The following is a 72,089-nucleotide window of genomic DNA, read 5'->3' as shown; positions in this document are numbered from 1 at the left end:
AAGTCCTCTATATCATTGAATGACCATTTATTCCCTTGAAGTATTATACTCAGCTTTGTTGGGTAGGTGATTCTTGGTTTTAATCCCAGTTCCTTTGACTTCTGGAATATCCTATTCCAAGCCCTTCAATTCCTTAATGTTGAAGCTGTCAGATCCTGTGTTATCCTGATTATATTTCCACAATAGTCAAATTGTTTCTCTCTAGCTGCTTGCAGTATTTTCTCCTTGACCTTGGAGCTCTGAAATTTGGCCACAATATTCCTAGGAATTTCTCTTTTCAGGTCTCTTTCAGGAGGTGATCAGTGGATTTTTTCAATATTTATTTTACCCTCTGGTTCTAGAATATCAGGACAATTTTTCTTGATAATTTCATGGAAGATAATGTCTAGACTCTTTTTTGATCATGGCTTTCAGGTAGTCCCATAATATTTAAATTATTTTTCCTGGATCTATTTTCCAGGTCAGTTGTTTTTCCAATGAGATGTTTCACATTATCTTCTATTTTTTCAAACTTTTGGTTTTGTTTTCTAACTGCTTGCTTTATCTCATAGTCATTCATTTCCCTGAACTCAGTTCTCCCTTTCAGAGAACTATTTTGTTCAGTGAGCTTTTGAACCTTCTCCTCAATTTGGCTAATTTTGCTTTTTAATGCCTCCTTCTCCTCGTTGGCTTCTTGAACCTCTTTTTCTAATTGAGTTAGCCTCTTTTTAAAGGTATTATTTTCCTCAGCTTTTTTTTTTTGGTTCTCCTTTAGCAAGCTACTAACTTGCTTTTCAAGCTCTTCCATTGCCTAAGTCCAGTTTAAGTTCACTTTGGAGCCCTGGAGGCAGGGGTCTTAACTTCCTGTGACAGTAACCCTTGTTCTTCCTCATCTGAAAGGATGGGAGGAGACTCCTGTTTTTTCCCCTTTTTTGGGCATTTTCCCAGCCAGTTACTTGACTTCTGAGTCCTTTGTGAAGAGATTAGACTCAGCTGCTTGGTTCCCCTGGGCTTTGGGTGGGGACAGGGGCTGTCAGTCAGGACTGGGGTTTAGATTGCTCCCTATGGCTAGAGGCTTTAAGCTGAGCTGCCTGAACAATGGATCCAGGTTGCTTCCCAACCTCTGTAGTTGTCTGCAGTCTGCTGTTGCAGCCTCTCCTGTTGCTTGGGACTATTGCTGGAGAAACCCCATTCTCTCTGGCCCAGCTGGGAAAGCCCTCCCCCACTGACCTTTGAAGCTTTCTTTGTCATTTGTGGGTTGAGGTATCTGGGACCTTCCCTGCTAGGAACTCTGTCTGGAGGTCTGCTCCGGTCCTGTTCCTCCCAGTGCTGCGTGGCCAGGGCTGTACTCTGCTCTGTTCCTCGTCTTGTGAGATAGACCTTTCCTGTCAGCCTTCTGGATTACCTTTGCCTGGAAACCTCTTTCACTCTGTTGTTCTGTGGCTTCTGCTGCTCTAGAATTGTTGAGAGTCATTTTTTACAGGTATTTTGTGGGGTGTGGGTTAGAGTATATGTGTCTTTCTATTCTGCCATATTCCATATTTTTAAAAGTATATATGAAATCTAACACTATGCTATTGACATTACTCTGCTTTTCTACATCCCTGCCAAACTTCTTTGTGTTCTCTTCCATGTACTTTTCAATGATTTGTTAATGCTCTTTTTTTTCTTTTTCTTCCTCCTTTCCTTCCTTCCTTTGTTTTTTCTTTTTTGGCATGGCTATCATTGCTGCCTACTCACCTCCCCTAATAAAATTTTTCCGGTCCAAATAAAATCTCTCCCATAATCAATAATTATAGTCACGCAAATAAAATCAGATCATTGTGGCTGCAAATATCTGTCTCATTCTGCATCTCTAGTCTATCACCTCTTAGTCAAGAATCTTCATCACCATAAATCTTCTAGCTTTACTGTGGGTACTCTCTTCAAGGCAGCTAGGTGGTGCAGTGGATACAGCACCAGTACAGAAGTCAAGAGGACCTGAGTTCAAATCTCACCTCAGACACTTGACACTCATTAACTGTGTGACCTTGGGCAAGTCACTTAACCCCAATCGTCTCATCCTGGGTCATCTCCAGTCATCCTGATGAATATCTGGTCACTGGATTCATTCAGATGGCTCTGGAGGAGAAGTGAGGCTGGTGACCTGCACAGCCCTCCCTCACTCAAAACAAAGTCAAGTGCAAGTCATATCATTATTTCTCTGATGGCATGGTCTTCTTTGGCAATGAAGGACAAATACACACACTGGGTACTCTCTTCATGGGTACAGGTTGCAATCTACATATGACTTCCCATTCTATGTGACTCTAACCTATTTCCTCTTGTAAGTATTATACAAGGTATCTACTTGCCACATGGGGAGCCATCCTTTAAACCCCTTGTCATTGCATAGACGTTAACAAAGCATTCACTCTATCCATCTGTTATCCTTTGCTCTTGATAGGATTGAACTTCCTTGGTTTCTGATCATGTTGTTGCTTAGTCATTTCAGTTATGTCCAATTCCTGATGAGCCCATTAGGGGTTTTCTTGGCAGAGCTATTGGAGTTGTTGGCTACTCCTTTCTTCAGCTCATTTTACAAAGGAAGAACTGAGGCAAACAGAGTTAAGTGACTTGTCTGGGGTCACACAACTAGTAAGTGTCTAGAGTCAGATGTGAACTCAGGAACATGAGTCTTTCTGACTTTAGTCCCACACTTATCCACTGAGCCACTTCTCTAATCACGTCTGACACTGAAGGCACTACCATGCCATTCTTTGTTGGTAATGTATTTTAGCCTATTCAATCCTATAATTTGCCCCTCCATTTCCATTTGCATGCTCTTCATAGTGATGTAAGACAAGACAGCCATGTATCCCATGAAACAATATTTCTTGTTGCCTTTGGACTCATAATGAAACCAACTCTACTGTCTCTTTCATTTGCATCTCCAAGGAGAACCTGCGAGACATCCTTCCATTTGGAGGCAAATTACTTTTGTCTTCTGGTTTAATTTATAATGAGAATGTCATGATTCATATGATTTATTTCCTCCACTAGTATTTCTACTCCTTGGGCACTGAACTAGGAACTCACATTATCACTCATATATCATCAATAGTTAAATGAATATTTCCAGATGGCCTAAAAACTGTGTGATTCTTAGAGCCTTCTGCCCCCACCATTCTCTTCTTATCACTGTCACTATCAGAAGCAGAAATGGACTGCTCAGGATTGTATTTTTTTCTGTTACATTGGTTGCCATGGTCAAAAAAATTCATCACCAAGTGACCAGCCTGCTGGTCAAGAGACCAGCTTTTGTGTCTTTAGTGAAGCTGGATCTTGGAAAGCTATAGTCTGCATCTGGGTTGGGTCCATGCACTAAGCCTTTCCAAAATCTTCTGGCATGCCCTCTGGGAACCCATGGTTACCTCCACACTGTGTTGAGACATTGGAGTAGAACTTCATGAATTCATTAATAATTCATTAATCATAGAATAAATTTAAATCACACAAGCATATCAAAACACATATTAAAAGCATTTAACAAAATGTGGCACTTAAATACGTTTGAAAAAAAGGATGCTTCTTTAATTTGATTAAATGTATCTATTTAAAACTTCTATGAGGCCTTAGAGCAAGGATTTCTAACCTTTTTTGTTTCACACTCATTGGTAGTTTAATGTGGTTTAATGGGGTCTATCCACTCTTGGAATATGGTTCTAAATACATAACACAAAATATGTAGGATTATGAAGGAAACTAGTTACATTGAAATACAATTTTCAAAATAGTTAGAAAGAAAACAACACCCCAAGCAAACAAGTTCAAGGACCTCAACTTAAAAATCTCGGATTAGAGGGAATAATGAAAAATATCTTGGCTACTTTATTTATTAAAATGAACCAACTGTAATCTAAATAGGTTCTAAATATCCTTAGTTAATTGTAAAGTAGTTCAATATTACCTTCAGTAAAAACACCTTTAAAAATCTATTTAAAAGCAAAACCTAGTATTATATACAATTGAGAAATGTTGGAAACTCTCCCAATAACATTAGTTTCAAGGTAAAGATGCATACTATCTTCACAATTATTTAATAATAGAAATTCTAGCTATGCTAGCGAGACAAAGGAAAAAAATGGAGAAATTATCTAAATAGAGAAGAGGCAAGATTATTTCCATTTGCAAATAATACATATAATATAATAAATACATTTGTAAATAATTTACTTAGAGGAGCCCAGAGAATCAATGAAAAACATTAATTACAGCAATTAATCGCTTTGGTAAACAAGCATGGTACAAAATAAATATATGAAGATCATCAGTCTTTCTTTTTCTTTCTTCAATAAAACTCAAGAGAAGAGATAAGAGAAATCTCATTTAAGATACCAAATCTCAATCCATTAAATATCTGGGAGTTAACTTACTAAGTCAAAGACATATACAATCCTGAAATAAATAGTCCAACTCCTTGTATTTTCCTAAGGACAGGGAAGCAAGTCTTCTCTCTGGTCTTCAGATTCCTTTTTTGGAAAAGGAAGGGACTAGATCATATGGTCTCTAAAGTCCTTTCCAGCTCTACCATTTTAAGAGCTGCTACCTTTAAGTGGACATTCGTGAAAAAAGTCTCTCCAGTAGGGTTATATACTGCCCTGAGTGAGAAATAGGAAACTGGTTGGGTAAAAATAATTAATAGCCTGGAGTTACCTTGGTACAGCGACAGTGGGAGCCTAGGGCATTGGAACTATTTCATAGAACACAAATTATTAAGTCTGGATAAGACCCTTAGAAACAATTGAGTTCAACTCCTTCATTTTATATCCTTCCTTTGAAGCCCAGAGAGGGAAAGTCAGCAACTCAAGCTGACACATTTGTAAGCAATGCTTTCTCTTTATTTCTCTGTCAAATTTTGGAAATAATAAATATATATATTCTTGGTTGTTTTTTGGAGGGGGAATAATAATACTATTATTGAGGTTCTACAAGATACTAAATTCCCAGTTAAATTGTTCCCCCACTTCTACTCTCCATTGAGTTGAGTTATTATTTGGGTCCCATTCAGGAGCAAGTTAAGGCTGTTTTAACTGTTTTCATTTTACCAAGATTAAATAGGTTTTCCTGTCACACCAAGGATAATGAACAATCGGGAATTTACTGTTCAATTATTTATTTTTGGTCTATAGGATCACAAGACAACTCAATTAACTATCTTTATCTCTTTCTCTCCCTTTTTCTCCCCCTCTTCTTGCTACCACCCCACCCCAGTCCCATCATGTGAGGTATTGAGACACTGGCTTGAACAGAGGCTAAGAGTGCCTTGTATGAGCCCATCCTTCCAAAGTTAGTTTCCTCATTTGTGAAATAGGGGAAGGGAGAATTTTAGGAGCTGGAGGTGGAGTACTGAATTAGCTGGTTGACAAAGTCCTTTCTTAACTGACATTTTGCAATTCTGAGAGGTTGGAGCTAAAAGAGATTACTGAAAATCTAGGGAAACAGTCAAGGCCAGACTGAAAGAGTAGACAAAAGATGCAAAAAAAAGGTAGAACAGAATATGAAAGACCAATTTTAATAACTCACAATTATACCCGAGGCCAGCCCTCCTTGATGTGGCTAATCCAATCAGTTGCATACTTTCAGTTTCAACAGTGAGTTACGAGGTCCACTGAAGATTGCTTATTGGGACTATGCAGAAGTAGTCACATTTTAATTTTAAGTGCACTTGTATTAACGGCTAACATCAATCCCTCACCCTGTACCTTCCTGGCTTGATGCCCAGGAAGAAAGAGGTTATTGGAAGAAATCATGGTCCAAGTTGAATAGGATTATATAGCTTAAAATCAAGTCTTTTGAATTAGAATTTTATTTTACTGCCAAAAGGAAGAAGAAATGGAGTAGCAGAAAGAGGATAAAGAAACATAGTTGAAGGTAACTGGCTATTCTTTGAGGTTTGGTGAAGTGGTGGTCTGGGATCCAATTTCCCTCCACTCCTATTCTCTACCTTTTAGAATTTAAATTCATTTATCTGACAGTTAGTGATCTTGACTAAAGGTTGCCTCTAGTAGAATGTTCTAAGCCCTGATACATTCAACATTTTAAAAAAATTATGCTATAATTTTTAAGATATGTTTCTTGTATGCAACAAATAGTTGTTTTGTTTCCTCATCTTTACTATCACTTTTATTGGATTGTTTAACCTATTCCCACTTATATTTGTGTGTCAGACTTGTATTTCTTTCCATTTATTTATTTTGTATTTATTTTTTATATTTTTCTTGTTTTCAATAAGTACTTTGACCCTAGCAACTATTTTGTTTATTCTATTTTGATGCTAGTCTGCTCCCACAGACTGTTCCTTCCAGTCCCTCTTGTTGCCCAATCCTAAATTCTTTGAATTTATGTAAATTATTAATTTTTCCTCCTTCTCTTCTTTCCTTTCTTCTTTCTTTCCTTCCTCCCTTTCCTTTCTCCTTCCTTCCTTCCCTTCTTCGTTGATGTCCTCATAAAAGATAGGATCCTAAAGTATACATCCTCTTCCCTTCTCCTTACCCCATTAAAAAATCCTTCATTAGATCCCTGTCTCTTTCTGCAAACATATATTTCCTCTGCCATGGGAATTTTCTTTAATGGGTCTTTCCCATCTCATCCAATTCATTCCCCTCCCTCATCCTAGTCCCTTCCTTCTTTTAGATTTATTCTTTCTCAATTTTTGTTGAGAAAACCTTTGCTGTTCATCATTGACTTGATAGGGATGCATCATCTGCTACCCTTTTTCTCCCATCTCTTGACACCTCACATCTATCAAAAGTCTAAGAAAATTTGATTCCTTCCTATAGTGCTTGGCATATAATTTTTGTTGTTCATCCATTTTCAGAGGACCAATGACATCACAGTATTGGGGTTACATAGTGCATGATGGATGAAGTCTTAACTTGCTTCTGAATTGGATTTAAGTGAGGCAGAGTTGTGCAAAGTCATCAGGCTCACTCTCTCTCTCTCTCTCAGAGTCATCTGGGTTCAGTAGCAGAACAAAAGTCAGGATGACTGACCATGGCCCAGAATGCAATGGTTGACCTTTGCTTCTTCGATGTCTGACCAAGCTGTAAGCACTCCACAGAAGCTGCTTCAGCCACTTTCATGGCCATTGGAGCAAATTGTTCTTATCTGCCCATTCCACCAGGAGAAGTCTTCATGTGTTTGGGGTAGATGTTCCTCTAACTTACCAACGGGTTTCAGGCCTGTCAGTTACAGTCAATGTGTCTTAGCCCTGCTACCAAGGTAGTTTTTGCTGGCGTGTGACCCCTAAGCATACTACAGCTTCTTGAAGTCACAGGGTGATAGATGGATGAGCAACCTTGAAAATGTCTTGGAAGCCTTCATACCAGAGGTGCTAGTCCCTCCTTAATACCCAATATGCCCCTGGCACATAGGAGGCACTTAGTAACATCATGACCTACTGATGCAGAACTGGCTGCTCATTCATATGAGCTGGGTATGTGGTCATTATTAAACTTTCCTGTTCCTCACTTCCTGTGTCATCACCAGATCAGTCATGCTCCTGGTTCTTTTCTTTGAATACTTATACTACTTATTTTGAGGAGCATGACTCTTGTCTCTGATTAGAGTACTTTCAGACCCAATGTTGTGGCTAAAGGGTCAAATCTTCAAAAGAAGAATTCAGGATGTATTCTCTCATCTTTTATTTTCCTCTCAGGCAAAATAAACAGAACATGGACACATGGACAGAACATGGAAGCTCTGGGAGAGCTTCTTAGGTAGGAAAAGCTCCTGTCAAGAGAGAGAGAGCAGAGATATTCACCTGGAGTTTCCTTGTTTAAGCTCTTCTTAATTTCTCTCCATTGCCTTTTGCCTTTTCTACATATAGATGATTACTGTGAGTAATTTGCTTTCTTTCTCAATAGACAGAATGGATAATTCGGACGCTCTCTATCTGTGTGACTCTGGACAAGTCCCTTCACCACTCCCTGCCTCAGTTTCCTCATCTTCAAAGTGAGGATAATAATAGCACTTACTTTACAGGGTTGTCATGAGGATCTGATGAGTTGACATATGTAAAATCCTTGCAAACATTAAAGAGCTATATAAATACTAGTTATCATTATCATCATCTTCTTTGTTAGTGAGCACTGGACTAGGGAGCCAGACGAGATGTTAGATAAGTCACTGTCCCTCTCTGGGGTTCATTCAGATTCTTTATTATAGCAACAGCAATTATGATGATGATGATGGAGTTGGACTAGATAATCTCCAAGGTCCTAAATCCTATGAACTTTTGAATCCGTAGGTCATTTAAATTTTCTGGGCATCAATTTCCTTTTGTGTAGAGTGGGAACAATTATACTTTTGGTACTTAACTCATAGGATTATAGAGAGAATTAAATGAAATAATATGTATGAAATTGCTTTCTAAACATAAGATGGCTATGATCATGTGAGAGGCAACAAGGCATAAAGGAAAGACCACTAAGCAATGGAAACACCTAATCAGAAGATATGGGTTCAGCTTCGAAGGAGCCATTTCCTTTTCGTGTAAGTGTGGACAAGTCTTTTAATCTGTATAAGTCTCTATTTCCTTATTTGTAAAATGGAGTCAGCGGTATGTGACTTGCTGTTTTCTTTGAGTGTTGGGAGGAAAGAACTTGGTAAACTGGCAGATGTTATATAAATGGGAGCTGTAATAGTGTTCCAAAAGAAGATATTCTTACGCAACTTAGAGGGGTTAGGTGAAATTGATCTTGTTTGTTATTATAGGTTCTCAGGGAGTTGTAGAGTCCTTGGAATTTACCAAAGTAAGCATACTTTTTTGAACTAGAAGTAGGCGGTTGGCTACGTTCACTTTTTAGTTGGTCTCTGGCTCAGGGTTGATAGGCTTGGGTAGGGCTGTTTAAGTGGTGCTTGGTCTACCTTTTCCAGGTTTCATGCTACAGTTACTGTAGACTAGATCATTACCTGGAGAACTGCCAAGGCTGTAGAGTTATTGGGAATATGGTGAGGAGGAAGTCTGGATAAAAGAACAAAGGAAAGGATATAATTTTAAACTTGTGGTAGGGCCTGTAAGAAAAGAGGAAATGTGAGGATATGCTATGATGACATGAGAGGTCACTCAATAAATATTGAATGCTTATTTTATGCCAGGCATAGGGCAGCTAGATGGCTGGAGTGCCAGATCTGGAGTCTCAATGACTCAACTTCCTGAGTTCAAATCTGGCCTCAGACACTTACTAGCTATGTTCCCTTACAAGCTAAGTCAAGTCACTTAACCCTACTGCCTCAGTTCTCCCATCTGTAAAATAAGCTGAAGAAGGAAATGTCAAGACAGTTTAGTATCTTCTCCAAGAAAACCCTGAAAGGGGCCATTGAGAGTCAGATACAACTGAAACAACTACAAAAATGTGCTGGGCATTGTGCTAAGTGCTGGGGATAAAAAGATAAGAAAAAGACAGTTCCAGCTCTCAAGTAGCTCACAATCCAAAGGAGGAGAAGGTATGTAAACCACTGTGTACAAGCGAGCTATATATACAGAATAAATTGGGAATAATTAATAGCAGCCTTTCTGTTATTTGGGATAAGCAGATGAGATGTTTCTGTGGGCCTAAAAGGTGCCACAACTCATGTGATCTCTTCTGGAATAAAAACCATCCTCCTTCCACCTGTCTTGGCCCCCACAACAATCATCTAAAACTGATTGTTCCTGACCCATGAACTGTCATGTCACATATCACAAAATCACTCAGTTCATGAGCTAGAAGGGCTCTCAGAAGCTAGTAGGTCCAAAGTTGACTTATCTATTCCAAATCATGTTTTCTATGCACAGATTCAAGGTTGGAAGGAACCTCCAGAGACTATGTAGTCCAATGCCTTCTTTTTAAAGATGAGGAAACAGAGGCCCATGGCAGTTAAGCGCCTTGCCTAAGGTCATTCTAATAGTGTGCATCAGACATGGGATTTGAACCTATGTTCTTTGGTTTAAGAGCCAGTAGTCTTTCCTCTCTATCTAGATAGAAGTGGCTGAATAGATATGATTCTATTAAATGGGGAAACTCTTGTGATTGTAACTTCTCAAATGGTATATAATTGTGAGCTATAGTCAATGAACCTCTCAAGATTCCATTCAAAACTCACCTCCTCCATGAAACCTTATGTAACTACAATATACTTCTCTGGACTGTAACAACACTGATTCTTTATGTTACACACACACACACACATATTCACACAAAATTGTGTATATATATATGCATACACACATACATAAGAGAGACAGATAGTTATGACAGAGTATAGATACTGAAAATAAAGATATAAAGTTTATTGTTCTATTCTAAATCCTGCTTGTAATAGAATTAGATCTATTCATCCTGTTCCACCTAGGTAAAATGGAAAGAACATTGACTTTGGTCTTGAAGATCCTGGGTTCAAATTCCACTTCTGATTCATGTATGACATTAGACTCCACGGATCTCATTTTCTTCATATGTAGAAGAAGGGATTTGGGCCTCAAGGTCTCTGAAACCAAAGATGATTTGCAATAGAGAAGCTGACTTTGCACCTTTATCTCCAGCATTGATTTTCTTGCCTTGCCAACACTGATTACTTTCCTCAATGAGAGTCAACAAATCAAAGGTCAACAGCAAGCCTTGTAAATCTGGGATAACTAGTTATTGTCTTAGAGATCATTTAACTCCCATTCATTCATGACCCACCAGGTTTTATGATTCCTTGTCCGAAGATCAGGAGGTTTCTTCTGGTGGCAAAATGGCCTATCCCACCCAGTTTAACTGTAATCGATGCTGACAGGGAGCCAGTATACTGAGTGACCTATTTGATTCATCCCAGCAGTACATCAGTGCATCCAGCTGGGCTACTGCACATGCTTGGAGGAGCCATCTCATATGATGCCACACGTTTCAATGAATGGAAAAAGAACTCTCCTTAGAAAGGAAGAGCTTTTGATTGAATCCAAACTTCACAGAACAAATTCCCTGAATAGAAGAATTTGTTTTGCAAAACCTGGACTCCATCAAAAGGCCACACCCAAAGACCTAGAAGGCCACATGTGTCCTTGAGGCCACATGTTCATCGTCCCTGAGTCTAGTGAGTAACCTGGGCTGCATGTGGTTACATAAACATCAACCTTTTATACTTTAAGTTTGTGCCCACTCCACCCCACCCCCAATTCAGCACACGTAGAGACTGAATGTATTTGTGGGACAGCACACCTCTGGTACTGAGTGAAATGCTTTGTGACTACCATTTGTGTCATACCATTTAAGTAAATGCCTCTGTTAAAGAAACGAGTCTGTTGGCCCATTGTTGAAAGAAAAGCATACTCCTAGGGTCTAATGAGCTAGCATTAGGAAAACTGCTTCCCTTAGGGTTACCCCTAAAACTGTGAAAGAAGTAGCAATCATAGCTCTGGGGACCCAATTTGCCATTGCCTATGTGAGTGGGGCCAGTGATTCCAAAGGGGGATATTATGATAGTTTAATGAGCACTTTTCCATAGTTCACACATATTCACGCTAACACAGTGAAATAGGATGGGGCACATGTTATCACCTCCATTTTAGATAGGAACACACTGATGTGCAGAGGAGTAGAATGATTTCCCAAGGTCACACAATTAAGCTCCCAAAGCTGTGAAGGATGGACTAGGACCAAGGCTTTCTCAGTTCACAGTGAGTGCTCATTCTGAGCTAGCCACCTCTGGGACATTAGTAGTACACTTAGGGCAAAGGCAGGGGTCCCCCAGTCAGTAGATCAGATCCTAGTCAGTCACTCAACAAGCTTTTATTAAGTGTCCAATCTGTGGCAAGAATGGTGATTCCTTCCTTCCTTCCTCTCTTTCTTCTTCCGATATAATCTACTCTCCTTCCTGAAATCTGTCTCCATCGCCCTCTTTGTTAACATTCTGCATTCCTAAGTTCCTTCTAGCTTTAATATTCTGTGTTCTGAGATTCCCCGCAGCTAACATTTTATGTTTTGAGGATCCCTTCTGCTATCATTCTGCTTTTTGTTGGACCAGATGATCTCAAAGACCCAGGAAAATATAAGATTTCTCTTAGAAAAAAATGGAAAGAGGAGAGATTAAATGATACACTTAATGCTAGGGACACTGACAAAAAGTTAAAAAAATTTCTTGAGATCCCCAGTTTCATTGGGAATCCAAATCAGTTTAGAATCATGAAGTTCCAAGAACCAAATTAATTTTTTGCAGTAGCCTTTCAGCTCTGATCCCACTTAGAAAAGACTCTCTCTACCTGGCTCTAATCTTTCCTTCTTCATAACTACTTTGAGTTTTATATTTAATTAAGAGACATCTTCTCCATTGACTGCAACTACAATGCAGTTATGGATGGGTACCTCAGTGGCAGCATGTCATGTAGAAAGAACAGGAGCCTGGCAGCCTTGGAGATCCAGCTTCAAGTCTCAGTTGTGCCATATCTGCCATGATAACCACAGAGGGTGGCTATTAAGGAGTAATTGAAATAAGACATGTGAGGATTAATGGATACAAGGAATCTGAACACAGTTTGTAGGCAATGAAGCTTTATAGAAATGTGAGGGATTATTGATGGTAGAATTTGGGGCATCTGATGACTTAGAACAAGACTTCACTTTTAGCTTCAATATCTTCCTCCCTGAAATGAGGGCCTTGGACTCAATGATCTCTAAGTTCTTTTCCTGCTCAAATATTCAATGCTTTGTCTCAAGAATGGAGAGGATTTTCCATATTAAAATTCTCTGAGTGGTACAGGGCATTATCATGACCTAAGGATAATTAATAGAATCATAAAATGTTATAACTGCGAGAGACCTTAGAAATCATTTAGTCAGGGACAGCTAATTCCCCTGAAATGGAAGTGGACAATTGGCCAAAAGAAATTGGTGCATCTATAGATGAGCTAGAGACCTGAAGGTCATAGACATCTGTCCTATCTGTTGGAAACAGAGGAGAGACCTGGAGAAAAAGAGTCCCCCAATTTTTTCCTTATTGCATAGGTGAAGGTAATAGTAAGGATACAAGGTCATGGAAACAAATCACCCTACCTAAATATATGAGTAAAAGAAAAGAAGATAGTTACATGAAATATACATTTTAAACCACTTGGTTAAACTTATATGTGTGGACAGCCCTTTCATGGAAGGCAATATAGTGGGAAGAAAACTAGATTTTGAGCTAGCAGTTCGTTTCAGTTCGATTGAACTAAATTCAGTTGGACAAAGCTTTATTATACATCTGCTATGTTCCAGGTGCTAGGTGTTTTTTTGTTGTTTTCAGTCATACAATTCTTTGGGATCCTGTTTGGGGTTTTCTTGGCAAAGACACTGTAGTGATTTGCCATTTCCTTCTCCAGTTCATTGTATAGATGAGGAAACTGAGACAGACAGGGTTAAATGGCTTGCCCAGTGTCACACAGCTAATAAGTACCTGCAGCCAAATTTGAACTCAGGGAGACTAGCTTTCCTCTAAGTTACCCTTACACAGACAGTAATGAAAAAACTCTCTGTCCTTAAGGGGTTGCCTGGGGAGAGACCATGTGGCATTCTGGTAGATAATATGGACACAAGTAAGAAAATGCAAAATATATATGAAATGTCTACAAAGACATTTTGCTGGGAGTGGGGGATATGGGAGGAAGGAAAAAGTCCTAATACTGGGAACAGTAAAGACCTTTTGAGGGCAACTAGGTGGCACAGTGGTTAGAATGTTAAATCTGGATTCAGAAAGATTCATTTTTCTGAGCTCAAATCTGGCCTCAGATACCAACTTGCTGTGTGACCTTGGGCAAGTCAATTAACCCACTCTGCAAACTTCAAAGTGCTATATAAATGCTAGCTATTGTTTTCATTGATTGGTAAAGATTCTCCCCACTCATAACTGTGAAAGAGATCTCTATGTTTATCTGTTGAAAATGGATGTTGTTTTATCTTTGATATTTAATCTTTGTTCATTTGGAACTCATTAATGTATGTGGTGATTGAAGATGCTGATTGACATTTTTTTCTGCCAAGTTACTTTCCAGTTTTTTCTAATTCTTTTGTCAAATAGGGAACCTTTCCCCAAGCAGTTATCACCTCAGATTTATCAAACACTGAGCTATGGAGTTCAATTGTTTCTGATTCTTACTTATCTAGTCTGGTCCATTGATATACTTTTTCATTTCTTAAACAAGTACCAAATAATAGGTGCTTAATAAATGCTCTTCTGATTGATTGACAACTGCCATGTTATAATAACATTAGAAGTCTGGAAGTATTATTCCCCTTTTGTGCCTTCTTTCTATTATTTCCTATAAGATTCTTTTGTTCCTCTGAAGCAGGAATTTTTGGCACGCACACATGTGCTTGCGTGCGTGCGTGCGTGCGTGTGTGTGTGTGTATGTTAGGGGGCACCATTTTGGCAGTTTAATGAAGCCAATGGACTATTTCTCAGTGTTTTTAAATGCACAAAATAAAATAAATAGGATCACATTTATCAAACTATATTAATAAAAAATCATAGTGCACTTCACTTGAAATATATCCTTGAACCCCTTGGTGGCTCCAAGTTAGGAACTCCCACTCTAAAAGAATTTTTCATTATTTTGTTTAGCTTTACAACATAACGCTAGGAATTGGAAAATGTGGGAGAACATGGTATAATATTAAGTTTATAAATTAATTTAAGTTCATAATTATTTATTATATTAGCATGATTTAGTCAAGAATAAGGGTACTTCTTTCTTTGTTTCTCTTTATCTCCTTCTTTCTCTTTCTTTCTCCCTTCTTCCTTCCTGCCTTCCTTCCTTTCTTCTTTCCTTCCTTCCTTTCTTGCTCCCTTTTTTCTTATTTTCCTTCCTTCCTCCCTTTCCTCTTTTCAAAAACATTGTGACATTGTGTTTATGTCAGTCCTAGGTGTATCTTGGTATATTTTCCATGGTTATTAAGTGTGACCTGGATGAAGATTCTGCAAAGGAGACAAAGAAGGCGTTGTCTGACAAGTAGGAGGAGAATCAGGACAAAGAAATGTCCTGAGAACCTGAAGATGATCAAGGAGAGGAGGATGAACAGTAGTGTCAAAGATTGTCAAGAGGTCTAGGAGGATCAGTATTGAGAAAAGGCTATTAGATTTGATAATTAAAACAATCAATAATTTTGGAGGGAGCAGTTTCCATTGAATGATGAGGCTGGAAGTCAGACTGAAGAGGGTTAAAAGGAAAGTAAGAGGAGAGGAAGTAGAGGTATTGGTTATAGATGACCTTCTCAAAGAGTTGGGTCATGAAAGGGAAGAGAGATATAGGGTAATAGTGGGGATGGACAGATCAGGTGTTTTCTGGACATTTTTGTAGGTAGTAGGGAATCAGTAAATGGAGAGAGTAAAGATTAGTGAGAAAATGGAGATTTAAGAGAGGTCAATCTGCTGGAGAAAACTGGATAGACTTTGGCATAGATGGCAAGGAGATATAGTGAAAACATTACTAAATATAGGAGATCTAGTTTTGGTTTTAGACTGTACTTCACTGAATTAACTTGCACAAGCCACTCTCTGCATACCTTTTCTACATGTATAAAATGAGAGGGGAGGATTAGATGATTGTTAAACCTCCTACAGCTCGAACGTTTTCTTTTTCAAAGTCCTCAGTGTTCTATGTTATTACAGCCTACATTCTAACAGTCTGTGTTCTTAGGTTCCTTCTAGCTCTGACATTTTATCTTCCAAAACTTTTTTTTTCAGATCTAGCATATTGTAATTTTATGCTGTCCTGAGCCTATGAGAGATGAGGACATAAAGGGTCAGTATCAAGTATCCTCAAGTTATTTGAGGATAAATAGAAGACTTAATTTCCTAATGAGAATTTATGGAATCATAAATATTAAAATGTATGCTCTTCGATTAGAGTGTGAACTCCATGAGGGTCAAGACTGTCTTTTTGTTTCTTTTTCTTATAGCCCCAGCCTTTAAGTCAGTGCCTGACATGTAGTAAGCCCTTAATCATCTATCTATCTATCTATCTATCTATCTATCTATCTATCTATCTATCTATCTATCTATCTATCTATCATCTATCTCTATCATCAATCTATCATATTCTCTCCAAAGTTATCACCTCTTCTTATCTATTTGTCTGTCTCTACTCTCTATCATAAAATGTCTGAACTTATTAAAGAGTCCCTGGAGGGATTAAGAAAAGGTTCCCACAAATTTCCTAGAGACACAGCTTAGTCACATCTGTCTTATCAATTTTAAAGGAAAAATAAAACTGGAGTTGTTGCATAAACCAAAATTAATGGAAATTTAAAAGTCCAAATATGGAAGGAAAAGAAGTAACCTTACAAAATTACCTATAAATAGTACTCTGTTATTATGCTATAAGAAATTGCCCCATCATCTGAACGTAGTCTTGAGTTTCATGCTTCCACATGAGCACTTTGAATGTTATGTAAATGAGAAGTAAACCCTGAGAGACAGCTTGGCCAATACATGAGATTATTCTTTAGGGGAAGGGAGATGGAAAATGTGACAGTGGAGGAAGTCTGGAGGCTCCTGAGGAAACATTGGAGGAAAGACCATTGAAAGGAGTAAGAACAGGAAAAAAGAGGTGAAACTGTCCATCTTTTCGGTAACTTCTCAAGCCCTGTGTCTTCCTTCTTATCCTATTTCATAAATTTAGAGCTAGGAGGGACCTTAATTCATCTAGTTCATTGTATTTACCAATAAGAAACTGAAGCAAATTTGCCCTTCTAATGTTGTTTCACTTAAAGTTGAATTTTCATGGCGTCAAAGAACAATGTTAGGTAAGCTATGCCTTTATTCCAGGATCTTTCTTAAAAAATACAAAAACAATCTGAAAACCCCTTGCAAGGAAATAATCTGAAATGGCAAGGATTAGCCTGGGCAATTCTGTCTTCCTACCTCTCTCCCATCTCCCCTAAGGTGGAATACAGGGAGTTGCATTTAGTGCTGAGGGATAGTAGATAAAAGGAGATGGTAAAGACTTCCCAATAAGGAACCTATTTTCCATTCTAGATTCTACTGGAATGTTCCTCCTCTATTGTCCTCTGAAGTGGCTTCCTCTGAAATGACCTTCTACTTTTGCTCCGTATATTTTCTATGTACAATTTTTTTACATTGCCTCTACTATTAGAATGTGAATTTCTTCTTGGCAGACATTGTGCCTTTCTTTGTATTACTAGCATTTAGAACAATGTCTGGTATACAGTTAATTCTTGATAAATGCTTGTTGAGCTGGATGTGGTGGTATGTGCCTGTGGTTTTAGCTAACAGGAAATGTAAGACTGATGGCTGGTGGTTGGTGGATCTCTTGACTTCAGGAGTTCTAAGCTGCAGTGGCCCATACTGATTGGAAATCCACACCAACTTGATCATTAATATGACAAGCCTTTCGGAGCAAGGAATGAGAGTGGGTGGAGCCAAACCAGGTTGCTAGGGAGGAGCAGACTGACCTGTGACAGAGATGGAATAGGTCAGGGCTTCTATGCTTATCATAGTGGGAAAGGACCCATGAATGGCCCCGTTGCTTAATACTTGGCTAAAATACAGTGACCCAGTCTTTAAAAAATGTAATAAAGTAATTCATTGTTTGACTGACTGACTATAGTTAATTCTCTTTGTACATTAAGGAGATGCTTTCCTATCATCTTACACTAGGGCAATTGTTCAAGATTTCTCATTAACTTTGCTAGTTAGTCAAAGCGATGCAAATGGATGGGTCCATGGCATTGCTTGAATTCTTCCCAATTTGGGCGTCTGGGGCAAGAACTAGAAGTGTGTACCAAAGACAGTCAGAATCATGATATGAATAAGCAAAGGTCTTCGCAGAGAGTTTCATAGATCAGAGGTCCATATGAACAAGGCAATATTACAATCAAAAAGCAAGATTGAGACTGGGGATTGAGAACAGGTCCTGTGGGTGAACTCAGGTGGCTCAGATTATAAGTAACCAGAGTATGGAGCTTCACAGATTCACCTGAATTTGCCAGTTGGTTGATGAGTATAGGTTTGTTTTTATGCACGAGACATTCTCCATTGTTGGGAGACATCCTTTCAGTCAGAGTTCCGAGTATCGTTCTCCATGACAGTGGCCTAATCTATGACCTTTTAAGAATAGTAATCCTGAAGGTTCAGAAAAACAAACAAATAGAAAACTTCTGGCTTCTTGGGCCTAGATTTTTATGTAACAGGCTGTCTCTGGCCAGTGATAGCTGGTAACTTTGCCTCAAACTTCCCTGAAATCTTTCTGCAAGGAGACTTCCGGCTTAAATACAATATTGCTGACTGGCAAGTCTCTAGCTAAACTCATTAGATGATACTTTTCTGTTCCTATTAAAACACTTGATGATCTCCTACATCACTGCATGGCCCAGGTGTGTGTGACCAGGGTATCCCTCACCAAAGTACTGGAGAAGGAATTGGTTGCCTAGCACTTAGCATAGTGCCTGACAGCTAGTAGATGCTATATAAATGCTAGCTATTATTACCTCTCACCTAAATCATAAATCCCTTTCCTCTTCCTTCAGGGCTTAGAGATTTAACACCTTAGACTGAGACTTATGTATTCTGTCCTCACTGAACATCTAGTTTTATCCTGTCTCAACTAGTACCTGACTGACTGAATCTTTTATCTCCTTATTCCTTCTTATTTCTTTTCCCCTACACACAAAATGTTAAATGCTTTCCCTAGTGTGAAGTAAAATGTATCAGTAATAAAAGTTTGCTTTTAGCATGATTGGTCATTTTGCTTCTTCAGAAATCTCTGTTCTTCCTTTCATTTCTCTGCCATCTTCCCCCGCCCCTCCCGCCCCCAGGAAAACAAAACAAAACAAAACCCAGTTGCAGTAGACCTTGGGAGGAAGAGGATCTATTCCAGAACTTAATACAGAGGCTATAATAACTTCAGGGAATTGTAGGATTCTAACTTCTAGATCAGTATCCTTTGATGATTAATTAATGAACATTTCACTTAGCTTTAGAACTCCAGACAACTTTCTAAGAGAAAGAGAAGAGAAGAGAAGAGAAGACATCGCAGAGAAGTTGACAGTTTACGTTGGTAGAGGGCATTCTTTGTCCAGCATTCCCTAAAATCCCAGATCCAATAAAACACACACACACACACACACACACACACACACACACACACACACACACACACACACACACCCTATTTTATACAAACTTTTATGTGAATTCACTGTCTCTCCCTGAAGAATATAAGAGTCAGTTTCTGTTTCATTTATGTCTTTGTGGCCCTTGTATCTTAGATAATAACAGAGAGATTTATAGGTTATACATAGATGAATGATAGTGATAATAGGCAGAAAGATAGACAGATAGGTGATAGTGATGATAGCAGGATAAAGATAGAGAGATAATAGAAACATAGATAAGATAGAAAAAACCCACAATTTTTGATTGATAAATGAAGAAGCTGAAATAAGGATTTTAGTGACATTTTCAAAGTCACTGAGCTCATGGCAGAGTTCTAATAATAAAATCGTAGAAAGGACACTGGACTGGATCCGGAGTAAGAAGGCCTTGATTCTAATCCTGTCTCTGCCAATATCTGTACTATATCTCCTCTCTAGGTCTAAGATTCTGCATTCCTGAAATCAATACATTGTATTAGATCAGAATTGTCCAACTCAGACATGTCTTCTTGTGGGCCCTATGTAGATTTAGAAAACCACACATTAACATCATCTATGTTTTATTGTATTTTGTTGTTGTTGTTATTAAATATTTCCCAATTATATTTTAATCTGATTTGGCCCCCACTGGGAAATTTTGCTGCCTAAGAGTTTGGTACCTCTGGACTAAATGACTTCTAGTCATCCAACCCTGTTGACTGGGTCCACTGTAAATACTATCAACCCCAATTGCACCCTAAAAGCTGAAGTCCTTTTATACTTTTTTGATTATCTCTCTTATTAAGCTCTTCACATCAGCTGTTTCTAGTCTCCTTTCCCCCCTAAATCCCATATGTCATCTCTACCTTCTCCTTTAGGAGATGACTTCCCTTCCTATTTTATCGAGAAAATCGAGAACACTCTTACACAACTCTCTCATTTCCTGTATTCTGTACCTGAAAAGCCTTCAACAACTCTGTCCTTCCCTTTGTTCCAGACTCCAAAGGAGAGGTGGTCCTAGATCTTGTTGAGGTCAATCCTTAATCCCACTAGCTTTCATTTTCCCCAGGAATTTCCCAGGGTATCATTCCCTTTCCTTCTTTTCAATTTCTCCTTTTTTATTGATTTCCTCCTTTCTACCGATTCCTTAAATTTGTCCAGATCTCCCGGGTCTTTAAGTATCATTTCACCGACAAATTTCTAGAAAGAATTGTAATTGCCTTCCAATTTCTCACTTCCCACTCATTTATTTTTGATATTTTTATTCAGAATTTAAGAAATTTCAATAAAACAAACCCTTTTACATATACTCAAACTAAAAGATTTTTATAAGAAAATGTGAATTTCTATTTTTAAAGTATATAACATATTATATAAATTTATCACCAGAGTAGCAAACTGCCCTGTGTGTCTTTGTCCCCTTGTATTTTTTTCCTGCTCTCTCTAGTGTTAATGTTATATCAAGGCTTTTTACTCTTTTTGTTTTTTCTTGCATCTGTATCACTGGTCACAAACTTCTTCTCCCAGAGCCCTATTCTCTCCTCATTTCTCTAAGCTTTACAAATCAGACTTATCACTATACCATTAGGCTGAAATTGCGCTCTCGAAGTTACAAGTAAACTCTTACCTGCCAAATTCAATGAACTTTTCTCAGCCTTCATTAAGCAGGGTTGGAAAAGGCTTGTGTCAGAGATAGGATTTAAACCCGTGTCTTCTTAGCTTCAAGACTGCCCCATAATACATACTGTTTCTCATGCACAAAGATGTGGGGCATCAGCACTTAGAGGAATTCATATTTTTATTAGTGACTCAGTACATTAATTGACCACATTATATGTATGTGTATGTGCATATGTATATGTTTATCTATGTACATATGTATATATGTATGTATGTTTTACAACCTCTGGCAAGAGGTTGACTGGCCACAAAACACCAGGGATTTGTAGTACTTCTGAATTTGAGATGAGAGGAACCTAATGGGAGATCAGTCCTCAGATAAGGGGTTGGGTTTGAAATTGTCATGCTCAGGCATCAGAGGTTTTGCAGGACTCTGGAGGAGAAGGAGGAGAAAAGGGTGAGGTGCAAGTCAGTCCATGACAGCTGCATGACCATGGCAGCAGTTGGCATCTACCACACTTATACTTCCCTTCTTCAAGACCATGAGAGATGACTTCTAAGTGGACAAACTGGGAGGCATGTGACAGTTTTATTACAGGCTTGTAGTAGGATCACTGAGTGAAGGAAACCAGCCAAGAAGAGTGGGAAGTCCCTACCCCACTCCAGCCTCATTTCTGCTTACTTGTTCATTTAAAAAATTCTCTTAAGGAACACACTGACCAGATTTAGTATTATTTGTCATAAGTACCTGTGGTTGATCCTTTCCTTAAGTTGTCTGGGCTCCCTTTGAGGCATGATGGCCAATAGGAGCCATACGAGAGAGATCTTTCCTTGTTTGGGGCTGATCAGTATATTATTAGAAAATTTTGCTCTCTAATGGAAGTGGCAAACATGAGTCATTTTAGAACTATGCTTACAAGTGGCAAATAAAAATGAATTTGGTTCATATTTTATAAATCTGCTCTAGAAATACAAGCCAATATCATTTGAATATGTATGTGCATAGGTATCTATATATATATACATATATGTACAGTTAGACTTTCCACATCACAGGGGTTAGGGATGTGGCACCCCCACAATCTGGAAAATCCATGTAAATTTTTTTAACTTTCCCTTTGTACCAGTGAAGAAGTATGAATTATTATGGTATTGAAAGATAAAATATATCGATATCATATAATACTATACATATATTTTTATGAATTTTGAGTTTTTAAACTTTTTCTGTGTTGCATGCTGGCTTTCCCGTGTTGTCTGTGGCTTCTGCAAAATTTCCCCAAAATTTCCATTTAATTTCTTATGCCAACACCATGACATATTGAAACTAGAAAGTCAGTGATATGGAAAGGAAAACTACATTCACATTAAGTACACACATGTAAGCACACATGCACACACATGTGTATAATATATGTGTTCATCTAAATGAACACATATGCTAAGAACTTATCCCAGAAATCAAGAAAGATTAAAGCTTTTGTAATTCTCTCTGCTTAAGCTTCCATTTCATGTGTTCACCCCAATATCCATCAATCAATCAACATTTATTAAGCACCTATTAGGTGCCAGGCACTGTGCTAAGCTCAGGATATTACTTGCCAAAAATAACTATCTCAGTATCATTTAACTCTTTATTATCTCCTTGATATCACTGATAACCAACGTAAATTAATTAGCTCTAGCATAGGGAAGTACAAACACATCCTCCCTCCTTCTATCCCTGAACCACAGCCTGTCTCTTCTGCTTCCTTAGTCCCTGTTGAGAGTGGACTCATACTTAATGTGGCTGCTACCGACATTTCCCCTACTGATTTCACTTCTGTGTAGGACATAGCCATTTTTCCCCCTTGCTTGCAGGGCACCATGTCTTTGCAGAGGCCACAATTCACTGCTCGTTTGGATCTTTCAGGTCATTCTTCAGGGTTGCACTGACCCCTGGGTTTGTGTGCCAGCTGATTCTGATATAGGTTAAAGTTACTGGACTCTTGTGTTTCTTTGGACTTTTCAAAGTTCACAAGATCATAATCTGGAGATGGAAACATCTCCAGCATGAATTCACTTAAGAGCAGAAAAAAAATCACAAAGAAGACAGTAGTTACACGATTAGGGGCCACATAGTGGTCGATATGGGGAGATATGGGCACAGCTTGGAAGTTTACAGTATATCTTCCCTTAGTATGTCACTAGCAAAGAGACAGCTTGATTTGGTTGGGTAGTGCTTTTTTTATTGTCACACTCAGTTTCATCTCTGCAGGTAGTCAGAAGGTTTTAGGTTTTTTTCACCACCTGGTAAAGTATACAAGAAAGAGGTACAGAGGACTTACTTGTTCTCTGAACATGGCATCGTGAACTGCCAGAAACAGCACACCAAGCCTCTAAACAGGTTGTCAGCGGACAGAGTCTGTTGTACATGCTCCCAGGACTGTGTCTCTTATAACAGCAATTTAAAGAGAATTTGGTGAGATATCCAACTAAACAGTCATACTCCATGCATTGGTGGTTGAAGGTCAACAAGTGGAAGAAAAATGGAAAAAGCTCTGCATAGATTTTTATAACAAACTTTTTTTTCCCACCATCAAGGAAAGAAGAACTATACTTAGAGTATAACATCACAGTCATCCTTACAAGGTTGCTTTGGTCACTAAAAGTGACCCTATCAGAGCAGGTATTCTGCATCCATATCTTCTGTCCAAGCTGTCGTTAAATAGCTATTAAAGGGAAGATGGCTGAATAGGTCAGAAAATTCCAGGCTCTCAAGATTTTCCTCCACAAAAGAGATAAAACAGCACCACCGGGCAAACAGAGAGTGGTGAAAAATAAACAAGAAAAAGGGCAGAACAGGGGTCCTCCTGGGACAGCAGGAGAAGGTCAAAGAATAATCTAGGGTAGAGATCTGGTCCCAATGAAGAGTAAACACCTCTAGGCTAGGGACTGTTTAAACCCTGGGGTTGGTTGTGTTAGGAGGTTGCCTCAATCCCAGCTGCTGGAACTTTTACCCTCAGGGCAGAGAAGGGAGTTGGGAGCCTGAGCTGGAAGAAGAGAGAGGGAACCTCTGCTGGTAAGGAACACCAGACCCAGCTGTGCTGTGGAGATGTAGCTGGGGTGAAAGGAACCAGCACATGCCTAGCAAGTGCAGAGCAGTGAGGTGGGCATGCTGCTGTTTGTGGGCACTTACACAAGGCTGGAGGTCTTGGTTTGGGTTCAGGGTCAGAGAGGAGAACTAAAGGAGGGTCTGAGTCCAGAGGCACCACCTCCATGCCCTGGAATTAGAAGTAATTATAAAAATTAAGCTATTACAAAAAAAATGCACAGGCAAAGAAGAAAGAATTCAACCACGGAGAGCTACTATGAGAATAGAGAAGACTGGTTTGTCTTCAGAGGAGGATAGTGAAGCAAAGAAATCCTCTTCGACCCCCAAAAGTAGTGTTAAATGGTCACCTGACCTAAAAATTCATAGAAGAACTTAAAAAAGGACTTTAAAAATCTAATGAGAAAGATTGAGGAAAAACTTAAAAAAAATAAGAACATTTCAAGAAAAACAAGAAGATTATGAAAGGAAAGTCAGCCAATTATAAAAGTAGATCCAGTATCTTAAGGAAGAAAATAACTCCTTGAAAATCAGAATTGGGCAAGGGGAAGCCAGCAAAGTGATTAGAGAGCAAGAAATAATAGAATGAAATATAAAGAATGAAAAACAGAAAAGAATGTGAAACATCCCATAAGAAAAATAACTGATCTGGAGAACAGCTCATGGAACAATCAGACTACCTAAAAGCTATGATCAGAAAAATAATCTTGATACAATAATACAGGAAATACAGAAAATTGTCCTGAAGTATTAGAACAAGAGAGGAAAGTAGAACTAGAAAAAACCCACTGATTACCCTGTGAAAGAGATCCTATGATGAAAACCCACAGGAATATTGGCATCAAATTCTGAAAACCCCAGCTCAAGGATAAAATATTAAAGGCAACAAGAAAAAGACAATTTACGTATGGTGGTGCTGATGGCATGCTTAGGCACCTGTGCTTGGACCCCAATTCCGAAGTCACATTTCTCCCTGACCTCAAAACACTGTCCCTGACACAGTTTCTCCCCAGCTCTAGTTTGCCCTCACAAAATATTTATCTCTCTTCCTGATACAGTAGCCAGCTGCACCTATGTAATTTATTAGTTTGAATTGGCTGTGTACTGGCTCATAAGGATATTTAGTACTCACAGGGCTTTCTATACTATCTCCCTATCTCATTATATGCAGCCTGGACTCTTCATTATGTGCATCTAGACTTAGATATACGTATACTCCCTATGTTATCTTATCAGAACAAGACACTGATGGGGGCAGCCTGGGTATTTTCCAGTCAGCCCTGACCATTAGTTGACTTAATGAAGTCAGGTCTAAAACCACACCTCCCTGTAGCACCCTCTCAGGCTATTTCCTGATGAACTCCAGGTAAAACACCTGCTCAGTAGATATTAAAAGCATATGTTCCTTTAAAAACTGACCACTCCTTAACGAATCCCTAATTCTTCCCTGAGTCACCTAGTTAGCATGTTTGGGACATGTTTTACTACAGTTAAACTTATATAAACTCCCTTTCAAATCACAGGTTCCTTAAGAACTTTGGCCTGCTGAAAAGCGTAATAATAAATCTTTGCCACATTGACTTCAAGAATGTTTGAGTCCTTGAATTCAGTCCAGATGTCTCTCTTTCATACTCCAGTCTTTGGGGGGCTCTTGAGGGAACCCTGTCATTTCCACAATTAGAATTACATAAGACCTAGCAGTGGCAACACTAAAAGACTGCAGATCTTGGAATACTACATAGAGAAGAGCAAAAAAACTGGAGTTCTGCCCCAAAATATCATACCCAGAAAAGTAAAGCATCATCCTGAATGAAAAAAAAATGGACATTTATAGAATTGTCAGACTTTCAGGACTTTGTTAAAACAAACAAACAAACAAACCTGATCTTAATAGAAAATCTGACATAAAAGAGCCAAGGTACATATCAAAGACCAATTACAAGGGTCTCAATAAAGATAGGTCTCAATATCCATCTAGAAGAGGATAAAAGTCATCTAAATTTGGAAAGCAAATTCTTCTAAATTTGGAAAGAAAATTCTAAGAGAATAGAGAGGGGGGAGAGGATAAGGGGAGAGATGTTTAGAGGGGAGGGTGAGGGAATAGCTAAAAGGGGGATATAGAAGAGTGTTTAGATTTATGGGAAGGGAAAGATAAGGGAGAGAGCATTGGAGATGGGATAGGTTAAGTAATAGGAGGGCAAACTAGTGGGTAGAAGTAAAGTAGAGGAATCAGAAAGGATAGGAAATAAGAGATACACACAAAGCAATAAAAGATTAGGAGTAGCATCTCTTAGGGAAAGTATATGTTTATGTATGGATGGATATATGTATATATCAATATATCCATACTTAATTGTAGCCTGGTGGGGAGCGGGGAGGAAGGGGAAAAAAGAGCAAAGTAAAAAGTTTAAAACAGAGGACAAAAGAAAACCTACAACGAAGAAAAGAAAAGACAGCTTTCAAGACAATGCCTAGTATTTAATATATAGACTTTCTTGAAATGGAAATTTATTGCTATGTTTTGAATCTTTTCATGTTCTGCTGTGAACGTGACATGTCTTTCTTTTTCTCTTATTTTATATTTAGGTTTTAATATTTAAATTTATGTCTCTTTTCCTTATTACATATTTAAGGTTTAGTATTCATGTCTAAAATAAAAAAAAGATAAAAAAATGTTAAATATTTTTACATGTAATTGTTAAAAATAAAATATTAAATAAACATAAAAAGAAAGCAAAAAGAATAAACATCTATTAAGTGCCTACTATGTGTCAGGTTCTGTGGAGATTCAAAAGCAAACACAGTCTTTGTCTTTAAGAAGTTCACATTTGAATGGAAGAAGGCAACATGCAAACAACTATGTGCATACAAGACAGATGCAGGGTAAATGGGACATAATCTTAGAGATAAGGTATTAGCAGTGAGAAGGACAAGGAAAGGACCATTGAAGGATCCGAACTGAGCCTTGAAAACAGTCAGGGAGGCTAGGAAACACAAATGGGAAGGGAGAACATTCCAGGCACAGAGGACTGCCTGTGAGAAGGCACTGAGTTGGGAGATAGATAGAGTGTCTTGTGTGAGGAACCCCAAGGAGGCTGTTTAAAGAAGTCTGGAAACCTAGGAAGGTGCCATGTTGTGAAGAGCTTTAAAAGCCAAATAAAGGATTTTATATTTGATCAAGATGGTGATAGAGAGCTGCTGGAGTTTATTCAGCAGGGGAATAACACTGTCAGGCCAGTACTTTACGAAGATCACATTGCGATCTTTGAGTAGAGGATGAGGGAGAGTGGGGAAAGATTTTTTGATAGTTAAACTTAGCTGATTCATCTGAAAATAGTTGGATGGATGGATCCAAGTACAAAAGACCTAGCTGAAATCTCACCTCTGTCACAGAGTCTCCTTGGAGTCACTTCCTCATCCACATCTCTCTCCTTTTTCTTGGTACAGGGGGAGCTCTGGACTATTCACTTTGGCCCGTAATCATCAATTTTGTATTATTGTTGGACTTTTCATATGAATTCTTCAATTAGATCGAAAGTTCTTTGAAAGCAGAGAGGACATCCCATACCACTCTTGGGATACTACCCCTACAGTGCCTTATTCCTACCTTCCTTTCTTCATTTATTAAATGTCTTGGTTCTAGGTTCTGTGCTAGGACAAAAAGATACAAAACTAAACAGTCCTTCCTCTTAAGGGGTTTACAATCTATTACACGAAATTTACATACACATAGATACAAAGTACCTATGAGGTAATCTCTAGTGGGGGATGTAAGTAAAAACTGGTAAGTGTAACAGTCTGGATTTTCTATAGGTAGTGGCTCTAAGGGTGGACCTTGAAGGAAGCTAGGCAATTTTTATTTCCCTGGGAAATAATAAATGCTAACCTTTCTAAACCTGGATTTTTAAAAAAATAGTTGAGAACTCTGGATTAGGTAGTTAAGTTGAGGTCCCTTAAATAAATAGCATGGTACAGGTCTTATTTTTGAATATCTTGGCTTCATGACCATGGGCTCAATCACTTAACATCTCAGTGCCCTAGGCAACTCTCTGAGACTCTAAATTGTAGACAAATAGTCAGGTGGCAGAAAGTTTGCCTGCCAGGAGACAATAATGAAATTGTACTGAAACCTCCAACCCAGAGTAAGTGGTTTCTATTGACCCCTTCCCCAGTGGTCTAGTGGGGTCTTACCACTATGACCAGGAAAGCCTATTGTTAGGATGCATGGCAGAGGAGGAGGTGCTGGTTTGGAGTCAGAGGACCTTGGGTCAAAGGACTCTTCCATTTGCTAACTGTATGCTAGTGAGCAAATCACTTTACCTCAGAGTCTCATCTGTAAAATGAAAGGGCCAGAATAGATCTCTTCTCAATGCCCTTCTACCTTTAAGTCTGTAATCCTATTGTCTTTTTATATTGGATATTCTACATTAATCAATAGTGGCTCATACTTAAGTGACAGGAGATGACAGAATCATTTTCCTTTCTTTGCCATTACTTTTTTCTTTCCTTCTTTTTCTTTTCATGGTTATTTTGAAAGAAATCAAAAAGGTGCATGATGGCTTTGTTTGTTTTTCTCCACATCTTGATTTTATTAGTGGAAGAATTTCCATGTGGTCCCCTGGGGATGACCAGAAACAAGTAACAATGCTGCCCCAACAGACAATATCTCCTGTTGCTGTTGCTTTTTACCACAAAGTTATACCAGGGGGCTTGGCGAATAGGAGGGGAAAGAGCTAGGGCTGCTTTTGTCGAAAAGAATGTTTTAGACGTAAAAAATGGGCCTGAAGTCAAGGGGTCTGGATTCTCCCAGGTGCCTATTGAACAACATCAAAACTTTTGATCCTGGAGTAGGGCCTTTTGCACTCAGTACCCTCCTCCCCCTACCCTGCTGTTGCCAGGTGGGCATTTGATTGACAATGGGACAGGAAAAAAGAAGAACTCTAGAGTGGATTCCAAGGGCTGTTAAATTCTTGGCCTCAAATTCCTTCCTTCCTTCCTTCCTTCCTTCCTTCCTTCCTTCCTTCCTTCCTTCCTTCCTTCCTTCCTTCCTTCCTTCCTTCCTTCCTTTTTTCTTTCCTTCTTTCTTTCTTTCTTTCTTTCTTTTTTCTTCCTCATTCCCTCCCTTCCATCCTCCCTCCCTTCCTTTCTTTCTTTTTTTCTTTCCTTTTTAAGTAATTCACTTTTATTTGCCTTTTAAGGAAAAGTTTACTCTACCATAAGTTCTTGTAACTTTGATTATTTTCAGATAGCCTTTTCTTGTCAAAGCCTCCTTTTCTGACTTCAGAACAGTTTGTTCCTTTTCATGAATTATCATTTGAATATGACAAAGGGAACTTGGGTATGGGCTAATTTGGCCATGACCCCTCTGAGAGTGCCTACTTGGAGAGCTTTGTTGGACCGGATATGCCCAATGATAAGAAAATCTACATCCAGACTCTTCATTTCCATTTTATTTTCTGCATTTCTGAGCATGTGTAGCCAGAGCTCAGAGTTCTTTCTGGACTAAGTCTCTGGGTCATAGCCCATTGCTTTAGCCTGGGAACATCTCCCAATGCCATCATTCTATTGATGGACAGACTCATTTTTCAGTGATATCTTTAAAATACCTGGAAGCTGCATGCCACTGAGAGCTTGGTCAGTTTTATGACTCGTCTTACAGTGGACTCAGGGCTGTGACCCCCTTGACTTGCATGATTGATGGAATTAGCATTGTGCTATTTTTTAAAGTTCAGAAGAGGAAGACCAGAAACTCCTAGGAGGCTTGATAAAAACTCCAACTTAATTCTCCAGTCTCATTTTCCACTGCTTATCATGTACTTTATACATTAGCCAAACTTTGCCACTTTCTGTCCTTTAATAAGTTTGGCGTTTTCTTGACTTCATACCTTTTCTCAAACTCTATCATACCTCGGAATCACCATGGCTCCCCTAGACCCTAATCTGTTGCAATTCTACTCATCTTCAGGGACCCACTCAAAGCCTGCCTCATCAGAGAACTTTCATTGATCTCTTCAGAAAGAAGTGAATTCTCTCACCCTTGAATCTCTCATCACTGCAAAATGATCATTAATCTTATAGGATTGAGGAATTTAGAGCTAGAAGGGATCGTAAGAGGTTATAGAGTCCGAACTCTCTGTCTCTCTCTGTTTATCCCTATTTCTGTCTTTCTGTATCTGTCTCCTCTCCCCTCCACACCTTTCTCTTTCAGAGGCCCAGGGAGGTTAAACTATTGATATAAAGTCACACAGCACTTAGAGCAGAGCTAGGATTTACATCCAGATCTCTGACTCCAGACCAGAGGTTCTTTCCACTTTACTGCATTATTTCCTGCTCTAATATGTGTCATAGTTACTAAGCCCATATCTTATCTGCCCTGCTCAATTAGATTTAAATTGTCTAAGTAGTGAGCTCAGTGCTCTGCATGCAGTAAATCATTAATATTAAAAAAGAAAATGAACTGGACACAGCTCTTTTCTCTCTAGAAAACAAAACACTGCTGGACATTTCTACATATTTGTTATATATAGAACCCAAATATACTCCTGCAAATAGAAGCAACAGCACACAAAGCACTGGCTTTAGTGGCAGAGGATTTTGGACTTGAATCCTGTCCTCTGATGCTTCATGATCTTGGGTAAGTCACAAACTCTCAGGACCTCAGTTTTCTCATCTTCAAAAAGAGGTGGAGCAGGAAAAAGATCCTCTGAAGCCCTTTCTGACTCTAAATTCTGATTTCTCTTTGTGGGGTCAGGCCAAACAGAACAATCCTAATCATCTTCTCCATGATAGAGATTTAAACATTTGGAGGTCACTATTATGTTCTCGTCCTCCACTCCCTACCCACCTAACCCTGTTTGTCATGGTTTCCTCATCTGTAAAATGAACTGGAGAAGGAAATGGCAAACCACTCCAGTATCTTTGCCAAGAAAACCTCAAATGGGGTCATGAAGAGTTGAAAAATGATTGAACAACAAGAAGGATAGTTTATAGATCACTAGAACATTCCACCAGAGAGTCTCTCTAGCTTGGCATCAAACTCTTAATGATTAATCTCTTTGGGCTTGGTTATTCAACCTTTTGTGGCTTTACTAACATGCATCTCTCCATCTTGTTCAAAAGAATAACATGAGAATTCTTGTCCAATGTTTTGCTGAAATCCAGGGCTACTAAGCCTATAGCATTTCATTTATTTCAGTGAACCTGTCTGAAAAGGAAATGAGGTCAGTCCAACATGATCTTTTCTTGATGAATCTATGCTAGTCTTTTTTTTTTTTTTTAGTAATAACCACTCTTCCTTCTAATTTCTCATAAACCATTTTCTTAATAATATGTTCTAGAATTTTTCCAACAATCAATGTCAAGATTACTGACCAGTAGTTTGAAGACTCTGTCCTCTTTCTATTTTAAAAAAAAACCAAACTGTAACATTTGTCCTTTTCTAGTCTTGTGGCTGCTTTTGTCAGTCTCTACAAATTATTACTTCTATGAACCATCTTTAATTTTGACCCTTACTGCACTCTCACTGTGGATTGTCCTGTCCCATTTGAGTCCTGATCCTTTGGCTCCATGCTGAAATAAATTTTAACCAATCCAACGGAAACGCATCCATTTTGGATATTTTTCCTTTGCCCATTCCATTAGTTGGAGAAAGAGGACAAATGGTGCTTTGTATTTTTCCTATGAACTATATTCTAGTTTTTATTCTAAATATTTGTGTATCTGTCTTATTACACCTACCAATTAATCAATCACCAAACATTTTTTGAGGGTCTATTGTGTGCCAGGTACTAAGTCAGGCAGTATAAAATCAAAACAAGGCTCTCCTTCACCATGTGCTTATCAGCCCCAGAACCAGTTATGGGTTGCCAGCACATGCTCTGATTGTATCACCTGGGTACTCTCTGTACGCTCAATAGGACTGGAACGTGAATAACAATGGTTGAAATTTACACGGCAGTTTTTTGAGTTTACAGAGTTGTCATTGCTTATTTTTCATTGTCAAAGAGGACCATGACATCAGGAAGATGATGCCATGACTTGCAAGCGAATTGGATTCAAGTAGGGGAGGGCTGTGCAAGGTCACCAGCCTCACTTTCACCTCTGGAGTCATTTGGGTCTAGTATCAAGATACCAGGATGACAGAAGATGGCCCTGCAAATTTACAGAGTACCTTCTCAAAAAACATTTATAAGGGAGATAAAAGAAACATTACTATCTCTATAATAGAGTTGAAGAAACTGAAGTTCAGTTACTTCCAGGGCTTTGCCCAGAATGATAATTAAAAATAGAAGATAAGGAACTGGTCAGTGGGCTTTTTGTTTTACTATTTAATTTATCCATTTTTGGTTTTCAAAATTCACTTCTATAAGTTTTAAATTTTCTCCCCCTCTCTCTCCTCTCTTTCTCCCCTCCTTCCCCAAGATGGCATACAAGATATAGGCTCTACACATACATTCCTATTAAACACATTTTCACATTAGTCATGTTGCATAGAAATATTGTAATTAATGGGAGAAGCCATGAGAAAGAAAACAAACTAAAACAAAACAAAACAGTCTGCTTCACGCTGCATTCTGACTCCATAGTTCTTTCTCTGAATGTGGATGGCATTTTCCATAATGAGCCATTTGGAACTGCTTTATGTCCTTCCATGACAGTGGGCCTTTTACCTACAAGTCATCAGGTAGCTAGGGAGTGTGGTAGATAGAGCTCTGGTCCTGGAGTCAGAAGGACCTTAGTTCAAAGATCTGGCCTCAGACACTTACTAGCTGTTGAGACCTTGGACAAATCACTTCACCCTGTTTGCCTCAGTTGTTTACATATAAAATGAGTTGGAGAAGAAAATGACATACCTCTTCAATATCTTTGCCAAGAAAACCCCAGAAGATGGAGTAAAAGCAGGGACTTCCCTGAGCTCTCTCCCCAAATCCTCCAAATATCTGTAAAAAATGACTCTAAGCAAATTCTAGAGCTACAGAACCCACAAAATGACAGAGATAAACAGATCCCCTGCCCAAGACAACCTGTAAAGTTGACAGGAAGAATCTTTTTTTGGGGCAGGGAGCGAAATGCAGTTGGGCATGGTCTATACCAGCACAGACAGGCCAAAGCAGGCCTTGGGGGACTGAATTATTGGCAGCTGTGGTGGTTTACAGACTTCTCAACCCACAAACACCAAAAATGTCAATGGGAAAACTATGTGGGACCTAGGTGAAAGAGGAGCTTGAGGTCTGACCTGCCGCACCCCAGCCCCAGCCCCAGCGTTGGGAGTGGTGGTGGAGGTGAAAGCAGTGGCAGCAGGAGCAGCAGCAGTGGCAGTGGCAGAGGCTGCTTCTGGAGCTCTGAGCCCACAGACAGTGGAGGATCGAGCAGCTGATACAAAATCCCTGACGCCTGGGACGGTACATCCACCTCAACCCCAGCTTCCACTGCCCTACCTTGACATAGAGTTAGAAAGTCAAGTGTTTGGCTGGGAAGACTCTCACTGGATTTGGCTTAAGGAGGGAATAACATACCCACTCAGTTGGGTATCTTGCCCTACAGGAAAGTAAGGGGAAGAGGATGGGTGGGGGGGAATGATAGAAAGGAGGGCAGGTTGGGGAAGTGGGGTGGTCAGAAGCAAACACTTTAGAAAAGGGACAGTGTCAAAGGAGAAAATAGTATGATTGGGGGTGGGATACAATGGAGAGAAATATAGTTAGTCTTTCAAAACATGACTATTATGGAGTTGTTTTGCATAACTACACATGTCTAACCTATATTAAGTTGCTTGTCTTGTTAATAGGGGTGGGTGGGGAGGGAAGTAAGAAGAGAATTTGGAACTCAGTTTAAAAAAAAAATGTTAAAAAATTGTTTTTACATTCAACTTGGAAATAAGATATACAGGCAGCATCGTATAGAACTCTATCTTGCCCTTCAAGAAAATAAAGGGGAAGGGAATAAGAAGACATGATAAAATGGAGGACAGACTGGGAGAAGGGGTAATTAGAACGCATGCCATCTTGGGGAGGAGGGGCAGGGAAAGATGTGGAGAAAATTTGGAACTCAAAATCTTGTGGACATGAATGTTGAGAACTATAAACAAACAAATAAATAACGTTAAATCTTAAATTAAAAAAAAAAAAAGCAAAAGGAAAGAAAAGAAAATCCCAAATGGGGTCGTGGAGAATTGGGCAGGAGTGCAATGACTCAACAACTAGAGCTCATATACCTTGCTTTTTCTATCCCTTATTTAAAGAACACCTACACTGTATCCAGATGTCTTTTATTTTCTTCTTCCCCATATCAGAAAAAAAAAAAAAAGAGGGATATTCCCTGCAAAAGGTTCATTAACAGCAGCTCCCAAGGGAGGAAGTATTCACTGTAAATTCACTGTACTTTGTCCTTATGTATAAAATACAATACCCACCCTTTGGAGTTTACAGATAAAACTCATTTAGCCCCAACGGACAGTGGGCTGATAACATTTAGAGATGGACGGGCCCTTAAACAATGAAAGCAATGTTAAAATTAAAAGGAATCTTAGACAAAAAAAAATCCAGTTGTTTGAGTGGACGGTACGCTCTGTCTCAGTCAGCTATATGTTGTGGAAGTAGAAACAAAAAGCTCATGTAATCTCAGGCTACATTAAGAGGGGGATAAGCACATAACAGTCCCTCTATCCCTTGTCCTGATCAGAACCCTTGAGGAGGACACCAAAGTGTAAGAAGAATGCTGATGATCTGGAGAGTATTCAGAGGGCAACTGAGTCAGTGAAGGGCTTTGGATACATATCATATAAGGAAATGAAGTTTTTTTAGTCTGGAGAAGGGGACAGCATGGACATGAGAGCTGTCTTCAAATATTTGAAAGACCATCCATCACATAAAAGAAAGATTAGATTTGTTCTTTTTGGCCCCAGAGGGTAGTAAGAAGCCTGGGAAATGAGGCAAGAGGATGTTTTTAGGACTTTAAATGCTAACCCTGGGGGTTTACATTTTGTTCTCAAGTTCCTGAAGAGCTTTGAGTAAGAGTGTGGTATGGTCTGACTTGTACTTTAGACACAACATCTTGGCAGCTGTGTGGAAGATGAATTGAATCCAGGGTTCTTGAACATTTCTGTGTCATGGACCCCTTCGGCAGTCTAAGGAAGCCTGTGATTGGTCCCTTTCTCTGAATAATGATTTGCTTCGTTCAATTTAAAATGGAAGGAAAAGATAAAATTTTGTGAAAATAAAAATGTAATAATAACGTTTACATAGTGCCTACCATGCAGAGGTACTTTATAATGATCTGATTTGACCCTCAACCCAACACTGGGAGGTCAGTGCTATTATTAACCACATTTTATAGATACTGAGGCAAATAGATATTAAGTGACTTGCTCAGGGTCACACAGCTAAATTTGAGCCCAATTTCTCCTGGATATGAAGTAGGATATAAGAGAATGTGCACCAAGAGGTGGGAAAATTGTACTTAGAGGCAGCCAGATGATGCAACGGATGGAAAACTGAGCTTGGGGTCAGGAAGATCTATCTTCAAATGCAGACTCAGGCATTTACTAGTGCTGTGACCCTGGGTAAGTCACTTAATCTCTGTCTGCCTGAGTTTCCTCAACTGTAAAATGGGGATAATAATAGCATCCATCTCTTAGGGTTGTTATGAGGATCAAATGAGATAGTATATGTAAAGCGTCTAGCACAGTGTCTAGTCCATAATAAATGTTTTAAAAAAATTCTCATTTCCTTTCTTCTTACTTTTGCTCTTGTGTCTTCCTAATGAATATCCTGTGCTAATTAATATTAAATGGATAAATGGAACTGGGGCAACAATCATTGACAATTGAACAGTGAGGCTGAGGGAATACATTGGAATGGACGCTAACACAATGGCAGCAGAGAAAGATACGCTATAACCCTCAGCGGCACCCCTAGACTCTGAGTGGAAACAATGAATTTTCCTGGGTCTGAGTGAGTGAGTCCAGGGGTATTGTTACATTCTAACAAAAACAATAGCTCTAATTTATATGTTTATAAAACACTGTTCAATCCTGTGGATGGAATCAGAGCAAGTAAAATTAATCTCATTTTATAGATCTGGAAACTGAGGCTCAGAGGGATAAAGGGACTTGCCCACAGTCAGATAGCCTGCAAGGATCGACTCTAGGTCCCCCAAACTTCCTACCAGGTTCTACTGCCTCTGCAATGCCAGAACAGTAGAATCTGTTAGTATCTATGTGTTTGCAGAGTGTATCCAGACTCTGACTCTGTGGGCATTAGCTGCCGTTGATGCTTATATATTTATGGTGATTGAAGTTTTGCTTGAATTTAAATGTGCTGAGATACCATTGTTTTCCTCCTTCATCAAACATGGCAGCTCAGCTCAATATCTAAGGTCTCATTCTATTCTGAAATACTGTATTCTTTGTTTTAATAATGTATTTTTTTAGGTTCTTTCCAGCTTGAATATCCTATTTTGTGATATCATTTACAGTTCCAGTGTTCTATGCTTGAATAGTTTTCATTCTGTGTTCTAACATCACATATTCCAAGCTTCCTTGGGTCTATGACTACTGTGATTTCTTTCCATTACCAGTTACTTATTGGGTCCATGACATGATTATGTGTGTATGTGCGTGTGTGTGTATATGCACACCTACGTGGGTGTGTATGTGTGCATGCACCTGTGTTTTGTGCACGTGTGTGTTTAATGGAATTTAAAAATGAAACCTCTGGAAATGTATTATATCATCCATTTATTGAGGCATTTGTAGCAAGCTTCCCTCCAGTAGTCTATGTGAAAGTATAAATTGGCACGGGCACCACTGGTGTGATTATTTTAATGCTTGCAGGCCTTGCAGGAATGTGGATTAGGGGGAGAAGCTGCTTCTGTTAGCTTTCCCTGTCTCAAAATAGATAATCCCTGAAGTTAAGTACAGTGGAGCCAAAGCCCCAGTTACTATTCATAGTGTGTCACTCAATGTTAGCATCTTGTCCCCCTTCCCTGACTTCCCTTATCCACCCTCTCTGATAGCTACATAAATAATATTTAGAATGCATCTCTTATCCTGACCTGCATTGAGGGAGGACTGTTGGGCCATTGTTCCGGTTTTTTTTTCCTCTGACGATATGATTGCCTTCTGTGGTGGAAAGAACATACAGAACGTTGGAGTTAGGAGGCCTGAGTTCCAACACCCGTTGTGCATTCTTGGACAATTGAACTCAATGCAACACGTATTGATTGATTGTCACTTTTGTTCAAAACTTCTTGTTCAGCATTGACAGGGACGTACCAGGTCATTAAAGGAAATCCTTGCTCTCATGGAACTGACAATTTAGTTGAGTGTGACCAGAACATGGGCAAATGAGGGCCTATGATACAAAATGAAAGATGGTAGGGCAGTTAGGTGATGAAGTGAATGGAGTACTGGCGTCAGGAAGATCTTTCTTCCAGAGTTCCAATGCAGCCTCAGACACTCGCTAGCTGTCTTAAACCCATTTGCCTCAGTTTTCCTCATCAGTAAAATGAGCTGAAGAAAGAAACGGAAAACCACTGCAATATCTCTTTCAAGAAAACCTCAAATGGGGACCCAAAAAGTCAGATGCAACTGAAAAAATGACTGAACGACAACAAAGGTGCATAGGAGAAGCACATATAGAGTGCTATGAGAAATTCAGGAATGGAGAAGTCACTTCTAGCTAGGGGGAATCAGAGAAGTCTTCATGGAGGAGGTATCACTAGGAATTAGATCAAAAAGGATCCATAGGATAGCAAGAGGTAAAGACAGTAGGGGAGTCCATTATAGGATAATAGATAGATGTCATCCAATTCTATAGCACTTGAAGGCTTGGAAAACACTTTCTTCATAACAACCCTGCAAGCTAGGCAGTATAAACAGACCCATTTTTCTCAGGAGGGAACTGAAACACAGAGGAGTAAAATGATTGCCCAATTTTTTGCCCCCTTCTCCTCCACCTTCACTTTGCCCAAATTACATCTGGTTCTTCTGATTGCCTTAAGATTGCTATGCCTTCATCATCACTGATGTCCCTTCTACCCCTAACTTTCTGCAAAACTTTTCAGTGCACTCTCAGCATATAAAAACCTAACAAGTTCTTAATGATCAACTAATCCTGTTTGGGTAATATGGCAGTAGTTTAATAGAGTCACATAGAATTTAGAGTGCTAAAAGCCTTAGCAAGCATCCTGCATGCACCCCTGCATTTTATAGTCAAGGAAACTGAGCCCTCGAATGTTTAAATGCCTTGTCTGTGGTCACATGGCCTTCAGTTAACCGTGTCACTATTTGAACGCAAGTCCTTTGATTCCAAATCCATGCTAGTTTTCAATATACTACTTTATTCTGAAAACTCCTGGCCTGAAGCAACTCTTGTGGTCCAGTGACCCTCATACACATCAAATTTAATAGTTCAGACATTTCTAGTCATATCAAACCCAATCACCTTTGCTAGTAATGCACCCTGAAGGATCCTTTTTTTTTCCTCTCCTGAAATAGCAGTTTTCTGCTAGAGATCTAGCCCTGTCTAGTAGGAGGTGGTTTCATTTCCTGAAAACTACCCGGGTGGGACAGGGGTGAACAAAACCAAGAAGAACAATTCTGAGATTGGTGGTGTTTTCTTGCTAGAAAGCCATCCAAAGCGATTTAGGAAAATGAGATTTCATATAGATTCACCTGAGCAATATAAACAGCTATGCTGTGAATTAGAATTTCTTTTTGACTTAAAGAATTCCTTTTATTTAAAACATAGACTGAGTTCGCATGCAAATGAACTTACTGACTCTTCAGAATTCGTTGCTTCCTATACAAGTCACTAGGGAATCCGCTTCTGAATTTGTGGCTGGGCTAAAGCTTGTGGGGGAATGCATGGAGTTTAAAATTAGGCAACTCCAGTTGGAGCCTTGGTTCTGAAGCTTGTTCTTCCTTTTTCCTGAGCTTCAGTTTCCTCCTCAGTAAAATGGGAACAAAATGCCTATCTGTGACAAAGGAGATAATGTATAGGAGTGTTCTTCAAACTAAGGCACCATGTAGAAGTCATGCTTTCTTGTTATTTTCTTAAGGATGCTTTGCAGTGGACGTTATAGATAGAGGCATTGTGGTATCTTGCAAAGAGAATCAAATTGTGTCAACCATGGGGTAGGGAGATTAGACATTTTCTTCTTGATCTATGAGGGCAGAGTAATAGGTGGAAATTAGAGAGGTAGATGTAAGCTCAATAACTTCTGTACTATTAGAGTTGTTTGAAAGTGGACTAGTTTATTTTTATTGGCTGTGAATTCTCCTTCATTGGAGGTCTTCAATCATTGAGCTCACCAAGAGAATAACATATATTCTACTTTTCAGGGGTACTGTAGCAGACATTTTCCCACAGATACAGTGGTTGGATGAGATGACCTCTGAAGTTCTTCCTAACTGAGAATTTGGAACTCTGAACTAGGTTTGAGTTCCAGTTCTGACCTAGTCATGTGCCCTTGAGTAAATCACTTCCATTTTTCGACCTTCATTTTTCTCATCTGTAAAATGGAGAAGAGCTTGCACTGTAGGCTTCATAGTCCAGTCTTGTAGGGGCCTCATACAGTCACTCAGGTACCTAGGACTTCAGTCATGGGAGATGTATAATCTAACCCGAGCCCACCTCTGTTGACCTGCTTCTCAATAATACCCTTTGAATACTCCTACCTTCAAGCCAAATTTGCTATTTTACAAACTTACTGCTATCTCTCCTATCCTCTGACTTTGTATGATATGTCCTCCATGTTTTGAATTTATCCATACTTCACTTCTACCCCTTAGAGTCCTTAGCTCTGAAATGTTTCCCCATTGTCTCCTTCCTGAACCCAACCACTACTTTCCTTCTCATGTTTCAAAGGATTTGGCATCCTCTGCTCTGTAGTCCCACTTCAGTAAAGGTTTCCTCTGGCTGGGGGCTGAGGGGCCGATCCTGTACTGAGATGTTCCATGTGAGCCTTTCTTTAAATTGTAGAGATTCCTCTGGGCCAACAGTGGCCCAGTGTTGATAATGGACTACAGATGTGAAGTATTGGATGACAACAGATCCAACTCATGTATGCTCAGACTCTCCCTCAGTTTCAGGGGGCAGCTGTGTGCTGTTTTTAGATCCTCTTTCTCTTTGTACTTTTGCCTCCTCAGTTTATGGATGTAACAAAGGGGAATAGAGTTCCCCACTTCTTTGGACCTTAGTTCTCTCTTTTGTCAAATGGATATTTGAGCACCTACTTTATAGAGTTGTTATGAAACTGAAATAAGATAATTCATGTAAAGTGCTTTGTAAAAATTAAGGTACTTTGTAAGTATCAGTAACTATTATAATTTTTTCTTTCCTTAAAAAATGTTTTTAACATTCACTTTTTAAAAATTTTGAGTTCCAAATTCTTTCCTTCCTTCCTGTGACTCCGCTATCCACTGAGAAGGCAAGCAATATAATATCAATTATAGATGTGAAATAATGCTAAACATGTTTCCATGTTAGCCATTTTGCAAAAAGTAAAGAAGAAAGTAAAAACAGCATGCTTCTGTCTGGATTCAGATTTTGCCATATCTCTCTCTGAAGGTAGGTAGCATTTTTCTTTGTGGGTCCTTTGGAATTGTTGTAGATCATTATCTTGATTAAATAGCTAAATCACAAGTGATCATATAATATTGCTGCTTCTGTGTATAGTGTTCTCTTTACTCTTCTCACTTCACTTTGTTGGTTCAGGGTTCAGTCTTGGGAGGTTCTCTCAATAATTTTTATGGCTTCACATTCAATTAAGGTATATGCCCTTGGATAATGTCTGTATTTATGTTGTCTCTAAAAGAGTTTATTGTCCGTGTAAACAGTGAGCCTAGGAAAGCATTAAACAAGAAACAATATGCTAGAGATATGAAGAACAGGGAAAAAGCAATAGAAATTGTGTCCTTCTGGTGAGCTCCCTTCCTCCCAGAGTTCAGTAGCATGTCAGCAGATTCATGGACCAAGATATAGTGAATAGAGTTGGAGAATTTGGGGAAGAGGTGTCATCTCCTTGACGTTCACCTGCATCCTCCTTGGGGTTAGTTGTTCATTCCTCTCCTGATGCTAATACCCCTGGTGGGTTGGGTGCTCGCACTCTCCCAGCATGTAATTGTAGGTCAGATTTCTATCCAATGCATCTCTCTTGAAGTGAGGTCAGTTTCAGGACCATGGACTATTAATATTGCTTGTCCTAGGCTGGCTCCTGCAGTCTTTGTGGATGTGTGGACAAGCCCAGAAACTGTCTTCTGTCCCTGATCCTATGAATGGACCTTATGCCCATTTCCATACTCTTCAGGGGCAAGTCATTTGAGTCCCTTCAGAGCTGCCTGCCACACAACAAAATGTTAATTTTTTTAAAAAGTAGTTTTTAATTTCTTTATTTTTAGTTTTCCACATTCACTTCCATAAGCTTTAAATTTTCTTCCCCTCCCTTCTCAAGATGGTCTGCAATCTGATATGCACTCTATACATATGTTCCTATAAAATACATTTTCACATTAGTCATGTTGTGTAGAAGAATTATAAAAAATGGAAGAAACCAAAGAAAGAAAACAAAATGAAACAAAAGAAAAAAAAGAAAATAGTCTGTATCGCTCTTCATTCTGACTCCATAGTTCTTTCTCTAGATGTGCATGGCATTTACCATCAGGAGTCCTTTGAAATTGTTTTAGGTCCTTGCATTGCTGAGAAGAGCTAAGTCTATCAAAGTCAGTCATTGCACACTGTGGCTGTCAGTGTGTACAATATTCTCCTGGTTCTGCTCACTTCACTCAGCATCAGTTCATATAAGTCTTTCCAGGATTTCCTGAAGTCCACCTGTTTGTTATTTCTTATAGAACAATAGTAATCCATTACATTCATATACCACAATTTGTTCAGCCATTCCCCAATTGATGGGCATCCCCCCAATTTCTAATTCTTGGCTACCACAAAAAGAGCTGCTATAAATACTTTTGTACAGCTGGATCCTTTTCCCATTTTTGTGATCTCTGGGATAAAGTCCTAAAAGCAATATTGCTGGGTCAAAGGGTATGTACATTTTGATAGTCCTTTGAGCATAGTTCCAATTGCTCTCCAGAAGGGTTGGATCAGCTCACCAACAAAGAATTAGTATTCTAACTTTCCCACATCTCCTCCAACATTTATCATTTTCCGGTTTTGTCATGTCTGCCAATCTGATAGGCGTGATGTGGTACCTCAGAGTTGGTTTGATTTGCAACTCTCTAATCAATAGTGATTTAGAGCAAAATGTTAATTTTTTGGTCACTAATTTATGGGATTCCAATCTTTTCAACCTTATTTTGTACTATATCCCTTCAAACTCCATTCTACCAAAAGTGGTTTATTAACCATGGCTAATCTTATCTTCTATAACTTCCTCTGTCTTTCTCTATCTCTGTCTCCCCTCTTTGTCTCTCACTTTGTCTCTCTTTCTTTGTCTCTGTCTCTTTATGTCTCTCTCAATCTCTGTTTCTCTCTCTCTCTCTCTCTCTCTGTCACTCTCATTTTCTCTGTTTCCATCCTTTACTCTTTCTCTGTCTCCATGTCTCTCACATTGTGTCTATTTGTCTGTCTGTCTCTTTGTCTGTGTCTGTGTTTATTCATCTATCATAAGCTTTTTGAACCTTTTGGAACTTTTTTGGGGGAGCTACATGTATTTCTAGTGCCTAGTATAGTATCTGATCCTTAGTAGGTACTTAATGAGTGTTTGCTAGTTGATTGAAATCTCTCTGCTTCCTGAATAATGAAATCAGGAATTATTGTCTCCATAAAGTCTTCTTCATCCTGATTCCACAGGTTACTATTCCTTCCTCAAGCTTTCCTAGAGCATTTGCCCTGGATCTCCCTTCTTATGAAGTTCTGCTGTACTTTATGGTATTTGTCTATAAACTGTATGTTACTATTAGATTATTAGTTTCTTGACGGTAGGGAGGACAATTATTTTTCATCTTTGGACATCCTGCATTTAGCATATCAGGCACTTAATAAGTGTTAAATTAAAATAGTTAAGTCAGCAAATATTTCCCCTGGGCCTTATTCAGGGATTAAAATATGAAAGAAAATGAGGATTTGAGGATGAAAACTCAGTTAAATGAACTTAAGATGATTTATTTCTCAAATAATACCAACTTGGAATTTTGAAGGACTTATTAAAGCCCAGGAACAATAACATTAATAATAATAGCTTGCCTTTATATAACACTTTAAAGTTAGCAAAGTCCTTTACAAATATCTCATTTAGTTTTCATAGCAACCTTGCAAAGTAGGTTCTATCATTAGTGCCACTTTATAACTGAGGAAACTGAAGCATATAAGGGTTAAATGACTTGACCAAGATCACACAGCTAGCAAAAATAGCTGAGGATGATTTGAACTTGGGTCTTAACAATTGTGGATCTAGTGGTCCATCTACTGAACCACGAAGCTTCTGGACATTGAAAGCTAATGCTCTAATACTACTCACACTAAGAACTCTCGTTCATAGAGCACTGTAAGGTTTATGAAATAATGTCTCCACTACCTTATTTGATCCTTATGTAATTATCTTACCAACTTATTGTTGGTGAGAGGAGTGAAGTCGATCTGCAAGTCTATCTGTGCAAAAGATGAACTTCAATAATTTTAATTAAACCTTTTGAAATCCACCTGAAGGGGATTTTTCTCTTCAGAATCCAAATGATGAATTTCCAAGAACAAGATTTTAACATTGGATAGGAATCTAGAGAACATTATTGTACTCCAATCATTTCATCCCTTTTTTAAATGAGGAAACTGAAGCATTTGGAGGAGGAAACATTGTAGCATGATGGGAAAAAAGAGCACATGGCGAGAAGTTGCAAGAGAACTGGTTGTGAGTCTCTGTTCTAGTCTTTTGCTGGGATCCGATGATCCTTCTCAATTGGATGGCCTTGGGTAACCTTTCCAAGGTTCAGTTTCCTTATCTGCACAACAAAGATGTTAATATTTACAATATCTATATTGTAGGATTGTTGTGATGAGTCAAAAATGAGCCAATAGGCCAGTGCAACAGTCTGGAATAAGGTCTGAACCAGGAAAAAATGTAATTGAGGAATACTTAACAAAATAGATAAAAGTAGAACAGAATGTGATATGTGATTTTCTAAGTCAATATACAGCCCTTGGGGATCCTTATGTATGGTTTGTGGTTTGTCCTTTGTTCTGGAAGAGGACCCTTACATCAAGGAGATAATGATATGACTTGCAACTGACTTTGATTTGAGTATGGGAGGGCTGTGTAAAGTCACCAACCTCACTTTCTCCTCCAGAGCCACCTTGATCCAGTGATCAGATATCAATCAGGTTAGTGTGCCCCCTGTCATTTCTATTTTCATTTAACACCAGTGCCTTATGATATTCTATTTCCTTTCTTCATACTTTTGCCCAAGCTATCCTCCAATGTTGGAATACTCTTCCTCTGCACCCCTACACTTCAGAAACTCCAACTTCCTTCATACCTCAGCTCAGTTGCCTCCTATATAAAGCTTCCCTAAATGCCCTGCTAGTGCCTCCCCTCCAAAAACAAAACTCTTCAATCTAGTATTTCATTTGTATCTACTTAAAAGTGTACAGTTTTTTTTCTAATAAAATATAAACTCTCTGAGGGAAGGGAATATTTCATTTTTGTCTTTCACTTAAATAGTTTATTAATTATCCATTCCATTCATATCTACCAGAGGAAGGCAGTTGGTTCAGTGGATAGACAGCTGGACCCAAAGTGAAGAAGAGTTGAGTCTAAATCCAGCCTGTCACTTACTAGTTGTATATCCCTGGGGAGGTTACAGTTTCCTCAGTTGTAACATGGGATAATAACACTTACCTCACAGGGTTTTTATGAGAATCAAATGAGATAATATTTGTGAAGTGCTTACTAACACTGCCTGAAATAGTAGGCACTTAATAAATGCTTGTTTTCTTCCCTTTCATAATTTCTTTGGTCTTCCCTTTCCATCTGACATTGCTAAAAACAAAAACAAAAACTACCAACAACAAAACCAAAACCCCAAACAAAGCTTGTTAGCATTCCTTGACATTCCACCCAAGTCCCAGCTCACTGATCTTTAGTGTTCCTGACTATGCTTATAGGACTGTGCCAATCTTTTCCATTCATCCTCCATATCCAACTTGCTCATTGTTCTATATTCTACACATCTTTGAAAAAGTAACACAATTCAATTGGTCAATAAATACCCCATGCTTCCACTTCTTAGACATGTCTGTCTCCATTTCAATCTCATTAGAAATATGTTTCCTTCATTACAATTTTGTTATACAGAAAATTCCCTATTCTATTAAGCCAACTTCCTTCTTATACACTTTCAGGCCTTTGGAAAATCCCATTTTTTTCTCTGATGGTTTTGAAACTTCCTTTTATTAAATTTGGCATATGCCTAAATTTTCTTTCGCTGTCACAAATTTTGAGAGGGAGTTGTCAAATCTTCCTAAATTTCCATATCTTAGAGGAAATAGGAGGAAAAATAGAAGTAATTTTGTTATTGGTGTATACTACAGAAAACATTATCAAAAGATTGAAATTGAAGTAATTATGAGGGACTTCAATTATCTGAATACCTTCTAATATTCTCTCAAAGTCAAAATCATAGTAGCTTCTAACTTTTTGATTTACCTTAATTATGATTTTATCTTTCAAAAAAGAAAAGCAAGTGATAAAGACAAATTCTCATTTGGACCTTATTTTCACTATCTCAAAGGAGCTGGTTGCTAGGGTGGAAATGATGGGAAATGATTGGGCCTTAAAGGTGAGGAGTGACCACTCCTTTCTTTAGTCTATGATAGAGGAGAGAAAAGCCATAACTAGTCTGACATACACTCTAGCTTTTGGGAAAGTAGATTTCAAAGGGTTTTTAAGAAATAGATGTAAGATTCCATGGACCAAAATCTACAAGTGTGAGCCCAAGAAGCCTGGGAATTGTTCAAGAACATAACTGTGAACATAGGAGGATAATAATATAAATGACTAAATCTAAAGGGACCAAAATGGATTCATGAGGAACACACAAACTAAATTAGACTTTAAAAAGAAATGTACAAAAGATGGAAACAAATTCAAGGAATAGAAGATGAATGCAAGAGCATAGTACCATCCTATAAATTAGTATCAAGGGTATTAAAACTCAGTGTGAGCTGAGATTTATAAGGGATGATAAGGACACCAGGAAAAGTCCTTAAAAGAGAAACAAAGTTCAAAGAAAGGGTAAGAGTTCTGTTTGTGGTAGATGGGATGATATCTTATGAGGGTGATGACAGAGCTGTCCAACTCTTGTTTTTTAATTTTATTGCTTTCTCTACTAGTGGATTCTTATTTTATTGTTTTCTCTACCAAGCAGAATGACTTTTGAATGAGAAATTAAAGAACAAAAATGACCAATAGGGAATTGATTTCCACGGTAAGTAAAGAGATAGCAAGAAAATGCTTAGTTATCCTTAATGAATTCAACACATTTGTCCCAGGTGAAAGACATCCTCAGGTACTAAAAGAACTGGCAGTTGTGATTGCTTAATCACTATAAGGAAAAGATGAAGGGAAGCATCCAGAAACACCCTAAGTTTGGAGAAAGGTGAATATCTTGATTTTTCAAAAATGAGAAAAGAACTATAGGCTCTGTGAAGTTGGTTTTGATTCTTGGGAAAATTTTAGTTTGCTTCAGTAAAGAGATGATTACTGAATATATGGAAAAGGAAGCCAGCATGACTGGAACAGGTCATGCCTAACTTACTTTGTTGTTTTTTTTTTGAAAATAAATTTGTTTTATTAATTAATTTTGAAATTTAATTTGAAAATTAAACTGGTAGATGAGGAGAAATCTTTAGGTATAGCTCCAGTAGAGTACTCCATGAATCTATACTTGACCCTGTAACATTGAATATTTTCATTAATGACCTGGATAAATGCAAAATGACATGTTTCTTGAATCTGCAAATAACACAAAACTGAGAGGGATAGTTAACCAGATGGACAATGGAGTCAGGAACTAAGAGGATCCCCAAAAGTTAGAGCAGTGGCATTAAGCTCAAATAAAAATGAAGGCCACTAAGCTATACATAAGGATCCCTGTAGATCCATACTGATTTAGTTTTTAAAACATAATATTAACCATGTTTGATTGTATTATTATTTATTTTGTTAAATAGTTCCTAATTATTTTACATGTGAGTTCTAAAAATCAAGTAAAAAAATACAAGATGGAGGGGGTGGAGCCAAGATGGTAGAGTAGAAAGATGGACCTGTTCTAGTTCCACCCCCCCCATAACCTATAAAATACCTGTAAAAAATGACTCTAAACAAATTCTAGAGCAGCCACAAAACTACAGAGTGAAAGAGATTTCCAGCCCAAGACAGCCTGGAAGGCCAACAAGAAGGGTCTATCACACCAGGCTCAGAGTGGAGCACAGCCCAGCCTTGGCCACACAGTATGACATGGACAGGACTGGAGTACGCTTCAGGGTGCTGAATCACAGGTAGAAGCTGCGGTTCCCAGATTTCCCAACCCACAAATGCCAAGACAACTTCAAAGGTCAGTAAGAAAGCTCTTTCACCTCATTGAGAGGGGTATGCAGTCTGGCCCCAGCCCCAGCCCCAGGGTGGCAGCAGCTTCCACTTTTGGAGCCCTTGGCCTAAAGATCCTGGGGTAATTGAGCAGCTGATCTGAGTATCAGTCCTGAGTGGCAGTCCTGGGGTGAGGATGAGTGTTGCCATGGTGGATGTGGTGGTGGCAGTGGAGCGGGAATCATACTCACTGATACTGGGCAGAAAAGAGTCCTTGTGGCTTCTCACAGACCAGAGCACAGGTCAGGAGAAGAGTAAACTCCTCTCCCTTGATTGTACCACCTTGGAGGAACTGAGAACTTACAGGTCCCTAGAGTATACCCTCCACTAGACAAAGGACTCAAAAGTCAAGTGACTGACTGGGAAAATGCCCCAAAAAGGGGAAAAAAATAAGACTATAGAAGGTTACTTTCTTGCTAAAAAGGTGTTTTCTTCTATCCTTTCAGATGAAGAACAAAGCATACCATCAGAGGAAGACATCAAAGTCAAGGCTTCTACATCTGAAACCTTCAAAAAAAATATGCCATGGTCTCAGACCATGGCAGGGCTCAAAAAGGATTTTTAAAATCAAGTAAAAGAGGTGGAGAAAAATTGGGAAGAGAAATGAGAGAGATGCAAGAAAACCATGAAAAGCGAATCAACACCTTGCTAAAGGAGACCCAAAAAAATGCTGAAGAAAATAACACCTTTAAAAATAGACTAACCCAACTGGCAAAAGAGATCCAAAAAGCCAATGAGGAGAAGAATGCTTTACAAAGCAGAATTAGCCAAATGGAAAAGGAGGTTCAAAAGTTCACTGAAGAAAAAAGCTCTTTAAAAATTAGAATGGAGGAGATGGAAGCTAATGACTTTATGAGAAACCAAGAAATTACCAAACAAAACCAGAAGAATGAAAAAATAGAAGACAATATGAAGTATCTCACTGGAAAAACAACTGACCTGGAAAATAGATCCAGGAGAGATAATCTAAAAATTATTGGTCTACATGAAAACTATGATCAAGAAAAAGAGCCTGGACATCATCTTCCAATCAAGGAAAACTGCTCTGATATTCTAGAACCAGAGGGTAAAATAGAAATGGAAAGAATTCACCTATCACCTCCTAAAAGAGAGGAAAACTCCTAGGAATATTATAGCCAAATTCCAGAGTTCCCAGGTCAAGGAAAATATTACAAGCAGCCAGAAAGAAACAATTCAAGTATTATGGAAATACAATGAGGATAACATAGGATTTAGCAGCTTCTATACTAAGGGATCAAAATGCTTGGAATATGATATTCCAGAGGTCAAGGGAGATAGGATTAAAACCAAGAATCACCTACCCAGCAAAACTGAATATAATACTTCAGGGGAAAAAATGGAATTTCAATGAAAAAGAAGACTTCCAAGCATTCTTGTTGAAAAGACCAGAGCTGAATAGAAAATTTGACTTTCAAAGACAGGAATCAGGAAAACATGAAAAAGTAAACAGGAAAGAGAAGCCTTAAGGAACTCATTAAAGATGAACTGTTTACATTTGTACATGGAAAGATGTCATTTGTAACTCATGAGACCTTTTTCAGTGTTAGGGTAGTTAGAGGGAATATATATATGTAGGTGTGTATGGGTATGTATGCATGTGCATATTATATATGTGTAGGTATGTATATGTACATGTGTATATGTATATGTATGTATATATGTGCATACATGTAAATATGTACACACACACACATAAACAGAGGGCACAGGGTGAGCTGAATATGAAGGGACAATACCTAAAAAAAAAATAAAATATACTGTTGAATGGAATGCACTAGGAGTAAGAGAAAGGGAGAGGTAGAATGTAGCAAATCATCTCACATCAAAGAGGGAAGAAAGCTTTTACAATGGAGGGGAAGAGGGGGGAGATGAAAGGAAATAATTAGCCTTATGCTGATGGGATTTGGCTTAAGGAGGGAATAACACACACTCAATTGAATATGGAAATCTATTTTACCCTGCAGGAAAGCAAGGGGGAAGGTGATAGGAGAGAAAGATAATAGAAGCGACAGCAAATTGGGGAAAGGAATAATCAGAAGCAAACACTATTGTGTGAGGACAGGTCAAAGGAGAGAATGGAATAAATGAAGGGCAGGATAGGACAGAGGGAAATGTGGTTAGTCTTTTACAACATAACTATTATGGAAGTGCTTTGCATTGTTACACATGTATGACCTATATTGAATAGCTTGCTTTCTCAACGAGGGTGGGTAGGGAGGGAGGGGAAGAATATGGAACTCGAAGCTTTAAGAATGAATGTTAAAAATTGTTTTAACATGCAATTGAAAATTAAGTTATACAGGCAATGGAGTATAGAAATCTATTTTGCCCTATAGAAAAATAGAGGGGAAGGGGGTTGGAAGAAGGGTAGGTAATAGAAGGGAGGATAGACTGGAGGAAGAGGTGGATGAGGTACTTGCTGTCCTAGGGTGGAGGGTGGGGAGAGATAGGGAGAAAATTTTGAATACAAATTCTTGTGGATGTGAATGTTAAGAACTGAAAAATGAATAAATTATGTATAAGAATTATAAAAAATTTAAAAAAAGAAATGCAAGATAGAAGAGGCACAGTTATTTAGCAGTTCACTTGAAAAATATCTGGGAGTTTTAGTGAACGGCAAGATCAATATGGAGTCTTTCTCTAAATCCAATGATCTTCATGGTCACAGTACCTGGCATATAGTAGGCATGTAATAGGTGCCTGACTGAATGCTTATTGACTAATAATCAGTATTACATGTCCTAAGAACTCCTCAGCTCAGCATTTTCAGTTCCTCCATAAAATCTCACCAAACCTTAAACCATCTGACATTTGATTGCTTCCTAACACGTGAGATACTTGACACTCATCACCTGTGTGACCTTCGGCAAGTCACTTAACCCCAATTGCCTCATCCTAGGTCATCTCTGGTCATCCTGATGAATATCTGGTTACTGGATTCAGATGGCTCTGGAGGACAAGTGAGGCTGGTGACCTGCACAGCCCTCCCTCACTCCAAACAAAGTCAAGTGCAAGTCATGTCATCATTTCTCTGATGGCATGGTCTTCTTCAGCAACGAAGGACAAACAACACATGTACTGGGCATGTGCTCTAGAAAGACCAGTCTCTACACTGTCCCTACCCCCTTGTCTTTATTCAAACTGCTTGAGATGGCTTCTTTTCTTCCCTCTGCCTATCTGTATATTTTTGAGGTCTGGTTCAAACCTTGTCTCCATCCTAACTTCCCTGTCTCTCTAATCTTCAATGATCTTTTATCCAATTTTACAAGGAATTATACAATATTTTACTTGTCACTAGTCAGGGTAGAATTTGATTTCCTATGTAGACTAAAACACCAAGAGAGCAAGGACTATTCTTTCTTTTTTTAATTGTATCCTTCACCAGGCATTAGAAGAAGACTAGATTCCTTGTAGGTGCTCAGCACTCCCATTGTACACATTTAAGTCTCTCGTCTAGACAATTATAAAATCTTCTAACTGGTCTTCCTATATCCTCTTTCTAACCTGTTCTTTACATTATTATACAAATCATCTTTGCATTGGAAATTGCAATGTAAAGGATGTAGAAAATTCCTGTATCCCCTTTCTAAGCCATCATTCATAGCCCTAGACAATGACCATTGCATTAGAAATTACAGACATTCATAATGTGCTTCTCTGACCCTATTGCTCATCTACTAAACACACAAGTAAACACAAACTTTCATGGTTCCCAATTACACTAAAGGACAAGGTAGAAACTTTTGTTCCTGCTATTGAAGGACCTTCAAAATTTGACACCCGTTGACCACTCCAATCTTGTGTCGTATTACTCCCCATAATATATTTTGTGTTATGGTTAAACTAAAGCACTCTTTAACTTTACTTCTTGTCATTTCTCCTGTCTCTGTGCTTTTGTTCCCTGTCTGAAATGGTTTTCCCCAAATGTCTGTCTCTAGTTGAAGGCTCTGTTTTCCTTCAAAATTCCACTCAGATACTACATCCTTTATAAAGACTTTCCTGACTGATCCCTCTTGCTTCCTTAGGTGAAAGTACTTTCTCCTTCCTCAAATTACTCCTGCTCTAGATAGGTCCTGAGAAATATCAATAATGAATCCCCTGAAGAAGTCAACATTATTGGAATTAGCATGAGATACAGGAATTCCATGTGCCAGTCCTTTGAATTGATCCAATTCTTTCTTTGACTTTCTTTGGCCATACTTGTTTTTATTATGTCTGTCTCAACTCACTCCCTTCCTCCACGGTCTTTCCTAGCATAATTATGAGTTGTTTGGGAGTAGAATTTGTGCCACATCAATCTATCTTTGTAGAGATATCTTCTATGATGCCTTGCTGCTGATAGACAGTGTTTAATAAAGGTGTACCTTGTTGAAATGAATGCAATTAGATTAGTGAATAAATGAGTGAATGAATAAAAAAGCATTTATGCTCTAGGCCAAGGGCAGTGCTAAATATTGGGAATACCATTACAAAAGGCGTAACAGGCCCCATCCTCAAGGATTTTACATTCTGATAGGGGGAGAAAATACATATAGGGGAATGGTTGAAATGGCTTCTCCAGATTTTAGTGATGGGGACAGCAAGGAGTAGGTAGAAAGCACATTAGACATTGTTATCTGAGGATAATAATAGCATCTACCTCTCAGGGCTGTTGCATGGACCAAGTGAAAGAATAATTGTAAAGCACAATAAGGAGTGCCTGGCACATAGTAAGCACTTCATAAATTTTAGTTATTTTTATTCATATTTTCCCACTGAATATGCATGTGTGTATGTACACACATATGCATAGATACACAACTATCTTCATCTTTATTATCTGTCAATCTATCTATCCATCTATCCATCTGTCTATCTATCTATCTATCTATCTATCTATCTATCTATCTATCTATCTATCTTGCTATCCATCCATCTATCTAGGTTGTCCTTCATTCTCAAAAAGACCAAAATGACATCACTATGTTGGAGTGTGTATGTGTATATAAATATACATATATGTATATATATGTATACATATGTGTACACATACACTCATGTATACAATACACATTTATACCTATAGAAATGAAGATGTATGTATATACATATGTGTATATATTCATATATTTATACACATATGCAAATGCATATACACACATATAGTATATACACATTATACATACATACACATATACATATGCATATATATGCATATATATAAAATCCTCATAGCAATTCTGTAACATAGGTGCTATTATTATTCGCATTTTACCAACAAGGAAATGGAACTTGACAGAGGTGAAGTGACATGGCCAGGGTCACACAGCTAGTAAGAGTCTGATACAATGTTTGTCCACTCTTTTATTTTGCCTCTAGCTCTATAATTCTATGAGTCTAGGAGAGAAAAAACCCCAAACCACTATATGATAGCAAGTTGAAAAGGAAAGGATGGGTGATGCTTCAAGTCTGAGCCATTTTTCCGAAGGATGTTGGTTTCAGCACCATCAGACTTCAGGACTTCTTTCTCAGTTAGCCAGAACCTGAAGGACAGCCAATCCCCATCAGGCATTTCACAATCTGGGCTCCCCCAGTTAAGGACCAAGAGCCTTTGAGGATTCCCAATTCACCTGGAGGCTGAGTACTTGGGTAGTGTGTGATCATTGTGGTTGTCTGGTAATTTGGGGGCTGCTTTGACTGTTTGGCAGAGTTGTTGATTCTAAAGGAACACATACACATAGGATAATGTGTTTCTCCAGGACTCACCGGAACGTGTAGCTCTTCTGTAGGGGAACATGGCCAACACACAGTGACTCCCCATTAGGAAAGCATTTGTCTCCTAGCACCTGTTATATTTCCCAGGCCGGGGGAGTTTCAGTTCCCTCCCTTTGAGAGTGGGGCTGACTTGGTCACTTTCCATCAGGAATGCAGGCGGCCTCTCACACCTGTTGTATTCCCCAAGCACTGGGATTTTTCATTTCCTTTGCAATGTTAAATACTCAGAAGGGATAAAATAGAAAGAAACAAATTGGCTGAAGGGGCCATTGTCTTGTTCCAGAGTGGGCAGCAATAATAAAAAAAGCTCATGTGGAACAACAATGTGATAGGTAGATCCAGTATTAGCCTCATTTTACAGATTTTTCAGATGAAGTGATTTGCCAAGTGTGGTATAGTTTATATGTGTTATAAGTCAGGCTCCTACCTAGATTTCCTGACACTAGACCCTATGCTGATTTTCTGGGACAGAATGACAGTAATGCTAGAAAACTAGACTTCTGACAGTTCCAATGGAGATGGTTACTGTTGAGAATTCTATATCAGTTTGCAGATGTGAGGTTCTCTAAGTGTTCCAATGGAATATAAACTCCTTGAGGGCAGAGGTTATTTTCATTTTTCTATTTATATCCCTACCAACTTATACAGTGTTGGTTTGAACCAATAATTTCATTGATCTAAGAAACTTCAGGTGTGGAAAAGTCCCTCTCCTCCTGAAGATTAGCAACTTGTCTCCAAATTATAGACTTTGGCACTAAGAGATTGAATGGCTTGTCCATGGGGACACAGCTAGTTTGTGTCAGAGGTCAAGGTCAGACTTGAACAAAGGTCTTCTTAAATCCCAGGCCAGCTCTCTATCCCCTATAGGGGCATGCCTTCTGGAAGGTTTGAATAAAAGAAATAGAATTTATTAAGTACTTTCTTAAGTACTTATTTATTAAGTACGCTAGGTCTTCCTCTCTAGGAACTATTCCTGATTCTCCAGATTTTCTCTCACAAGACACAGCAGATTCCTCACCCTGGAAGTTAACTCTAACCCTGGATTTCTCATATTTCATGTAAACTAGACTCCTGTGGCCCCTTCTTCAGATTGCCCAGTTTTCCCCAGAAACTACTTTATTTTATTTTTAATATATATTTTATTTTCCCTCATTTTGCATGTTAAAACAATTTTTTTCAAATTTTTTTTTAAAGTTCTGGGTTTCAAATTTTATCATTCCTTCCCCTCTCTGAGATGGTTAGCAATCAAATATAGATTATAAATGTGCAATCATGTGAAACATTTCCATATTAGTCATTTTGTACAAGAAGACTCAAATTAAAAAGGAGAATGAAAGAAAGTCAAAATAGCATGCTTCAGTCTGTTTTCAGACAATGTCAGTTTTTCTCTGGAGGCAGATACAATGCTTCATCTTTAGTCCTTTGGGATTATCTTGGATGATTGTATTGCTGAGAATAGCTAGGTCATTCACAATTCTTCAACATACAATAGTGCTGTTACTGGATACAATGGTCTCCTGGTTCTGTTCACTTCACTTTGTATCAGTTCATGCAAGTCTTTCTAGGTTTTACTGAAATCAGCCTGCTTGTCATTTCTTATAGTCTAATAATATACCATCACAATCCTACACCACAGCTTGTTTAACCATTCCTCAATTGATGGTATCCCTTTGAATTCCAATTCTTAGCCACCACAAAAAAGTTGCTATAAATATTTTTGTACAAATATGTTGTCCCCCTCACCCTGCCTTTTTTGATGTCTTTGGGATATAGACCTAGAAGGGATATTGTAGGATCAAAGGGTATACACAGTTGTATAGCTCTTTGGACATAGCAGAAGCTCCATTATAAGGAAATAGTCTAGGCCAGTCATGTCTTAATACTTTTTCAAGCTCTCCTTCTGACCCTGGACTTTCTCTATTAAATGAGATATTTACTAAGTGCTCAGCACATTGCCCAGCACACAGTGGGCACTTTAAACATGTTTATCCCTTTCCTTTCTCTCTCCAGTGCTCCTATGTGGGCACCTCCTCCCCCCAGCCCTTCCTTCAATGTGTTGCTTTGCCTTATTAGAATGTAAACTCCTTGAAGACAGAGACTCTTTTTCTGCTTGAATTTCTACTCTTCTCCCAGGCTGATTCTTCTGTGAAGGCAAACTAGGTCATCTTTTGACTCAATTCTTTCCTAGCCTTTAATAAAAAAAAAAACAACTGGGTATTACCTCAGACAAACTGAGACCTGGGAAAGACTTTAGCTTAAAAAAGCTATGGTCTCCCATTACGTCTGGTGCCATTACCAGCTGTCTTGACCTATGTCTTGTCACTGGACCCCAGTGACTCTGGGGAAGAGTGAGGCTGATGACTTTGCACAGCCTTGCCTCACTTAAATCCAGTTCATTTGCAAGTCATGACGTCTCCTTCTTGATCTCATTGGTCCTGTTTGAGAACATAGGATGAAACACAACAACAAAAATTTGCACTCTCAGCATTAAGGCTGTACCTGGCACGTAGCAAATACTTAAGAAAAGCTTGTTGATTTGTTGATTAAAGGCTGGGGAATTGTCTCTGCCTTCAAGGAGCTTACATTTTAGTAGATGGAGACAATACATGTAAAGGTATGGTGGCCAGGGAGGGGTGTTTGGTCTGGAAAGCCCCAGGGTTGATGAGTGAATTATAGAATGATTGGTTAATGTATCATTTCCAGGAATATTAGTATCGATCTGATTGTTGTTCTTAGACCAAGTCAGAGAAGCCGGGCACTCACAAACTGTTATATCAGATTTAGCTACCGGAGCTGCTGAGCTGTTGGGAGATAAGTTATGTGTGTGTTGGAGGAGGGGCTTGGGAGGAGAGGAGGAGATCTGAGGGTCCAGTCATTTCGCAGCTGAAAAAGTCTGATATATTACATACCAGGGTCTGTGCCCTCATCAGTCACTATCTTGCACAGAAGCAGTTAGCTTAAGACTTTATTAAGTCCCAGGTAGCAAGTTGGAGTGCCAAATTGGAGGCCAAAGGTGCATCCCAGAAGTATAATAATTACTTACTGAAATGAATGATGTTTTTCCTCCCTTTTTTCCTTCTGAAATGAATAAATACCTAATAAGAAAAGCATGTCTGAATGCAAAATAGGACATGAAACTGTCAGTCTGAATTATACACAACATGCTTTTCATTTTAAGTATATAATACATTCAAAGTGTTATTTTCAAAGCTGTCGTGCTTGTCTGTGGTTTCTATTGACCTTTTGCTCTTTTCATTAAAAAGGAAATGCTTTTAAGAACCTATTTCCTTTTCCTTTTTGAGACTGGGTCTTATCATCTCAGCCAAGATGGAAGGGAGGGGTCATTCATGGGTCCAATCCCACTGTTGATCAACATGGAAACTGACCTGCTGTTTCTACCCTGCCCTTCCTTAGGCAGTCTGATGGCCCTCTTCTCCTTGGGGCTCATAGTGCCAGACTTAGTGCTGTTGCCCATAGTCTTTAGCTGCATTGCAGCTCAGAACTCCCAAACTCAAGTAATCTCTCAGCCTTAGCCTCCCCAGCAGCAGTGATCTCAGGTATTTGATGTCATATCTCATTATCTTACTGAATAACATGGTAATATCACAAAACATCTTCTCTGGCCACAGTAAGTAATGTGATTGGTCAAACAATCAGAAATAGAAAAAACAAAATGGATATAAAACACTTTTCCCAGAAAATGACAATTCAATTCAATTCAAGTAAATAATCAGTTTTTAAGTATCTATTTTAGTGCAAGACCCAAGGTTGGTACTGGGGATATGAATATGAAAGAATGACAGCATGATTGTCTGCTGTCTGTCTTCTTACCTTTCTTATCTATTTATCCACCCACGATCTATCTATCATGTGTCTGTTTGTGCGTTTTTGAAGAGGACAATGACATTACAGGGTGATGTCTTTGACTCACACTTGAATTGGATTTAAGTGAGGCAGAGTTCAACAAAGTCATCAGCTTTACTCTGTCTTCTAGAGTCATTGAAGTCCAGTGGCAAGACAAAAGTCAAGAGGACTGGCAATGACCTTGAGGTCTGATTAAGCTCTTAGTGCTCCATAGCGACTTCCTCAGTCAGCTTCTTGGCCATTGGAACAAACTCTTCTTATCTGTTCATTCTTTTGGGGGTGGTGGTCTTCCTATGCTTGGGGTAGACAACTGTTTAATTCACTAATGGTTTTAAGAACTGTTGATTACCTTCAATCTGGTTTAGCTCATCTGCTGAGGTGGTTTACTGAGGTGTGACTTCTGTGCATGCTACAGCTCCTTGGAGCCACAGGTGAGAGTTGAGTGCCAGGTGGGTACCAAAGCTAAATGAGCAATGCTGCTCAGGAAGTCCTGACAGCAGAGATGCTAGTTCTCCTTGAACACTCCTGACATCTTCCTTCCTCCCTCCCTCCCTCCCTCCCTCCCTTCCTTCCTTCCTTCCTTCCTTCCTTCCTTCCTTCCTTCCTTCCTTCCTTCCTTCCTTCCTCTCTCTCTCTCTCTCTCTCTCTCTCTCTCTCTCTCTCTCTCTCTCTCTCTCTCTCTCTCTCTCTCTCTCTCTCAGTGAGGGATTAATTTATTTACTTAGTAAGGGATTAATAAATGCTTGGTGATGGATTGATGGGTTCATGACCAACTTTGGCAGATGAACAACGAATTGGACCTGTTGGAGATAGAGTTTGGATTGGGCTGAGTTGAATTTTGAAAGTTGAAGACTATTTTCAATCATCCCAAATTACTTGTTTACACAAGTCTATTTTTGGAAGTCAAGGATGACTCAATTTTTTCTCTTTGTATCCCTAGTGCCTATTATAGTGCCCTTTATCTCTCAGGTACTTTAAAAATTATTAATTTGAATTGAATGCCAGTGTTTTTCCTGTAAAGTTATGTGTTTTGAAAATCTTGGGACTCTACGATTTAGAAAGAATCAAAGCTGTAGGTAGACCAAAATAAAGGAAAATACATGATGGGCATAAATAACGTGTATCTTGTTACCAATGATACCTCATGTAAAAAAAAAACATGACATAAATGAGATCATACATAGCAGATTAAGAGTTGGTTGGGGTTTATAGATCATTTAGTATCACCTCTCATTTTACAGATGAACAAACTGAGGCCATCACACCTAGATTCTACTTCTTCCTCTCTTCTACCTTTTATAATCCTTAACTTCCTTCAAGCTCAGAGGACAGCTATGGCTTGAAGAAATTCACAGTGTCCACCATCTTAGTGCCTTTGATGTCCTGAAATTATCTTATGTTTAGTAATCTCTACGTATGATGGGTTTCCCATATAGAATGTAAAGTTCTCAAGGGCAAGTACTGTTTTATTTTTGCCCTTGTAGTCCAGGCACTTAGCACAGTGCTTTGCACATAAAAGGACCTTAATCAATGTTTAATGAATTGAATAGAATTGCTCAAAATCACTTCTACGTCTTTGAGGTCATGTAAGTCCAGAAAGAGAGTTGTACTGCATGGATCGTCTAAGCGGTCCATTTGTACACTCAAGGCAGCAAGACAACCAGAGGAAGGTTTCTAGCGCTTTGAAAAACACTTTCTCATAACAAATGCTACATAAATATAGTGCTTTAAGTTGTTCAAATGGCTTTACATTTGGTAACATATTCGATCCTCACAAGAGCCCCTGAGGTAAGTGTTACTATTATCCCAATTTTACAGATGGGGAAACTGAGGAACAGAGTGGTTGAGTGACTTTCCAGGGTTCCACAATTAGTGAGTGGAATGGGCAGGATTCAAGCTCAAGTCTTCTTGATTCCACGTTCTGTACTCTATCCACTGTGCTACCTAGCTGCCTGCCTCTATGGAGGTTTTATGGAACAATGTGAATGAGGATCACACAAGGCATAAAAACATTTAAGGATATCTTTCTATATGGATGGAGGAAGTAAACACATTAATGATATCGTCAATCCATCAAAATATCAAAGTATCTATGGTTTTCCCAAATCCAAAGCCAGATCTCTGTATGATGTACCACATTGTCTCTCACATCTTCAGACAGGTATAATAATTCAAGAAAGTCATTCTTTGGATACAAAGATTCATTTGGAACTTTTGGTTCCCTTAGTGTGCAGACCCTAAAGATTACAATAATCACCTTGCCGTTGTGGAATTCCAAAGCTACCTGCTGAGACAAGAGCTGATTTTTCACTGAGGATCAGCTCTTTGTTAAAGAGCTGGTGGGAGCAGGCAGTGCAGTGTCAGGGGAAAAATTCCATATTCACTTACCACTCATTACTTTTTAATCTCAGTTTACTTGTATCTCTAATTGGCATCAGAAAATGAGCCAAGGGAGATAGAAGAGCCCCACCAACCTAATAGCTGTGCTGGAAGTAGGTTGACATAATGAGCTTAAAAAATGAAAGCCTGAAAAATGCCTCATTCTGGGTATATTTTTTTCCCTAAATAATAAAAGAAACCATCAGAGGAAGGAGAGTTTTCTTTAAAGTGAACAAACAAAAAACCTTTTAACCCAAGCTACATCGGGTCCCTTTAAAAAACAGAACCAGAAAAAAGGAACTCTTCAACTACTACCCTCACTCCGCTTGTCCTTTGAGAATCAGCTTTCCTTCCCCTTCTATGAAGCTTTCTCGGACTACTATATCTATACAGATTCAAATTCGAGTTTAAATATAACAAATCCAGTGGACATTTATACTTTCCCTACATAGTACCAGATGCCGAGCTCTGAGTTCCTGTACAGTTGTACAATCCTTTAACAGACAATTAGACACTTCCTCTTACCGTAGGTATTGTTTTCTAATTGTTATGGATTTGTGTTTATCTTGTCCTTGTTTCTAGGCTTTTTGCCAACAATAGAATTATAACTGTTGTTAAAGAAGATGATAACATTATTTTCACAAAACACAGATACATTATATTATTTGAGTCACAACAGTCTTTTTTGTCCAATCTTGTGATTTACCTGGTGTAGGGAAACTCATGGTAAAGAAGCCCCTTCTACTAATGTAGCTAGCCAACCCTTCTTCAGCTCAGAGTCTGAGCTAACTGCCTAGGGGTATTGAGAGGCAAAGTAACCTGCTCATAGTAACATAGGCATGTGTCAGAGGTGAGATGAACCCATGTCTGTCTGATTCCAAGGCTGCCTCTCTGTGATATTCTATCACCTCCTTTGATGTAACATTTATGGCATCAGTTTTACAATAAAGGAAACCAAGGAAGAAGAAAACCAAGGAAACTAATATGCCTCACAGTTTGCAAAGTGCTCCATTATCAAATCTGTGTCTCAAACATACTTTGTGGAGTAAGTACTATATTACTATCTCCGTTTTACAAATGAAGTAGAGGGCTTGCCTGTGGCCATACAACCAGTAAGTGTCTAAAACTAGATTTGAACTCAAGTCTTTCTGATTCTAAGTCCAGCGCTCTAGTCTACTATATCATGCTGTTTGTTTAAACCACTGTATCCTAATCTATGGGCACTTGGGTGGCACAATGGATAGAACACCAGACCTGTAATGCTACAAAAGGATCCAAATTATATTCAAATACAGTTATCAAAATAATTAAAACAAGATAAAACAAAAACTTCATGGATCCCAGGTTAAGAACCCCTAGAATGGCTGATTTTTGAGGTCCTTTGAAGAGCAATCCTGGTCAATTTATGATAAGAATTTTTGCTGTTGTTCAATCGTGGCTGGCTCTTTGTGACCTCATTTGGGGTTTTCTTGGCAAAGATACTGGAGTGGTTTGACATTTCCTTTTCCAGCTCCTTTTCCAGATAAGGAAACTGAGGCAAACAGGATTAAATGACTTGCCCAGGGTCACACAGCCAATAAGTATCTCATAAAGATGAAACTTCCTGACTCGAAGCCCAGCACTCTACCCATGGTGCCAACTAGCTGCCCTCTCACAACCAGCTAGGATGTAATTGGTATAATTATTCCCATTTTACAGGTGAGGATAACAAGATAAAGTAGTCGGTCTGCACAGAGTCTCATAGCTAGTAAGGACTGGATCATGGTGCAAGTACAGACCTCTTAGTTCCAGAGATCCCAGCTGCTTCTCTACCAAGGGATTTTGCATTTCTGCCTTATGCAGATATTAGATTAAAAAGTACTCTAAGTAAGAATACTTCTTATTCCTGCCTGTACACTTTTGTTTATAATGCACCCCTGCTTGCAATACTCTTTGTTCTCTCTACTTGTTCAAATCCTAACCAGCCTTTAGGTGCAGCTCAGGCCTCTCCTCAATGCAGCCTTCTTTGACTATTTCTGTCTCTTTAGCTTCCTGTGCTTCTTGTAGGGTGGCTAGGTGGTTCAGGAGATAGGGGGTGGATCTGGAGTCAAGAAAACTTATTAGTTGTGTGACCCTGGTGTGAGCCTCTGTTTGCCGTTTCCTCATCTGTAAAACGGAGATAATAATAACACCTACCTCCCAAGGTGAATGTGAGGATCTAAAGAGATTGTAGTACAGTGCCTGACACATTTTTGTTATTCAGTCATTTTTGTTTGTATCTCCTTTTAAAAATAGGGTACCTAGAAATGAACATAATATTTCAGGTATGGCCTGATCAGGACAAAGGATAACAAGCTTTTCCCTGAATGGTTTTCCTACTTTTTTCTTCTAACTAGTTCAGCTAAGTGGACTTTCTCTGTGTTTCTCACACATAGTACGCCATCTCCCATCTCCTTGCCTGTGTATTGGCTTTTGCCTTTGCCAGGAATGCACTTCCTCCTCACCTATATCTCACAGAATCCCTCTTTTCCTTTAAGATGAAGTTTAAACACCACTTTCTTTATGAAGACTTTCCTGAACCCTGTAGCTGCCCATGATTCTTCCTAAATACCTTGCATTTAATTACTTTGGAATTTATTTTAATATGGTCTCTTTATTTTCATACGACATACAGTTATCCCTTTCACATTGAGGCTTTCCCCATTGTGGTTTCCATGTATTGTGGGTTAGAATAAGAAATTAATTAGAAATTTTTTTGGAGTTTTGCAGAAGACATAGATGGTATGCAAAAGCTAGCAGAGGACATAGAAAATTCAGAAACTCAGAAATGCATAAAATATAGGTATAGTATTGTATAATATCAACCCCAATTTTACAATAAGGTATTGTAAACACCTTGTAAAAGAAAAAAATCAAATTTCTTCTTTGGTATGAAGGGAGAGCTAAAAATTTTCTAGCGGATTTTCCAGATCTAGGGGGGCTACATGCCTCTAATCCTTGTGATGTGTGAGGGATAGCTGTATTTCTATCTAATTGTGGTCTTCCCCATTAGACTGCAAGATCCTTATCAATAAAAAATGTTTCATTTTTTGTATTTGTATCCCCAATGCCTAGCGCCCTTGCTTAATAAACAATTATTGATTGATTGATTGAATTTAAATATAATGATCTGTCAACACAGCCTAAGCTCACATTAGCCTTTTGGGCTGCCATGTCACATAGGTTCATTTTGAATTTGTGGTCCACTAAACACCAGATTTTATTTTCCCTCCATGGGAATCACTGAATTGTTACAAACAACCCAGAGTCCCAAGCTCATTTTTCAGCGCTCAGCCCCTCACATTGCTTATCCTTCAAGGCTCTTTTACAAGGCTGTCAATTCATCTCCACTGGGATAATGACGATAATTGTGGTTGGTAGTTTGTCATGTGACAACCTCCATCTCCTTATCATCCTTCCTTCTGCCCTAGCCTGCACAGGCTGGAGGACCAGATGTTCTGACCTTTCTTATCCACCCTCAATTTCCCCAGTCTCATCCCCTTAGATTTAGAGGCCTTCTAATACAACACTGTTAGTTTTTAATGAGCCTAACGTGCATTGCATTTGAAGCTATTATGCTATTGTCAGAATTGACATTTCACTCTTCCTGACTGTTGAGGACCCTTCTGTGTTTATAACTGCAGAAAAAAAAGAAAAAGTTCTTTTCCTTCTGAGTTCGTTGCTGATTTAATAAAGGCAACACAAAAGGAAAATACATTTGTGCATTGAAATTAATTGCAGAGAACCAGTAAAAGCTGAGCTGAGGGGCCAGTGTGGAGGTCACTCTGACTTTATCATGGTGAGGAACCTTGTCAGAATCAGCTTAGTCATGGGACCAGGCTAGAAAGGACTCAGAAATCACAAAGGTCACTAGTAGTATAGGATTAAATGGGACATGTGTGTGTGTGTGTGTGTGTGTGTGTGTTTCTTCATGCCTATATATATGCAGGCATTTGTTTGCCTCAGAAGATCATACAAATTCAGGGTTTATGGTTTTAAGTCATATAGAAGGTAAAGTGACATGAGGCTGGGCACTCATCATGGGTTTTAAGGGATGGATTAAAAACAGCTTATATTTTTATAGAACTTTAGCGTGGAACATGTACAGACAAAAAGAGAAGTAGAATGCCAGGCCTGGAGTCAAGAAGACCTGAGTTCAAATTTAGTTTTAGATGTTTATTAGCTGTGCACACCAGGCAGGTCATTTAACCCTCTGTTTGCTTCAGTTCTACTGAACATATGAGGATAATAATAGCACCTATTTGTTGTTGTGAGACTAACAACCGAGATAATAGTTGTAAAGTGCTTAGCACAACACCTATCACATAATGGATGTTACATAAATGTTTCTTTCTTCTTCTCATCCCCCTCCTTATCCTCATCCTTGTCCTCATCTTCTTTGTCCTCCTTGTCCTCCTGCTTTCTTCTTCCTGAGGTCTGCAGGGTGAATACATCAAGAACACCTCACCTGATAGGCTCTCAGGACTGCAATCACTTTGCCTTTGAACTTTAGGCAATAACACTGCATCTACCCTCCTCTCCTCTACAATGACCACCAGTTCAAGACCAACAAGCATCTTAAATTCCCCAATCTGGAAGAGATAATCTACTCAGTGCTGGAATGAGCCCTGGGGCAGAGCTAAGGATTAGAAGGCAAGTATGTCTACTCCTCTATAATCCATCAGGTTTCAGGTCTCCTTTGGAAACCTCTTTTTGACCATCAGGAAGGACCAGAAACTCACCACCTGCTTTTTGTTTTGGATACAGTCCCCTCCTCTATTGCTTGCTTAGGATCAAAAATTAAATCAATATTACAATATCATCATTACTTTGAAAGGTATGTCAATCTTCTGAACTATGGCTCCAACCAGGAACTGTGATGCTGAGTGGTAGGTTGCCTAGGCCAAAACTCCCTTCTCCAGCCACCATTTTGCTGCCTGATATTGATCCATGCCAGTCCTATCCCTCCTCTATACCTTTTCAGGTAACTCACCATTTTCCATCAATAGCTCTGCTTGGTTTAGCTCCATGGAACATCATGCCTCCCCCAGGTTGTTAATTACCTGATTTCTTACCACCATGCAGATGGATTCTGTTTTTAAAACTCAACCCTTCAACTCCTTCAGTTGTCTTTTCCTTCTGATTGGAGAGAACAATAAACTCCTCCCAAAATCTTTCTTTGTATCAGAACTTTTCAGGTAACTCTATCTTCTACTAGCAGCTGTGCTTGGTTTCTTCTCCATAGGAACATCATACCTGTGGTGTCCCTCCTTCTCCCCGTTTTCAACTTCCTTTTGTGTGTTTTCTTCCCCCATTAGAATGGAAGCTCCTTCAAGGCAGGAACTGAATTTGTTTTTCTTATTTGTATTCCCTGCACTTTGCACAGTGCCTGGCACATAGTAGGTACTTAATAACTGTTAATTGAATAGAATAGAATGAACACATCCACCCTATTCTCTCTTACCCTTCTGTAAGCCTATTTATAGTGTTAACAAGTTATTCTTTGTGTTACACCTGAGCACTCTCCTCCAGAAATCTTTGTCAATATTTTACATTTAATTTTCTATTTATATGTTATTCTCCCCTGTGCAAGTTAAATATAAACTTTTTGATGGAAGGACTAGTGTTTTTCTTTTTCTATCCCCAGTGCCATTGACTGGTATATAAGATTACTTGATTAATGGCTGTTGAATTGAAATAGAATTGAGACTCAAAGAGGTGGCCCAAAATTACATATTTGACCTAGAATTTAGACCCTGGACTCTACACCCAATAATTTTGATGCTTTCTCATCTTTCCATGCAGATGTAATCTGCACAGTGTTCTATGAAACCCATTCTAAAGGACAATTGGAATGTACAAGAGACTTGATCCATTCATAATTGGCAATGTGGTATAGAGGAAAGAACATAGGTTGCAGATGACTGGGATCTATCAACTGATCAACAAACAGTCATTGTCCACTATGTGCTAGGCACTGTGCTAAGCCCTGGGATATAGAGAGGGACAAAAGATAATCTTTGCCCTAAAGGAGCTTACAATTTAAGATGGAGATAACATGCAACACACACACACACACACACACACACACACACACACACACACAGACCAAACTATATACAGGCTAAATAGGAGATAATTAACAGAGGGAAGGCACTAGAATTAAAAATGGTTGAGGATGGTTTCCTGTAGAAGGTGGGAAGCCATGGAGGTAGAGCAGAGGACAGAGAGGAGGGAGAGCTTTTCAGACACGGGGAACAGACCGAGAAAATGTCTGGAGCCAAGAGATGGAGTGTCTTACTTGTGGACCAGCAAGGAATCCAGGGTCATGAAGAGTACGTGTTGGGGTAAGAAGACAAAAAAGGTAGGAGGGTAGGAGGGGGCTATATTATGAAGGGCTTCGAATGTCAAACAGAGGATTTTGCATTTGGTCATAGAGGCAATAGGAAGCCAATGGAGTTTATTGAGTTGGGAGTATGTATGTGTGAGACATGATCAAAACCATGTTATAGGAAAATCTCTTTAGTGGTTGAATGCAGCATGGATTAGAGTAGGGAGAAATTTGAGGCAGCAGACCTACTACCAGGCTATTCAAGGAATATATGAGGTGGTGGGGGTCTGCACTAGAGTAGTGTCAATGTCAGAGGAAAGAAGGGGGTATATTTTTGAGATGTTACAAAGGTAAAATCAACAGGCTCTGGCAACAGCTTAGATATGGTGGGGGGGCTGAGAGATAGTGAGGAGTCTGGGAAGATGCCTAGGTTGTGAGCCCGAGGGACTGGGAGGACAGTGATGCCCCTTTACAGTAATAGGGAAGGTAGAAAAAAGGGAGGATTTAGGGGGAAAGCTAACAGGATCAGTTGGTTTGAGTTTTGTTGAATTTGTTGAGTTTTTTTTGAGTTAAAAATGTCTACTGGACATCCAGTTTGAGATATCTTAATGTCAGTTAGAAATGTGAGATTAGGGGCCAGGAGAAAGATTGGGACAGGAAAGATAGATCTAGGAATCATTAGCAAAGAAATGATTATTAAGTCCATGGGAGCTGATGAGATCACCAAGAAAAGTAATGTGGAGGAAGAAGAGAAGAGGGTCCAGGACCTGAGGGACACCCATGATTAGAGGAATAGGATATTGACTTTACCATGTGATAAAATAAGATATAGGATCATTGGATCATAGATTTAAGAGTTCAAAGGGGCCTCAGAAATCATTTTCAAGTCTCAATATTTTACATTTGAGGAAACTGAGCCTCAGGGAGGTAAGGTGACTTGCCCAAGGTTACATAGTAAGTATCAGAATGGGATCTGAAGACAATCTGACTCTGACTGTAGTCAATGCTCTGGGTTAGAAAATAGAATGTTAGAGTTGTACTAAGTGTGAGAAATACAAATATAAAAGAGAGATAACACATAAAGGGGAACTCATTTGTAGGGCAAGTACAAAGACTGGTTGGTTCTCAAGGCTTGATGACAAGGTAGATGGACCTCCATATTACCAGATGCATGATAAAGGAGTTAACTCCTTACTGATCAAAGGAGTATTAGTACCCATGTTTATCAAGCAGCCAGAGGCCTACAGAAGCAGAGCCCTTGACCCATCTGAGGGTAATTGGTAGATGGGGGACAACTATGTCATGCTTGGACTATATGGGTGCCAATTGTTTGCATTAATTGAAAACCAGACCAACTACCCCTTAGATTGTTCCTGGATCATTTTCCTTATTCATTATCATCCTGGGCTCTCAGACAATCAAAGGGTATGTTCTGATATTTACTCATAAATTATGAAAATTGCAATATTTCTCTCATTAATTAATCAACTAGCTCTTAAGTTGTACACCAATTTATTAAATCACTTGGACAAAACTTTTTCTCCCCATTAGTCTTTGACTTACTTCTCTCTCTTTCTCTCTCTCTCTCTTTCTCTCTCTGTTTCTCTCAATGTATATGTATATGTGTATATATATATATATATATATTATACACACATATGTATAAGCATATATATATGTCAGCTTGCCCTCTCTCTCTATGTATACATATATATATACACATATATACATATCATCAGCCAATAATAATTTATTAACTGCTCATTGCCAGGCACTGTGCTAGGTGCTATGGACACAAAAGAGACAAATGACAGTCATCACAAAATCTCCAAACTTCTCATAGATTTTATTAACAGTGTAATAAACAATAAAAGAGGAATAATGGATCAACTGTGAGAAATATCATATCCAGAGTTATCATTGCTGTTGAGGACTTCTCAGTTCTGGAAATAGAGTCCCACCATTCACTTCTCTCAAAGTAGTAATTAAGGCCTCTTCTCAAGAATTCTCTTTATAATATTTCTTCCCAATATATGAATTCAAACCATTTTCTCAGGAAAATTCTCGTAATCATTGAAATGAAATAATTGTTCATACTAGCAAGATTGACAGTATAACTATCTATCCCTATAGTTGGAGTGGAAGAGTGGATTATGGGAGTTGAATGGATAGAGGGTCTGGTAGGGTAAAATATTTGAAGAAACATCAACATGTATATTGAAGTCTCCAAGTATGAAGGAGAGAAATGGAGGAGAGAAAGAGCATGAGCAAGGCTCTGACGCCCTTGAGAAAAGAGGAACAATGACCTGGGAGCAGGTAGACAAAAGTCTCCAGGAGAGGAGTATGACCTAGGGCAACCAGGTGGTCAGGTAAATAGAGGATTGGACCAGAATTCAAATCTTGGTTCAGGCTCTTACGTGCTGTGTGACCCTAAGCAACTCATTTAACCTCCATCTGTTTCAGTTTCCTCATCTGTAAAATGGGGATAATAATAGCATTTACCTCCTAGGGCTTTGCAGAAGATCAAATGGGTTGATATTTATAAAGTGCTGTCCAAATCTTAAAGTTCTATATAAATGCTAGTTATTATTATATTATGTTATATTAATTATGTTATTATATTATGTTTTATATTTTATTATATGGTGATCAGTTTATATATAATGAACTTCAAAGGAGGAGAGGTTGTTGAATGATGGCGTTAGAGACTATCTAGAAATGGCAAGGGGGGCATATGCTCATTCCCCTTCTTGTGAAAGTGTATCTTATTTGTCCGGATAAATGGTCTCCCTGCTTTCCCTCAGTTTATCTTCCAAGAAGCTTTCAAAATCATTTCCTAAGGTACAGGCTTGACTGTATTACTTCCCTGCTCAAAAATCTTCAGAGTCACTATTATCCCTGGGATAAAATGTCATCTCTTACACAGAATTTAAGGCTGCTCAGATTCTGATTTCTACCTGTCAATGTTCTCCTTCATGCCCTGTTGCTTCCAGCTAAACCAGCCTGGTAGCTGTTCCCTATACTTGGTTCACCATCTTCTACCTTGAAACCCTGGGAAAGCCTTCCCCCATTCCTATATTGTAATTCCCCCTCATTTCCATTTGCTGTATGTCTTGTGTTGATTTTAATTTTTGGCATTGCAAACTTTTAAATTGCAAGGTCAATGCCGCTGACACCTACAAGTTTTCAGGTATGTAAAGAAGCACATTTGAAAAGGAAATAATGAAAAAAAGGATTCCAAAGATTACAATAGTTCAGGCAAGAGGTAATAAGAACCCATACAAGAGTGGTGGCTATGTGAGTGGCGAGCAGGGTTTATAGAGGAGAGATGTTGTGAAGACAGAAATAATAAAATCTAATAGCAGATTGGATATATGGGGTGAGTGTGAGAGAGGAATTGAAGTTGTAAGCCTGAATGAATGGGAGTAGAGTTGTCTAGAAAGCTGGGAAGAGAGGATGGGTTTTGGGGGTAAGACAGGTTTTGCTTTGGACACGAGCTGAGATGGCTATTTTCTGCATGAAGTCTTCCCTGATTTCCTTCCCCAACTGAAAATATCCTCCTTTCCAAACTACCTTATATTTAACCATCTGTGCATATTTGTGTATACACACATGCACATACACGGATATGTATATATTTTCTTTGTGTTTACTCTGTATTTACTTTTTTATGTATTTGTTGCTCATTTCATCTGAATGCAAGCTCTCTGAGAAGGGATTGTTTTATTTTTTGTAATTACATGATCAGCACCTAGCAAAGTATATGGCAGAAAGGAGGTATTTAATAAATGCTTGTTGGTAGATTAAATTGAAATTTTACTGAATACTCAATCATCAAAGACATTGCTTTTATCCACCAAACTAAAGAAACTAAAACTTAGACTGCATTAAAAAAGCAATTAACAACTGAATGAACTCTAAAAGCACGAAGTTGGTAAAGGGCTCCTTTAAATCAAATTCTTCCCCGTCTACTAAAAACACAGCAATCTTTTCAGCGTAATCCTTTTGGGACTAAGGGCTTAGACAATTAACATTATTTCTCCATGATCTGAGGACAAAGTGAACATGAGGAGTTGGAGGGACTCTTAGATGCCTGACTAGTGGATCTGGTGGGGGCTTTGCAAAATGCATAAACTCAAGGTGTTCTCAATGACTATCCTTATTGAATAGCCTTATGTTATAGCTAATCTCCTTTTATTAATTGTTGAATGATCTATGAGTTTTTCATTTTTTTCAGTATCTAATTAAAACTACCTGGGGACTACTCTAGGTCAAGTTCAGCCCAGAATACAACTAACCCCAATCCCATAGTCCCCTATGTTTTCATCTTGCTCACGTGACCTGAGAGTCTCTTGACATTTCTTCTCATAGACAGTGATTTGGGGGTCAACATATGCATGATGAACCTGCAAAAGAGAAAAACTCGTTTCTGACCAATATCCTTTGAAAATCAGGACATGTTCTCTAGTAATAGACTGTCTAGGCAGCCAGCGGTCCTAAGGATGACCCCAGATCTTAATGGGGAATTATTCTTTACCTCTTTGTTGGGGGGATTGCCTTTCCTCTTCCTCCTTAGCCATGATATCATGCTTGCACTGGGGCTGCTTGAACAAAAGGAGAGATTGCACCTAACAGAGACAATCAGTGGAAGTAACTCTGAGGAGTTGGAGCCCTGGCAGCAGAAAATAGAGCCAGTTATATATTCAAAAAAGAATGAGCCTTAGAATTAGGAGTCAAAGGGCAGAGATGAGAGTGCCCTGGGAATCTGCCTGAATTAGATGCCTAACAGTTGATAATGCACTCAGAGAGATACAGTGTAAGGGTGTCTGGTTCATGCAGTGCCAGAGAAGTGAATTGAAGCACTTAGTTACATGAATTCTCTAAAGGTGTATTTCATGACTGTGTACCTCACTATTCTCTTACGCATGTACCAATTTTCTTCTATGATACTATATGTATTTATGAAATAGTATGACCCTAAGCTTATAGGGGTAGTGGTGAAAATTATATAGCTATTGTTTTTACTATTTTATATTAATAGTTTTTGATATAAACTAATTGTTTACTAGATAGCTGTTAAAGGTAAACACACTGGTGGGGGCTCATGAACTATAGTTTTAAGATTATGGAGTCATAAAGTACCTTGAACCCAAGGTTCAAGAAAGTCCCCAGGGTATCCAACCTGTAATCTGCCAGTATGAAAGACTTTTTTTTCTTTTTTCTTTCTTTCTTTTTTTTTTTTTTTTTTGTGTGTATGAGTATCCTAGAGGAGGTAGTACAGGGACATGGAGAGAATATAAAAGCATAGAGATGGAATGTGGAATGCCATGTATGGGAAACACGAAGTAGGTCAGTCTGACTATAATGGGGAGTGTAGCAAAGGAGAGTAATGTGTAATGAGTTTGGGAAGTTAAACTGGAGCCAGATTGTGAAGATCTTTCAAAGCCAAACATTGAAGTTCTGAGGCAAAAGGGGAGTCACCAGAGTTTCTGGCATGGGACTTAGCATACCTATGCTTTAGGAATATCAATTTGGCTATTGTGTGGAGGTTGAACTGAAGGGGTATACACTGGAAGAAGGAAGACTAATTAGGCAGTAATCCAGGAAAGAGGAGTTGGGGGCCTGAACTAGGGCTGAACCATCCCTGCCTTCTGGAATACACCTCCATCCACATACCCTCTGGTGCTGCTTCGCTGACTGGGCTCAGAAAGGCTATTGCCCATACCAATGACTTCTGCTTCATGAACATCAATGGTCTTAACCAAGACATAATGGATTAATGACAGGTGGAGCTGCAAAAACCCTAACCGTTTGCTTCTTGTGTCAGAATTCAAAAATATTCTTGGATCATTGTGTTTACTGAAATACACCCTACCCGGGAAGTTTATCCCTTTTTCAGCATGACCACATCCTACCACTGTTAGACAGTTTTTTGCTCAGTGTGTCTATCCAGCATGGAACAATGATTGAGATTGCCTGTGGCAGGTCTGCCAGTTTCCTGTTTCCTTTTTCCAATGTGCCATCTGTAGAAGAGAAATTGATTTTGAAAATAAACAGCTCCATGTGGAATGTATACATATGTATGGAGAGATTATTAGGATCTGCAAAGAATTTTTCCCCTTGAAGATTTGTCAAAAGCAAGTGTATGCTCTGCTGTCAATGTAGAGGGACTTGTGTCTTGGTTTGTCATCGGGCTGATGACGAAAGAAGGGGTTTGTATCCTTTTGCCACCTGTTGGAAGCCACTTGGATGGGTAGGTGGCTGAGGTGGTCATAGAAATTTGAGAGAGGGATACAACACA

The 72,089-nt window shown here is 38.8% G+C and overlaps 1 long non-coding RNA gene across 1 annotated transcript; it reads left to right on the top strand.

Moving 5' to 3' along the window:
• The first annotated feature begins 47,167 nt into the window (after positions 1-47,167).
• LOC140500432 (uncharacterized) lies at positions 47,168-48,058 on the top strand. Its single transcript, XR_011965736.1, has 2 exons — positions 47,168-47,389; positions 47,868-48,058. It is a non-coding gene; the product is annotated as an uncharacterized lncRNA (long non-coding RNA).
• The last annotated feature ends 24,031 nt before the right edge of the window (positions 48,059-72,089 follow it).

The sequence above is a fragment of the Notamacropus eugenii genome, chromosome 4 (genome assembly GCF_028372415.1).
Source record: "Notamacropus eugenii isolate mMacEug1 chromosome 4, mMacEug1.pri_v2, whole genome shotgun sequence".
Lineage (NCBI taxonomy): Eukaryota > Metazoa > Chordata > Mammalia > Diprotodontia > Macropodidae > Notamacropus > Notamacropus eugenii.
Note: the sequence above shows the minus strand (reverse complement) of the source record. Positions and strands in the feature narration are given on the sequence as shown.